Source organism: Centropristis striata, chromosome 13, assembly GCF_030273125.1.
Source record: "Centropristis striata isolate RG_2023a ecotype Rhode Island chromosome 13, C.striata_1.0, whole genome shotgun sequence".
Lineage (NCBI taxonomy): Eukaryota > Metazoa > Chordata > Actinopteri > Perciformes > Serranidae > Centropristis > Centropristis striata.
The window spans coordinates 7,290,874-7,362,200 of NC_081529.1; the positions used below are offsets into that span (position 1 = coordinate 7,290,874).

General features: G+C 39.3%; 6 protein-coding genes across 7 annotated transcripts in view; 4 read left to right on the forward strand and 2 right to left on the reverse strand.

The window, feature by feature from the left end:
• The window catches only part of tefb (TEF transcription factor, PAR bZIP family member b), an 11,459-nt gene extending 3,896 nt beyond the window's left edge, over positions 1–7,563 (forward strand). Inside the window, exons 1-4 of one of the 2 annotated variants that reach the window (XM_059348179.1) lie at positions 120–835; positions 1,499–2,062; positions 3,003–3,220; positions 3,548–7,563. In XM_059348179.1, coding sequence (XP_059204162.1) covers positions 694–835; positions 1,499–2,062; positions 3,003–3,220; positions 3,548–3,763 — 1,140 coding nt within the window. In that variant the 5' untranslated portion in view covers positions 120–693 and the 3' untranslated portion in view covers positions 3,764–7,563. Of the gene's footprint in view, positions 1–119; positions 836–1,498; positions 2,063–3,002; positions 3,221–3,547 lie in introns of those variants that run through there. The other variant, XM_059348180.1, reaches the window with a different exon arrangement.
• Positions 7,564–9,790: 2,227 nt separating this feature from the next.
• Positions 9,791–18,943, reverse strand: LOC131983341 (protein Tob2). Its single transcript, XM_059348059.1, has 3 exons — positions 18,598–18,943; positions 14,924–15,000; positions 9,791–14,829 (listed from the first exon to the last, which is right to left on the reverse strand). Exon 3 carries the CDS (start codon positions 14,778–14,780, stop codon positions 13,578–13,580), a length of 1,203 nt encoding a protein of 400 aa, XP_059204042.1. The 5' UTR covers positions 14,781–14,829; positions 14,924–15,000; positions 18,598–18,943; the 3' UTR covers positions 9,791–13,577.
• A 1,922-nt stretch (positions 18,944–20,865) lies between these two features.
• On the forward strand, positions 20,866–39,420 carry LOC131983245 (aconitate hydratase, mitochondrial-like). Its single transcript, XM_059347937.1, has 18 exons — positions 20,866–20,919; positions 23,518–23,660; positions 24,130–24,388; positions 26,083–26,175; positions 26,349–26,507; positions 26,623–26,773; positions 26,871–26,975; positions 27,059–27,150; positions 28,362–28,467; positions 28,857–29,014; positions 29,157–29,230; positions 29,999–30,110; positions 31,071–31,253; positions 31,546–31,641; positions 32,084–32,275; positions 32,417–32,549; positions 33,184–33,305; positions 35,344–39,420. The coding sequence occupies exons 1-18, from the start codon at positions 20,884–20,886 to the stop codon at positions 35,473–35,475; spliced, it is 2,346 nt and encodes a 781-aa protein (XP_059203920.1). The 5' UTR covers positions 20,866–20,883; the 3' UTR covers positions 35,476–39,420.
• Positions 39,421–40,644: 1,224 nt separating this feature from the next.
• polr3h (polymerase (RNA) III (DNA directed) polypeptide H) lies at positions 40,645–46,915 on the forward strand. Its single transcript, XM_059348194.1, has 6 exons — positions 40,645–41,053; positions 41,893–41,989; positions 42,346–42,432; positions 43,922–43,985; positions 44,117–44,351; positions 45,587–46,915. The coding sequence occupies exons 1-6, from the start codon at positions 40,943–40,945 to the stop codon at positions 45,635–45,637; spliced, it is 645 nt and encodes a 214-aa protein (XP_059204177.1). The 5' UTR covers positions 40,645–40,942; the 3' UTR covers positions 45,638–46,915.
• A 1,506-nt stretch (positions 46,916–48,421) lies between these two features.
• On the forward strand, positions 48,422–57,111 carry csdc2b (cold shock domain containing C2, RNA binding b). Its single transcript, XM_059348969.1, has 4 exons — positions 48,422–48,616; positions 50,979–51,387; positions 52,801–52,923; positions 54,632–57,111. Exons 2-4 carry the CDS (start codon positions 51,206–51,208, stop codon positions 54,792–54,794), a joined length of 468 nt encoding a protein of 155 aa, XP_059204952.1. The 5' UTR covers positions 48,422–48,616; positions 50,979–51,205; the 3' UTR covers positions 54,795–57,111.
• Positions 57,112–63,148: 6,037 nt separating this feature from the next.
• The window catches only part of LOC131982585 (phosphomannomutase 1), a 10,956-nt gene continuing 2,777 nt past the window's right edge, over positions 63,149–71,327 (reverse strand). The window contains exons 3-8 of the mRNA XM_059347086.1: positions 70,498–70,574; positions 70,056–70,147; positions 69,665–69,764; positions 68,882–68,957; positions 64,724–64,839; positions 63,149–63,372 (exon numbers count right to left, since the gene is read on the reverse strand). Of these exons, the coding sequence (XP_059203069.1) occupies positions 63,250–63,372; positions 64,724–64,839; positions 68,882–68,957; positions 69,665–69,764; positions 70,056–70,147; positions 70,498–70,574 (584 nt within the window). The 3' untranslated portion in view covers positions 63,149–63,249. The remainder of the gene's footprint in view (positions 63,373–64,723; positions 64,840–68,881; positions 68,958–69,664; positions 69,765–70,055; positions 70,148–70,497; positions 70,575–71,327) is intronic.

Consider the following 71,327-nt stretch of genomic DNA (forward strand, 5'->3'; position numbering starts at 1 on the left):
TCCTTCAGGAGGATGCGGGCGACAAAATGACTTTGCACGAGCGCAATGCTTTGAATTATCTTAGTGTGTCTGGAGTGTGTGTGTTTGTGCAGACGTTGTTTGATATGTGTTATTGTGAAAGTGTGCAGAAGTGTGATTTAGGTACACTCCCGCTAGTTGCTCCCTCCGTCCTGTCCCTGCAGGTTGCATGCGCGAGCTATGACACTTTCCACTTTAAATAATATTAATGTGCAAGTTGCACGAGACTGTATGTTCCCGTTGCGGTTCATGTCCCGCACCTATGGACTGTACGGACTCTCTATATAAAGAATTGGTCTCCATTTGGAGAATGTGCAGCCAATGAGCAGTCACAGACAAAGAGCCCGTGTACTCTGTGCACTCGCAGCAGCTCCAATGTACATTAATGTGGACAGCGCTGACAGCCAATCAGCTTCTACTATTCTGTTAGTGGGCGGGGCACACGGCTCATGAATATCCAACAACCGCTCTCGGTGGCCACAGAGAACAAGGGGCTTGTGTAGTGTTGTTTTTGCTTCCTAAAGCGTTCATATTGACATAGGGGTCTGAAAGCAGCGTTGCTGGTGAAACAACCGAAGCTTCGCGTCTGGTTCTGTTGCTTCCCGGCGAAGAGACATACCTCGGTACCGTTAGGAACATCTCTCCGGTTTGCTTGGAGCTTATAGCGGGGAAACAATGTCGAGCAAAGCCGCCGTGACAGTTGCAGTGAAAGCCAGCGGTAATGTTGTTACAGCGAGCCCGCAGAAGTCCTTTCCTTTTGTTTTAAAGAAGATTATGGACATCCCCCCTCCTAACATCCTGGAGGAAGGCGACGACGGTAAGATAAAAACGTTCCTACCGTGTGAATTAGCAACCAGTTTGTTGACGCTGTAAACTTAACCAAACGTGCATAATCCATGGCACCAAGGACGTTTAATTGTATGTGGATAAAAGTATGACCGTTAATAAAACCGGATTAGGACGGACATGCCATATGTTGCACGGGGTCAGTTTCAACCGTGGCTGCGAGGAATCAAAAAAGAACAAAAAGTTCCAACTCCTCTCTGCTGCTCTCCCAGCAGCGCACACACACTGTGAATACAGTTAAAGACAAAGACACTGCTTGTCTTTTCAGCACACACAGAGGTCTAGCGGTATTTGGTCCCTAGTTTGTGTTTTGGGATGCGTATATGAAACCAGCTCTTTTTTCTTATGTTTATTTTCTGGTCCTTTTCTGTCCTTTTTATAGGCTAATTTTGCCTTTCAAACTCATGAACAGGCGCCCTGGTTAAACACTCTTTTTTTGTCAGATGTCCCACTACCACCACACCCCCCTCTTTCTACCCATGCCTCTTTCCATCTACTAATTAGTTTTTCCTGTGTATGCACCTGTCTGAGCCTCTCTGAAAGGACCCCTGTTGTCATGTGTGCACAGGAAAACATTTGAGTCACAGTAAGCAGCCATCTATTTAACCACAGTTCCCTGTTGTGTTTAATGCAGATATAGAGAAAGAGAAGCTGTGCTCGTCTGAGGATGTGGAGGGAGGCGGGGCTGGAGCAGCCAGTGTTGGTGGAGGTTCCAGAGGAGGAGGCGGCAGTGGAGGGGTATCAGCCTCTTTGACCCCAGCCATTTGGGAGAAGACCATTCCTTATGATGGGGAGACCTTCCACTTGGAGTACATGGACCTGGATGAGTTCCTCCTGGAGAACGGGATCCCGGTGAGCCTGGAGGAGGAGGAGCTGCAGAAGACTCTGGCGTCAGTGGGAGTCAAAGGCAAAGCCATCTCCAAGGTTATTCTTGCAGCTTCTACTACTACCACTACTCCTGGTGCTGCCGCTGCAGCCCCTGTCCCCGCCAGAGCATCATCCCCCTTCACCTCCGCCACCTCTATGGTCACCTCCGATCCAGAGGAAGCAGTGACAGTAACTACGTTACAACCAGCTAAACTAGAAGAGGAAGAGGAGGAGGAGGAAGAAGAAGAAGAGGAGGAGGAGGAGGAAGAAGAAGAGGAATCTTTATCTGAGGAGGCAACAGCAGAAGTGAAAGAGAAAGAGAAGAAAATAGGTGAGATTTATCTCATATTTTTTGTATGATGTTTTTTGCAAACCGTTACTATTTATTTATATTTCATTTAACTAGCACAGTTTTTAATCTATTGTCCTGTAGTTTTTACAGTCCCCACTACTATTAGACTAAATGCTCTCACAAATACAATTTATACTGGCCGAGACTTAAGTTTTGTATCTAGAAGCTGAATAAAGCCCCCTGAAGTATGCCTGTTTCAGCTCTCTGTAGCTGTATATAATATCTTTGTATAGGTGAAGCTGTGGTGTTACTTTGTTCTAGCTTTGTAGATGCTGGGTAACATTAACTAATATGTAGACACACAGACTAAACCCTAAACTGAGCCAATGCTATAGCTTTTTGTTTGTCTTCTAATCCCTGACAATGTTTGTATATGATCACAGAGGGAGCACAGAAGCCCAAATATTAAGCCATTAAATTACCTGAGATTATTAGTAAATTCATAACATTGTGTTGTCTGAGGAGGAAAAAGTTGATATAGTTTAGTACCTAGTTTGATTAACAAAGGGCATCTGTAATAATGTTAAATGTAATGTTAAGGTACCTTGCTATATCATCTATTTCAATCTAAATTAAACCATAATTTGCCAAATGAACATCATGCTGTATTGAAGAAGATTTGGAACTAGTGATTGAGACCATAAACTCATTAGTAATATATTTCCTATGGTAATAAATCAAGTTAGAAGTATTTTTTTGTTGTTGTTGTCATAGACTTCTTTTTGCAACGAATGCCCCCTGCTGGCCATTAGAAAGAATGCAGGTTTAAGACACTGCATTGGCTTCACTTTTCAGACTCTGAGGTCTCCCTCAGGTTTTTCCACAAGTTTCAGCTGTTATACCCAAGAATAGATGTAGTTTGTTTTATTAGAGTGGCCCCTCTTGTAACCAAGCTTACTCTGTCTGTCTGTGCCCATAGATCGTAACCCTGCAGAACGTAACACGCCCTCCCCCATTGACCCAGAAGCCATCGAGGTGGACATTAATTTCCAGCCGGATCCCACAGACCTGGTCCTGTCCAGTGTGCCGGGGGGAGAGCTGTTCAACCCACGCAAACACAAATTCTCTGATGAGGAGCTGAAACCGCAGCCTATGATTAAGAAGGCCAAGAAAGTGTTTGTTCCTGATGAACAGAAGGTGGGCTAAAACACATTTATTGTTAAACTGTCAGTCTAATTACTTTAGAGTTTATTATTTTTTTGGTTAGCATCATTAGTAGACATATAAATGGCATAGTTTCTGTACAATTTTTTATGATAGTAAAAAACCTACACTACTTTCAGTCAGACGCAATGTTCTAGTCAGTCCTGGTAAAGATTAAAGCATTTGCAAATGGTGGATTAGAGATCAAAGATGGGGGGATGTCACAACACAGATGTTGGTTGGTTTCAAATCCCTTTTGGTTTTGTTCAACTCTACCTCTGGCATTCTCTTTTTCACTCACTGTCACTCTCATTCCATCAGGATGACAAATACTGGTCCAGGAGGAAGAAGAACAACGTGGCAGCAAAGCGTTCCCGTGACGCTCGGCGGCTGAAGGAGAACCAGATCACGGTGCGCGCCTCCTTCCTTGAGCGGGAAAATGCAGCGCTGCGTCAGCAAGTGGCCGAGATGCGGAAGGACTGCGGCCGCTGCAAGAACATCCTGGCCCGGTACGAAGCGAAATACGGCCCGCTGTAAAGAACGCAAACTAAACCCCACGAAATCTCAATGAGACAAAAAGCAGAACTCCCTTCCCCAGCAGAATTCAACACAGACACAAACCACCAAGGGAATCTAAATTTGCACTGTTGTCTTCGCTGACCTCCAGTCAGTCACTGTGTCGAGCTCCAGCTGCTTGCTGGAGTTTTCGGACACACACTGGCAGGGCAGTGAGGCATGATGGGAGCGGTGGTCACAGGAAGGCCTGTGGAGAGCGCCTGGCTCCTACACTCAAGAGAGGAAGGGGACGATTGTGGACATTCCCATGGTCAAACACACGTGGAACATCTGGTCTGTCTCAAAAGAGGGTTTCAAGAATGTCAGGAAATCTGAAAAGAGCAGACTGGTACAAAAGAATCACTACACAAATCAGTTTTTTATCACTGCACAGCACTTCTTCTTAGTGGACCAAAGCATGTCAGTTAGAAGTCCTGTATTTAGAACGGTGCACACTCGCCACCCCTCACATTTCCTTGTGTTGCACTTATGTTTGTGTCTGTTGTGTCTCTTTTAAAAAAACTCCAGCTGAGGATGAAGGTTGTTGATTAACTCATGGCAGGGTAGGATCAGGTGAATAAAGGAGACAGTGGTACTTCCAGCCTGAAGAGACAGGAAGCCTCAGGGTTGGCAGAGGAGAAAAAGGATGAGAGCAGTGTGATTCAGTCACAGTTCTTCCTTCTTGTAACCCACATGCACGCCTCTGCGCCAACAGAAAACTGTTTGTGTATATATAATCATCTCCCTGCACCACATAGATACGTGCGAGTATCAGTGTGTAATCCATTTTTTTTGCACTTTCTCTAAAAAAGATTACAGCGGCGGCAGGTTATGTACCACCATCACGGGAGACACGGTAGCTTCAGAACATGCATGAGCTACAATTTAAAGCTACTGTGATCTTTTCTAACTAACCTCAGATCAGCTTCCAGAGCCGCCTCACACAAGATTTTGTTAAAGAAATACTGATATTTTACAAATGATGATTTCTGTAGGTTACTTTCAGAAAGCATACGTCTGATGATCTCCAGGGCCCTCAGGTGGAGGGGTATGTTCATGTGTAGGGATGTTTATTTGACTGCACACTGCAGGTAGAGGGCGCTACTGCCACTGCCTGCCTGGTTATGGTGTAGTGATGGCTGGATTTTCTTTTTTTAAAGATTTAAACCAGGCCCAAAGTGGACTGCTTCTAAAACCTTGTAAATAAATGATTGTCTCATGGTCTTTATTTCCTAAGACGGGGATTCTGACTGTGTCTTTATTAACCCAATACTATTCCTTATATTTGCCAAATAGTCAATGAGTGCTGTATTTATTCTGATGGTAATAATGCATCTGTTGATTGTGATGTACAACAATATGTCAGATAATTATTTCCTTTGAGGAACAATACTTCTAATGAAACCAATGCAGGGAAATCAATGGGTAAACTGTGCTTTTGGATGTTTTAAAAACAGATTTATATAGTTTTATGGGATTTTCTTTCTCTATATATACACACAGCAGCATGTGTCTGACACAGTACAGGACACACTCTTATTTACCTCATCCAACACTTCCTATTTTTGAAAGGTTAAAGGTTTAGCAGGGCTACAGAGCGGTGTTGGTTAAAGCACATAAAAAGCAGCTTAAAGACTCTCAGTTGATAAGTTCTTTTTTTGCGAAAATGGCTGTGTTTAAATTAGTAACTACATTACAGACTGTTATGGGACTCTATATCTCAAGTGTCTTTGGCTGATGCACACTTTGCGATCGGCCGGCTTGTGCTCATAATCGCCGTTTTCTTGGAAAGAAAAATAAATGTGGCAATAATACTCTTATGTAATGCTCGTTTAATTTCAGTGATGATGTTGTATGTAAAAATTGTTATGATGTACTAAATAGAAATGCCCCAAAGTCATTTGTGCTTCCAGTTTAGATCCTCTGTAGTCTGTAGGATCCTAATGCATGAAACCCAGTAAACTTGTCTTCTTTTTTTTCTCGACTATTTTACACCAAGTGTACTTATGTCTGTAAACCATCACTGAAAACTCTATATGTTTTTGGATGGGTTAAGGTTGATGGTCTATTGTACAGTTCTGTCAAAAGAAAAAGCAGAACATCTTTGCTACGATGTCCTGTGTTTATCACCTTTCCTTGTGCAGCCAGTGCGTGACCTTGGGGCGACCATGAGCTGAAAACGGCATCTTTTGATCACTGTGTAGATTGTTTTCTATTTACTAAAGATTGATCTATATCTAGATACACTGGATCAGTTGGTGATTTTGTGTTTTCTCGATAGATTCTGTTTGTTTCAGTTTCCTGATGGTGTATTTAGTGCAAAACATTTCTTAGCAATGTGTATTATCTTGCATTGACATTCAGAACTTGGAATTGACTGCATTATGTTGTTTTATACATCAGTGTAGTTGATGAATGCAAACTTTGAGTTATTTTTTTAACTAAATTAAAAATGTTCTGCATCAGGCTGACTAAAGGTACAAGTGAGTCTTTAAGAAGACATTAAGACAGTTTATAGTACTAAGTTCAAAATGTAGCAATCTCTTTTCTTTTTTTGATGAGAAGCACCTCATGGAGCAGGCTTGTAATTCTGCCCATTGTTGTTTAGCAGGCCAACTTTAGCCACCAATAGGAAAAGAAGATAATAGCAGAATTGGTTTAGATTTGCAGCTGTCTGTCGCCACTTACTGACAAAAATAAGAACATCCGCTGCATTTTTAAATCCATCTATAGGAAACAAATGCTGCAAAGGCATGTTTTTCTTTTATAGCAGTTGTTTGAGGGATTTATATTTAACACTTATTTTGCTTGTTTTACAGTAACTGTCATTGATTGGTTGTCATGATTTTGATTGAGAAATCATCAGAAATTCTAAATTAGCTTTTTATTTCAATATTTACTATGACGTTTTAAATTGATTAATATATATTTAGCTATGTGGCCTTTACGGAGCCCCTTAAGGGTCACAGTGAATGTTTTTTGCCCAGAAAGAAAGAAAAAGAAGAAATTGGCGGGGAAGCCCAAACATATTGCAATATGATGCAAAAGTAGGCTTCTAAAAAAATTCTTGCCGTGACCTTTAAGGTGCTCTGGAGTCAACTCTTATACAGAGTTTGTTTGTTGGGTTTCAATTGAAAATTAAATTGTGACCTTAAAATTGAATTTTTTTTTTTGTAGATTTAGAGAATTGGACACCATTAGTTGGTAACTATAACCTTAAAGCTAAGCTTTGTCCGACACTTCATTAGGGAATTGAACATGAAAGTGTTGACTTATTTTATTTAAAAAAAAAAAAAAAAAAAAAAAAGCTGTGCAGGTTTGCATGTTAAAAAATAACAAACATTTCACATAAAAAGTGTGAAAAACTGCAGTTGTATCACTCTGCCTGCAGGTGGCGCACATGTGAAAGTGCTATTGTTTTCTTTACCTATAGGTGGTTTTAAATTAGCATCTACACCTGAAGGGTTAAACTGCTGTTTTCAGCTTCTGGCCTGAAACTGCAGCACTGGCTTTGGGTGCTGCTCATCAATGACACAATGTCCTTGTTTGCTATTCAAAGTAGCTCCAATACTCCTGGAAAAACTAAAAAAAATACTTAAGAGGTTGATTTTTAAAAAAAATGTTTTGTGGTGTTTTTGCTTTATTTTCTCTTTTTCTATAAACATATGTTTTTGTTCGGTGTTTTTGTATCGTCCTAACCATGTATGGGATACATGCAACTGCAGTACCATGTCCTAACTGTATCTTGTATCATGCAATTGAAATAAATTGGGACATAATGACATGTTGGCTCTTTGCTTGACCTTGTCTGAGTCATCAACCAGCTGCAGCAGCTCTAATGGGAGGCACACTGCATGGTGCCGAGGGACAAAGACAGAGTAGATAACAAAAGAGGCACAGTTTGATGGAGACGTCTTCCTCATCCTAAACCCCGTCCTTGGTGCGCACGTTCACATGCACAATCACCCACGTGATTCCCTTTGTTGTTTTCACTGTCCCTTCATTGCCTCGGTCCTGCTGCTCATCAGTATTCCAGAGGAGTAGGAGATGTTGCGTAATGATCACATCGACACACTGGGGAGCAGCGTTGCGTAACAGCAGCAGCAGCCTCAAAGACCAGCGGGATGGGTGTGTGTGGAGAAAGGAAAGCGAGGAAGCAAGGGAGGGGCTCTGGGAATTGGTGGGGGGAGGAATCAGGTGGTTGGAAGGATGGAGAGGAGGAAAAGGATGCTGAAGAGGGAAGGAGGGAGGGAGGGAGGGAGGGAAGAGCAGGGGGTGAAGGAGAATGGAGGGTGCAAACAAGATGGCAAGGGGATGGACAGAGAAAGATGGAGAACAGGGATGCAGTTAAAAACATGTGAGCGGAGGGAGGGATGCAGTGAGTGGGCGATGAAGACGTGGAGGAGAGCCAAGGAGGAGCCCAGCCATGCATGTTAATGTCACATGGCTACATGTTACTATAGAGAGCACAGCCCAGCGTGTTCACATGAGCAAAGCAACCTCATCGCTCCGACAGACACACCAGCACACCACAGACAGACAGACAGAGACAGACAGAGCACTGGGTGATGAAATATAAAGTAATATCTGCTGGGATGGGTCCAGCTGAGGTGGGCGGTGAGCAATCTGGCTCCTCTCCATTTGAGAATTTCATCTTTGCTTTGAATTATTGATCAAACATCACTTGAATTTGTTTACTGCAATAAGAGCTCCGGCATTTCAATCTGAGGGCTTCTCACAGGAACGCGGGGATCTACTTTTCATAATGTTTGATCTGCAATATGTGCAACATTAAAGGAGAATGACACACTAAAAGGTGAGAGGGAGCTAGGTGGATCCATCAGTAAGTCAGTGGAGGTTCTAGACTATTTTAAATGGGGGGGCCGGGCTGGGGCCACATGCGATTTTAGGGTTACCAAATTTACTCCCATTCCACAAGCTGTCATTACTCTATTTTCACAAATTGACAACTCTGTTACAGGACACAGGATAATAACATTACATATCTGTAAAAGCACTTTTTTGGCAACTATTGAAATGTTTAAAATTTAGAGGGTTGAGAAGGGTTGATTTCATTTGTTACACAGATAAGTGCTAAATTTAATAATTTCCCCTCAAGAATTGATAAAGAATGATCAAAAATTCCCTCCATAATGCCAAATTAAGACACCACGACCTTGAGGAACACCATAAGAAAATCCATGGCGTATTTGATATAAAAAAAAATAAAAAATTGCATTTATCTACGATTGGATGGACACCTCTGTTCTGTACGCTGCTGAGAAACCCCCTTGTTAGCCGTGTTTCCTTAAGGGGGAAGAGTAGCCACCGGGAAAGCCTTAGACCACACCCTCTCAAATGTCAAACATCCCCTCCGGCTCTGTGACTGCAGCTGGGAGAGACTGCTGCAGGAGGACTGTGCTGCTTCGACTTGTTCTTACGGCTCGTTAAGAAGAGTAAGAACAAAAAGACTACAAAAGTCTCCAATAACACCAGAAAAAGTCATTTTTTTCCCCCCAAACTGCATGTTATCAGCATAAGGTGGGCATGTCTGTAAAGAGAATCATTAGTACCCACAGGACCCATTTTCATTCAGATATCAGAGGTCCAGGGGCCCTTTTGAAAATGGCCATGACATTTATTCCCTTGCCAAATGTCACTTTGGAGCGTCTTTAGTCCCCTTCCCAACAAGCTAGCATGTCGTAGGTTGGTACAAATGGATGCTTTAGGTCATTTAGTGTCTTATGATGCTATGTTCACTTCATCTTCAAAACAGAGCTTCTTAATGATAGTCATGTCGGCCAATATCTAGTTCTAGTTAGGGGGGGCAGAAGGGAGTCCAGGCTTAATATTAGAGGGGCACTGGCCCCTTCGCCCCCCCACTGAAACCACCAGTGGACCAAGCTGAGAATTCATGTCATGTTACATGTCTGCATTATTTCTCCATTTTTTCACATAGCTTTGAACCCACAAACAAGGAGGATGACACAATTATCTTATTTTCCATGCTTATTTTTGCCAATCTGTTTTTTTTATTACAAACTTAAAAAAGAATCTGATACAATAAGAAACTGCAGTAGTAACTCCCCATTCCCGAGGGGCAGCACAGAAAACAGGTCATTGCATTTCAGTAGTGAAAGATTCATTACACATCTACAGGGTGTACAGATCAGATACAAAATAGGAAAAATAATAAAATACAGGCAGGAAAGAAAGCACTATATTTATACATCATCTGAACTTTTAATTATTATATCTATTTTACTCTTAAATGTTAAACTTTACATAGAAAATAAACTTCTTTTATGACAATGAATATTCCAAAGTGCAAAATAAAACGCACACATCGATATAAGCAAAGGACATCGGAATACAAAATTCTTGTTTTTCCTTTTCATTAATGTTCAACCCTGATTGTGGAATAGCCTGCGTTTAGAGATGATTTGCGGTGTGCGTTTGTGTGTGTGTGTGTTAAACACAAACCAGCTTCACTCTTAAAGATGTGAGGGCGAAGCGGCTTTTACAGTAATCACTCACATCCTCAGATCTCTCACCTCGAGAGGAAATTTAACGCACCTCGTTTGCTCTGAATAATCAGACAAATATGGAAAAGAAAAAAAAGGAGTCACTTGGACATTTTGGACATGCATGCAACTTAAAATCTCTCAAAAGACTTCTAAACACAAAAAAATGAGCGGTTTCCTCCTTTATTTCCCGCAGGCCATCTCAACCAGGGTTGACTAACAACAGATCACATTCACAGCACATTCATTTCCTTCATCTTTCTGAACCTGCCGTAACGAACACCGTCTTCCTATCTAGAAGATATACTGGAGTTTTTTTTAATTCCCGGGTGCAGAGAGGTAGAAACCCCTTGAATCCTTCAGGGTAATTTAAATTATGGCATTACATTGCACTGGAGAAGGGTGAGCATCTGTGTAAGCAAAGACAGTCTGGGATATATGGCTATAGTATCAGGACCAAAGGACCAGGCTGATGGGGAGAAGTGACAAAAAAATGAAGGTGGGAAAATGTAAATTCGATGGGATATACATTATAAGGGAGGTTAAAGGGGCAGTTCACCCTAAAAACAAACAAACAAACATGTCCTTACTTGTAGTGCTATTTATCAATCTAGATTTTTTTTTGGTGCAAATTGCACAATTCCTTCAATCATATTTGAGGGGAAAAGCCAGACATATCTAATACAACTACAGGTAAAAGGGAAAATTGTGTATTTTTCATTTTGGGGTGAACCATTCCTTTAAGAGACATTTTTGTTCAGATAAATAGGTCTATATCTGGGTAGTAGCAACCAATTGAAATAAGGAGCGTTAGTGCCGATATGATTTTTTTTTTTTTTTTTAAATAAAGAAGTAGGAGGAAAAAAAGATAAGTGATGGACAATTTTTCTCGGGGAAAGAAATAGTTGGGGTGACCACAATATGCAGTGAATCCATATAAAAAAGGGAAATGGAGATTACGCTCAAAACTGAATCTGAAATGTGGAGATTTTTGGTTTAAATGTACTGCCTGTGGGGGTAGTGCTATCAGACTGCCCTGGGAGCACAGAAAAAAAGTGAAATCAGCCATCTTTTCCTACACAAACCCACTGTAAACATTCACATCTTAAACTTCAAATCCAACTTGAAGAATGAATACATTTACCCGTCTTATTAGACAAATGCTGTACAAGGTACAATACACATTCAATACTTTATTCTGTACATCTTTATTTTTGTCTCAGTTTGCATATATTCATGTAATTTTCTGAAAATATAACCTCAGCATGTAAGAAACTAAACAAAGAATCTGAACATAAGAACTTTGTATATACATATTCCTGGACTTGTCTTACTCATACAAATGTAAGTGATAAATTTGCAAAAACAAAAATATAGAAATATTGGAAATAAATTACAAAAACAAAAAAAAAATTATAAATGCATCTTTCCCTCACAATCATAACATTTACAGAGATATGTACCTCCCCACCCCAATCCCTTGAAAAGAAAAATAAATAAAAACTTGCATGCGTATGACAAGCTGTCACATTGCAAAAAAACAGCGTGAGCGTCCTTGGGTCATCTTATACAAAAACATTTATGGGTACTGGAAAACATTCAAATAAACGGACAAGACCAATAGCATCTCCTCACCAGCATGATGCATTTGAATACAACTTAAGCTCCTGTTTGAATCTCTAAAGCTGAATAAAATATGCCATTACCAAACAGAGGGCAAAGGAATGGTGACACACAGCATCAGGAGCCCAGTAATAAAGTGCTGGACAGCTCAAAACGGACATCTGAGAGTTCCCCCTTCCCTGTAGTGACTAACCAACAATCACATGGACCCGGCTGGTAAACAAACCATTGTTAGAAACAGCAGACTTCCAAGAGATCTGACAAGCTATCCAATAAAGCCACAAAAGCCACGCACATTCATCTTTGCATCTTTGTCTGAGCTGTATATTTCTGCTTTTCCTTTGTTAACCGCCACAAGAGAAGCGATCACTGAAGAATTTCAAGAGGAGGAGAGAATAGTGCGAGCCTTTGGCTTCAATACCATTTAAGCTCACTAGAAACGTGTTCTGGGTTTTAAAGTGTAAGCCAATACAGCCTGGACGCCACCGAGGCAAAAGAACCCTCTAGCTGCTTCTCTCCCTCTCTTTCCTTTCCACTCGGTCTTCCCTTCTCTCCTTTCCATGCAGAGGAAAACCTCTCCTTCATAGTCAAAGTCATGCTAAGCCATTTATCACAATCCCTACTGCTTAACTGCTGCATCCCCTACGCCTCTTCACCTTCACACACCGCTGCCTGGAAATGTGTTTATGTGGACATATTTCTGCGTATGTGTGCAATTGAATACATGTTTGAAACTATAACTTACATCCCAGTGTGTATAATTGAGGTATCAGCGCTTTGTTATTGTCTAAAAATGCAAAGATTTACTTGCTTTTTCACATTCACCAAGGTTTCCCTGACCTTCCCAGCTGCAGTGTCCCCTGACAGATACAATACATTCTACTACATCACTCCCTTAACACCCCGATGCTCCCTATCTGCTCCCTCCGCTGCTCTTGCTTCATTTAAACCCACGTCATGTACGCATTCCAGCTGACGATAAACTGCTTCCAATATACGCCCGGTGACAACAACAGAGTCAAATTGTGCCTGCGCACGAGAGCGTTTCAAGGGTAACGGGCGCGCCGTACAAACAATGAGACTCTCCATCACGCTGAGGCACAACAAAACAGAACAGCGCTACACACACACGGAGACAGCAGAGCCCCCCTCTTTGTATTTGTGGCAAGTAGGGCAGAGCAGATTGCAGAGCAAAGTGCTGAGCTTTCCACAGCCGTCGTTCCCTGCAGGACTTGGCGAGGTCCTTTTTCACAGCATGACAGTGCAGTGCAAAAACTGAGCTATACTAGAGCCGGGTCCAAAAAAACAACAACAAAAAAAAGCCCCTAACGTTAACATTCAGTCCTAAATAATAAACAAGAGATTGGCAATGACTTAAGGTAGAAAGGAACTCACCCCCCACCCACTCCTGTCAAACACAGAACACGATGAGTAACAGCGACAGACAAAACGGCAGGGTGGGGGGGTAATGGAGGAACAAAACAAATTTAATTATTCAGTTGATGTGGTATTTTAAATCTTTGTAGTAAAACTAATTCTTAGCTTGTGTTAGTATTAGAACAATTTGTTAGAAAAACTGAAAATATCTGGAGCATCATTGTCCAAACCCACCTCCTCCGACAACAATTCTCATCGTTACAAATGAAGGCTTAGTTGGCCAGCACCACAGGCTGGAAGGACTGGCTAGGATATTGCAGGTTGTAGCTTCCTAAACCCTCGACAAACGGCGGCTTCTCCATGTACGGGATTCCTCCGTTGCTGCCGATGATGCCCACGCTCTGGGCAGGGGGAGGGCTGGAGAAGGGGTCAAAGGACGGATGGGTGTGAGGGGGCTGGAATGGGCTGGCGTGAGGCTGCATGGGCTGGGTGTCAGCATCAAAGTAAAGGGGGCCTGGGGATCCTGGGTAGACAAACTCTTTGGCGTTGGGGGAGAGCTGGCTGGCGATGGGACCTCCGAGGGAGTGCAAGGAGAGAGAGAGGGGCTTGTGCTTGAGCAGCTCTGGCGCCGAGATGGTGGTGGGAGAGCGGGTGAGCATCCTCTGTGCGGGCGGTATGACGGCGCCGGAGCTAGCTGCCGACCCGGACCCGCTGCACTTCTTCATCTTGGTCGAGCCGAATTTAGTGGCGGCGAAGCTGGCGGTGGTGAAGGTGATAGGTTGAGGGCGGGCGGTTGGGAGAGCGGAGGGCGGCTGCTGAGCGGAGAGGTAGGGCAGACCGCCGCTGGGAGGAGAAGGGGTGGAGGTGTTTGAGGAGTGGGCGGCGGGGTCAGTGGGCGTGCTGGAGCTGGGGTAGCTGAAGAGGCCGGTGCAAGACTGGGCAGACAGAGGCGTCGGGGAGCTCGAGAGCGACGGCATGAGGGCAGGAGACGCCTGGTTTCCAATTGGCACAAACACCTGAGCGTCCGGGTTAAACCCCAGACTCTTCGCCTCCTCTGCCTCTGCATCTCCTTTACCCTCTCTGATCACCCCCTCAGCCCTCTCGCTGTCACAACCGAGGCCTGGAGGGTCCTCCAGGTAGAGTACCTTCACTGCCCCCTTCTCTCCAATCTGGTAGGACACCTCGTACGGGTCAATCCACACACTGAGCTCCGCAGGAACATTTGCACGCACTTCCTCTGTGTCCAGCCCGCTTCTTTTGGCGGCCAACTCCACCACGGGGTCCCTTGGTGCTCCCAGGTGAATGCAGCGGAAGGCTGAGCCCCTGAGAGGGGCTTCAGGGTACCAGTGACCCTCAAAACGAGACATCAGTATCCTCTCCAGCTCCTCGCCGAACAGGTCAGCTCGACGACGAGGCAGCTTGTTGTACAGGTAGGACACGATGAAGTTGAGGGCGACCTTTACTTCTAGATGCATGGCTGCACCCGGTTAGCGCCGTCGTGGGAGCAAAGTGATCAAGATGATGCTGAAAGTGAGGCAATGCAACTGTGACAAGGAGTTTTTTCCTCTGGCTTACTGTAAAGTATATGATGTTTTTAGTGTCACCATGGTAAAGGCACCTTGAAGGCGGGGGCAGCAGGTTGCAGGCTGTCGTCTTTTGTCGTCACAAAAATGTTACAATGTTTTCAGGTCCCAACTGTGAAGAAGAAAACAGAAGAAAGTGAGTGGGCCACCAGGGCAGACAGACTTATTTTGCCAGTAATTATATCAAATAAATAAAAATGCAAAAATGAGATAAATGTTAGTTATTTATCTTAACACCAACAGCCCTAAAACATACTAAAACTTACTACTAAAAATATATTATTGTTATGTTTTGTTGAACAATTGCATTTAATGCACAATATGGATTTTAATGACAACCAATTACTACCTACTTCTTATGGCTGATACCAATAAGAGAACAGATTTTTTTCTTTTTAATTTTAAAAAGCAGTTTATAACCTGTGGTTAATGCAGCCCAGTCACTAGAAGAAAAAAGTGCTGACATTTTAGGTTTCGGCAAACCAGTGATAACATTTTATTTATCCTCAGTCCAGCGAGGGTGGTAGGAAAAACCTGAACTTTAAACCGGTCTGGATTATTATTTTTTAAGCCTAACAATGTCCTTTTTATATAACCTAACCAAGTGGGTTTAGCGCCTGACCATAACTAATGTGATTTGGGGTATTTAAAGTGTTCAAAACAATAATTGTCACATTTTACAATGTGGTGCAGTCACATGTTTGCAATGTATTCAAAGAGGTGGTTGTTATGATTAGAACAGCTTACACAGGATACACTTACTGTATCAGATCGTTAAGTCAATGAAAGCAATCTGGCTTTGTATTATAAGCTTATAATTTAACAACTGTAGTTGTTGTCAGTATTCAAATAATACATAATTATGTACATTACCAATTATCTGCCTGATATATGTTGTGCATTTTCAAAAAGTAAATCAAAAAACCTCCACAAATAAATTGCATCACATTCAAGAAACTTGAGTACAACCAACTAACAAAAATCCTGGCGGTTTATTAAAGGTATCAGTTAAGGGAAAGCTTCATTGATTTACATAATTATTTGAGTGGCACGCTCAAGCCTCCATATAGGTCACTGCTCTAATGAAAGTAAGAAATATAAACATCTGCATGCATGAGACTAGTGGAAGTGTCACTGCTTAATACAATATGGATTGAGACATTTATATACCAACTGAGATTCACTGAAACATTTATTTAAAAAACCAAAACAGTAAAACGTAAAATGCCTTTGAATGCATTAAAAGTAGATTCAAAGAGCTTGGGGAAACTGAAAAGATCACTAGAATACCTTTAGGAATCAAATTATATATTTTATACAGTTAGAGCAGCAACGATTAGTTGACTAATTGATAAGCTGATGCATAAAAATAATAGTAAGCCATTTTAATAATGAAAAAAAAAAAAGGCAGAAAATGCTGTTTTCTTATGTCCTCTGTTTTGTGTTATATAAAACTAAATATCTTTTGAATTACAAAAGAAGACATTTAAATGACAGTTACTTTTGTTATTTTTGACATTTTATAAACTAGGAGATTAATCAAATAATCAACAGATTAATCAGTAATGACAATAATTGTTAGTTGCAGCCCTAAATACAGTATCTTAGTTAGATATGTGATGAGGGGAAAAACATCCCAGTTTCATTTAATCTACATACTCTATATGGCTGTCTATTTGCAAGCAATTCAATTTACCCTACCACCAGTCTTATTCAATAACACGCAGCACTTCTACACGTTTTATATTTTGGTTTCATCAACTGCAGAATCTGCTGATGGATGTAACAGATGCTGTGTTGTGGGCTTCATAAATCCTTTATAATCTGAATCCGATCCCATGGGGTGCCTCCTGCTTAATGCTTTAACGCAGTCATACAGAGTCCATTCATTACCAGGCAGAGTCAAACTCAATGAAAGATTACATGCAAAAAAAAAAAAAAAAAAGACAATAACACCACAAGACTAACAAAAGGAAGAGGTGTAAAATGGCAGGACAGTTGGTTGACTTCGCAGAACACCATTTCCCACCATGCAGTGCGTGCGATCTCCCCCTCCCCTCCCCCCATGCACACACACAAACAATTCACTCACATTCACTTCCCTGCCAGATGGGGATTCGGCAGCTAAGATTAGAAAGACGCCTCCGATTAAAGACAATTCTAATGTTATTACAGATAAAGCTGCACAGGCTGCATGCACGGCTGCTGGAGTGACAGCTCAAGACAAGATTTACATTTCCTCTATCGCATGAAAAAGGTGACATTGAAGGATAAGATGGGGGTTGGTTAGAATGGGCTATAAATAGGGGCCCATTTTGCATCATCTATGGTGCAAATTCTTCTCCACCACCTGGGTTAAAAATGAGCTAAAGTGAGTGCAGAAAAGGATGTTTGAGCCCAGGAGAATCCACCGGTCCATCACCTGCAACAGCCATCAGCACCAAAAAACCTTGAGTGCACACACAGCTAAGCTACCTACAGCATCTACTGCATTTCGTACCTCTCATTATAAAAAGGAAATAGCAAGATACACAATGTCATCCAATGACATTAGAATAATAGCTCAGTAGATGTGTGCAGGTTTGTTGCTTCAGCAGTGCAAGAAATAGTCTTGCAATTTCAATAAAAACATCAAAATCTTTCATGGTTATGCATCCCCTCACGGTGTTCATATTTGTATTCTTCACCTGCAGGTTTTTTACACAGCTTGAAGGAGCTGGATTCATTTTTACTGGTCTGTTGTTGCGGGTCAGAGCAACAGCAGGATATATATTGCTATTTTTGTTTACATGGACTCATCATCAGTGTGTGGCACTGCAAAGCATCCACAACATGTCAGGTTTTTATCTTTTTTTAAGCACCAGTAGCAAGTAGCACAGGCTAATGTACACTGTAAACAAGAGATATGAATGCAGAAGCCCCTTTAGAAATTGTATAATTAAGGGTTGAGTGCATCACATAGAGGCCTGCCTGAATTAAGTAGTCACCACATGCATAAAACCTCAATGCAATAAACGTGATTATTTTCCTTTTGTTGAATGCCCCTCATTTCAGTTGTACCCAATAGAAATGTATACAGATTTATATTAATAGAGCTATATACATTAGGAATATGTTGCCCATCTACCAGATGCCAAATATTTGGAGGTAAATATGCAAGAAGAGGGTAAGATTGGAGAAATATCATCCAGGTTTGCATGTGTGATGACAAGCTCAGATAATAAAGGAGCAGGGTCTACCTGGGGATTACGGCCATATGTCAGTCAAAAGGCACTGGAGCAGAAAGGACACTGGTTTAGCTGACATGCAAGTGAAGAATCCCCTCCATGCTAAATTGTCGCTGTAAATTAAATTATAGGCTAAGGCTAATTAAGTGGCGAACATCCTATCGACCGCTCACTGAGCAATGAAAAAGAGAGTCCCTCCTCGGCATAAACAACCCCGTCAAACACCGTATAAAACGAAAATAAACATGGCAGCTGAGCAGGCTTCAAGGGTCACGTTAGCTAATATATTTAACGGGCAAAAACAAAAGCTGAGTCGTTATTTAACTGCTGAACCGGTACAGTCATTCATTATAGTCAGCGCATTTTGCCAAGCCAAGACAAACACCAACACACAGCAACATGCTGTTGACAGTGAACACGCCTTGACGGGCATTTAAATACATTCATCCCGTTTCATGCAGCGCTAACATTTAATTACTCACCTTTCGTCACTGATGCCCTAGCTTGTTGTTCTCCTGCGTTTCTCCTGTTATTCCCTTGTGTTGAATTTCAAGGCGTATCTATCGAGTTCAGACGCTGAACACTAAATATTTTTCACAATAGTGTTTTTAATTTTCTTTATTTAAATAACTGCTGCCCCAATTCTCCAATAGCCAAAGGGTTTCCCAGTGTGTCTTCAGCTGACAGTTTGCATGGAGGGTCCAGAGAAACTTTACTGTTTGACAACCCGGCGTATTTATACAGTGTGACTCGCCCACACGCCCGTGACGACAGGGACTACTTTCTTCATAATATAGTAGCTACTGCTTTTTTAATTATTCTTTATAACGGCATTAATGCATATACTATCCTGGGAGCATATCATTAATTGCACCTGTATGGAGAATATCTTTATAAATATTTACCTGCAGATTGATTTTGAAGAAAAATCAAATCTTCACTGACTTTCCACTACATAGACAAAATGTCAATTTATGCTCTTCCCCGACGCCAGAAAAACTGAAAATGAGGACATTTTTATTCAATGTTTACCTAGCGAGCACTAGTTTAATTGGCGGAATGATATTTGTAGTTTCCAAAGGTGCTGAACAATTTGCTAAAAATATAAGCGGTGATAGCAACAGAGTCTCTATTGGCTGATATGGGGGAGGACCCACAGATTATTGGGCTGCAGCGTCCATACAGCAGCTAAAGCAACCAGGGGCTTGTGGGAAATGATGTTCTTATCACTAAATGGCGTGTGGTAATGAGCGTGTTAAAAAATAAGACGTGCTTTAGCTTTTTGTTGGCTCCGGGTGTAATATGCATTCACACAATTCTTCATTTTTTCTTAACTGTAGGGTCGGACACTTATAGTAGCTCATGAGCTGGACTGTGATTATGGACTTGGCATTCAAAAAATGAATGAGTTTGAATGATATGAATAAAAACACACATTCTCAGGTCTTAGCACAAACACATTTGGGTGCCATATTTTAGTCGTATGAGTACATTTAGACATTTTTATTTAATTACTTGACTCTGTGACATTAAAGCTCAGAGGTGCAGGACACTAACAAAAACTCATTTTTATTAGAACAATTTTAGGGTACAAATTATCTTAAGGCATTTGAAATATATTGGCTTTATTCTCAGGACATGTATTTTTAAGTATTGTGTGATGTATTTCAGGTTGAGATATTTTCAAAATACAATAAGGCTGAAAATGACACATTAAGAAACAGAAAGTATAAACTGAACCAATAAAAAATAGGCTTAAAATCTATTTTTATATTTGTTTATGTAAATAATGTCCTTCAGAAAACATACACATTCATTATATTTATATGACATTATATGTGATAGATGTTCCACCGGTGGAAGAAGCATTCAGAACTTGCAGTTAAGAAAAGCAGCAATACTACACAATAAAAGTACTCCATTACAGCCTTGCATTCATTTACTTAAGCCAAAGTAAAAAAGAAGAAGAAGAAAAAAAGCAGTAAAATGCATCCAGAAGTATCCCAATAAAAAGGCTACTGATGGATCTGTGTATGCAAGCTGCAAATGATTTGTTTATAATTAACAATTTTATAAAGTGCTGGATAGTTTAATCTCACAATTCATAATTTTGGGTCAGCTTATCATATGTTTTGTTGAAAAGTAACTGACATAAATAATGTTGAGAAATAAAGGTATACAATTAAAAAAACTACTTGAGTGAAGTACAACTACTTCAAAACTGTACTTAAGTAGTCTACCTAAATAAAAGTTAGTTACTATCCACCACTAAAGGCACATGAAGTAATGTAGAAACTTCATTTTCAAAAATGTTAACAGACTGTTCAGAGAAGGAGAAAAGGAAGCAATATAACTTGATAACCTGATCCATAATAACCATTATGTTTAATTATAAAAATATTTAAAGTAACATTTAATCTTAATATAAACATTTAAAACTCTCTCTCTCTCTCTCTCTCTCTCTCTCTCACACACACACACACACACACACACACACACAATTAATCAAGGAATAAATAACTAAATAAATCATAAATAAATACAATTTTAAAAAAAAGATAAAACACAACAGACAGAGACAGAGTAACCTGAATGAGAACTTTATAATATTGTTATTGTCTTTGTATATAGCTCCATTTATTTTTAAAAACACGTAAAAGTTTGCCAAAAACTAAAACGAGATTAATTTTAACCCAATAACAACACAACGTGCTCCCTAAACCAGTTACGTCATATGAGGGCGACACTCATCTTTGTCAGTGAACAAAATGGCGTCTTACTGTTTGACTGTCGCTAGACTGCGGGTAAGAAAACGTTATTTTACATTCACAGAGTTGTTGAAATACCTCGCTGTCGACTACAAGTATGGCAACAGATGTGTTATGTGTTGTAGCAGAGCCGCCATTGCTCCAGTGTGACCGGCGGCGGTTAAATGTCCGTTAGAGAGCTCACCGAGCAGCCGTTAGTCAGGTCACAGTGTCCTCGTTTGACTCGTGACAGCGGCACCTTGTAGCCGTTATAAACAACGACCCACCTCACAGCAACACACACTATATCATGTTATTGTTGTTATAGACGCACTACGTTCAGTCAGCTTCAACTGAATAGTGGCTGAAAACGGTCCTAGGTGCTCTGGTGTTTACAAGGTGATCACAAGGTTACGGAGTTTTCTGATCACGCACTAATAACGGCTGAGTGCTGACAGCTGGGACTGAAGCAGGAAGTCTGTTTCTGCTCCTGTGTCGGCTACTGGACCAAATCACACATTATAGATTTATTCTGAGGAGCACGGGATGTAAACACAAATGAATCTTCATGCTTGTTAAGTAATCTGCAGCCTGCACTCTTATGTCATGTCTTTTAAATGATGACTCATGTAGTTTTGTTGTCTGCTGGGTGAGATCTTTCTTTTCTTGGTTCGTTGTCAATGAATTATCTAAATATTTTAATTGCCAACGAATTTCACAATATTAGCCTAAAACTGTTCTCACAGATTATGTCATCACACACATAAACAATCACATATACCTGAATCCACCATCAATATAAATAAATATTACATGCTACAAAGGGGAAAGAACAACAGAGAGATTATATGAATAATAGCAGTTATGTTTCATACAGTAATGGAGATTTATTGGGGAAAGAAGACAATAAATGGTTGCCATAGTAGCGTGCTTAAGTTGTCCATATGAGATGTGCCATAACCTCCTTTAGTTAATGTTTATGAGATGGTGCCATACTCTTTTTCTGTTTGAGGATAATCAGTTGGCAATGTAGAAAAGGCCACAGTCTCACAGTCTTTAGTCTCACTGTTTGGATTGCTTTGAGTTAAAAATATGTAAAAACTGTGTATTTAAACTAGTTCTACATGAACCACTTGCACCTGTTACTTGTTCCTGTCCCAAACACTGAACCTGCTGCAGTACTGTCAGTGTGTTAGGGTGTTGTCACAATGCAGTGTCAAATAGTCATTTTTCAAGACCTGTGTTAAATGTTTTCAACACATCTGAGTTATATATATTTTACTTATATAGTTATATATATGAGTTACATACAGTTTGTATATGGAGATTCTCCTCAAAAAGTCTCAACCTAAGGAAGCTCTATTTAAATGACAAAAAAGTAATATCCCTTAATGTCTGTCTCTGCTTATGGAATTCATGACAAAGACTAAAGTGGTCATATTTCTTCTGTTTTTTTATCACTGTGGTCACCGAAAAGCAACTTTTTCTGGAGCTATGAGAATAGGCCTTTGGGCAAAATTTCTACTGCTGCTGATTTATTTACATAGCTTTGTTTGTGGTTAGTGCTCTGATTTATGTTGCCTAACAGCTTAGCAGATGAGGCTAACCCCTGTAATATGAGCTGGATAATCTTTCACCTAGTTGTATTTGAGCACGGTGACTTTCCACTGAATATCAACTCTGAATATCAGATAGTGAGAAAGTGAACAATAGCACCCCTCTGCTCATGTGATGTCTCATCTAGGATCATTAACTGGTATGACAAGTTTATTCCAATTGTATGATGTAGCTAAAAAGGGCTCAGGGTGGCAGCCAGACATCAGTTAAAAAAGTGGTTGCCCTGCTTAATATATATTACTTTGCTGGTAGTCAAGTCATAAAAATGATTCAAATAACTTGAAACGGTGTCCTGATTAAATTTCTAGTACTCATTCTCATATTGGGTTGCTGCCAGAATTTTGATGCAATAATGTATTTTACTCCATAATGAAGCTTATATTGCACACTTAAAGTACATTAAAGATATTGAAAGAAATGTCTTGAAATGCTTTACAGTGCCTGTTATCACTGACAACTTGTTTCCATTACACGTACAAAATCCTGGCATTCAAAGTCAGTCTTCAGCACCAAAAACTGCTGGTTAAATGGAGGCCAAGCAAGGTTTTTGTACCTATGGTGTCTTTGCTGGCTTTTTTTAGATGATGAATATTTATGTGACAGAACTATATGTTAGAAATGGAATCAGTGTGTTTTTTTGTCAGCTGATGTAGCTGTTGTACAGTGGGACAAGAGTAACAGAATTAACAGTGACTGACTGATTAAAATATAGTTTGTTCTGCTCCAAGACTGATCTTGTAGAGCAGCTCGGGACATTCAAAGTTCTCTTTCTGATCTGATGTCAATGTTTAACCAAACAGACCAAAATGAAGGATTCTTCTTCTTCTTTGTCTTTCTATATGCAACATTTTTATATGTGTTACTCGCAAGATTATGTTTTAACTATCCTGCACCCATTCTTACATAATTAAGTGACCTTCATTCTCTCTACATAGTTATAATATAACTCAAGATTTTACATGTTAGTCCTAAACTGTACAATAAAACTTTGTTTATGGTGTTAGTTCTCAAAGGTGTTGTCTGTTTCTTGTGGTCTAGCTGGCCCTTGGAACCGGGGCAAGGCGTTTTCATGTCTCCGCCGCATTCAGCGCCAAGGCCAAGGTGGCCATGAGCCGCTTCGAGCCCGGCACCAGCATCAACTATGAGAAGATGCACGAGAACATCAACATTGTGCGCAGGAGGTCAGCAGCTGCCCCTCTCACAAATACACACACAGACACACTGTCGTTGTTGATTACAGTTTGGCTCATGAGGACCGGCTGGTGTTTATTACAGCTGCACAGTTAATCTTGTGACAACAACAGTGTTGACAGCAGGGCCCACTGAGCTAACTTTGGATGTCCTGGTGTTCCCCTCCTACAGAGTTCACCACACAGTGTAATCCAGAAATAGTGGCTGTCATGTGACTGTTGCATCCACAGTTAGCACCCCAATGTGTGCTGTCTTGATAAGTTACTTTTTCTGTTGAGGGCATTTTCATGATTCTTGGCCACAGGCAACATTTAGTTCTTTCCTAAAGTGAGACACAACAACACACAAAATAATAGATAGATTGATATTAAAAGTAAGCCAAATCAGTAAAACCTGTAGTATCTGACACTACAAATGCACAATGTTTACCGCATCACTCCATGAATCCACTCCCAACAGGCTCGGCAGGCCTCTCACTCTGTCAGAGAAGATTGTGTACGGTCACCTGGATGATCCTGCTGGGCAGGACATCGACCGCGGCCGCACCTATCTGCGCCTGCGTCCGGACCGCGTGGCTATGCAGGACGCCACAGCTCAGATGGCGATGCTTCAGTTCATCAGCAGTGGTCTGCCCAGGGTGGCTGTTCCCTCCACCATCCACTGTGATCATCTGATTGAGGCTCAGATCGGAGGGGCTCAGGACCTGCAGAGGGCTAAGGTGAGGACAGTGTAATATATATATATATATATATATAAATAATGTGTTATGGTACAGTTATTGGTTACAACTTGCCATTTGCAGAAGAAGGGTTGCAAATTGTGGGAATTCATTTTTTTTTGTTGAGAATAATGGGAAATAAGAGGAATAAAATGTAAATACCGTGGGTAATCTTCTCAGGCTGTATTTACCATGTCATCTTCAGATAGAAACTAACCTGTCACCATATCATAAGCAGATATATTGATCCATTCATTTGTCAAATACATACAATGAAAATATTTCTATTTTGATACCCCACCCCCCATGATACTAGCCTCCATTCTGCCATGAGTTTTCAGTGTAATCTGATCAGACAGAGTCTGGACAAATAGACATGTTCTGGCATGTGTACACTGTTCCTATCAAACAAAAATAAAAGGAAGTGATGGCTCCTTTTGTTTGAAAATGACTGACAAAACATTAAAACCCCTTGTCATGCTGATTTCAGACGACTAGTGCTGCCTGAGGTTTCTACAGTCAGTCACACACACAGTTGATAACGACAGCAGACAACAACACTGACACTGTGTGTTTGCAGGGTTTGTAGCTGATCCTGACCTCAAGGTTCCATTAATGTGTTGGCAGGACGCAGTTATAGAGAGACTCTGCAGCTTTATAACATTCTCCTCTGACTTTTGGCTGAGTTTGTCAATTGACCCAGTTTTTGTCAGTTAACACAATAAGTGTATCAAGAGCCAATGTCTGGCACAATAAAGACCGTAGATCATTGAAATTCTGATGATTTGACTAAATGGGTTAAGTGGTTTAAGTGCTGCAGCCAAGTTTATTTTATGATTCCATCCAGGATACTTGTGCATTTACTGTATGGGTCATTAAAACACACATAGACCTCCCAGCTCATGTCATGGATTCACTTGGAAACAAACCTTGTGACAACTTCTGTAAAATAAAGGACTTTGCAGAATGCTTAACTCAACTCCAAATATTTACTACTTATTCAATTTTTAAGTTTGACCCTTTGTGGCTAATTTTGATCCTTTTTGCAATTCTTTGATGTGTATTTAGAGTCTCACCAATTGCTAATTTTTCGCTGGATTTGGTGGAAATGTGTGCTGAACATCCAAGAAATTTGCAACATGTATTAATGTAAATAGTTGTTGCTGATTTTTTGACTCATTCATATTTCTAATAATTTAAAAAAGGAATGACCTCAATGATTTTAATTTAAAAAAATAATAAAGCTAATAGTTTTAACTTTCTTGTTACATTTGATCCAGAGAATTGGCTCTGGAGCTAAAACCCTTTTTAAGATATTTTGTCTGTATATTTTCCCAAGAAAGATTATTTTGATTTCCTTGAAACCTCTTTTATGGGCAAGTTATTGCAAATATATAACTAAATAAAAACAGTTGATTTGTTAAATTTTAAAGTCTTATTAATTTGGATAACAATTGGTGAGACGAATAAATAAAAAGAAAAAATGAAACTTTGCTCTAAAGGCCAAACTTGCATAATTAAAGTATTTGGATTAGAGCTATAGGATTTTTATTTATAAAAGATTACATAGAAGTTTTTGCAGGGTTTTTTTTGTTGCTTTTCAAGAAAATTCATGACTTGAACTGTGGGGTTTGGGTTAGTATGAAATGAACCATAATATGAAAATAACTCCTCCACAATTACTTTTTACACAGGACATAAATGAGGAAGTGTACAACTTTCTTGCAACTGCTGCTGCCAAATATGGAGTTGGCTTCTGGAAACCTGGATCAGGGATCATCCATCAGGTAATGTACACTGATAATAACAGTGCTATTAATGGCTTTTCTAATAGTTCAAAAAGACGTTTGAGACAGATCTGAGGCATTCCCAAAAATAATAAAATAATAGTCTATAGAAATTAGAAGTCCCAAGGGGAAAAATCTTGTGACTGATTGCGAACGCCCTTTTCTTTGAACAGATCATCCTGGAGAATTACGCCTATCCTGGAGTGTTGCTGATTGGTACAGACTCCCACACTCCCAATGGCGGTGGCCTGGGGGCCGTCTGTATTGGAGTGGGCGGAGCTGATGCCGTGGATGTCATGGCTGGAATCCCTTGGGAGCTCAAGTGTCCTAACGTGAGTTCTTGACACCTGGAATCAGTTTTAATCCTGTTTTGTCTGTCTCCATGAATGTTTCTGTCTGTTTGTTTTTACTCATTTATTAAAGCATGTGTTTAATTTTTTCGTTCAGGTGATTGGAGTGAAGCTGACGGGATCTTTGTCTGGCTGGACCTCTCCGAAGGATGTCATCCTGAAGGTTGCTGGCATCCTGACTGTGAAGGGCGGCACTGGAGCCATTGTGGAGTATCATGGGCCTGGAGTCGACTCCATCTCCTGCACTGGTACCGATTAAATACATTACAAGACTGGAGACACTCTCTGTGTTAAATGACATGTGGAAATCAGAGAATGGAAGAAATTGACACTTTGATTTTTCAGGAATGGCCACTATCTGTAACATGGGTGCTGAGATTGGAGCCACCACTTCCATTTTCCCCTACAACCACCGCATGAAGACCTACATGGAGAAAACTGGCCGTGGAGGTGAGTCTCTTACTGTCGGTCTATTCTTTATTCACCGTCTTTCTGTCACCTACAATGTTGTGTTCTTCTTCTTTCCCTCTCAGAGATCGCCTCTGTGACCGATCATTTCAAAGATGACTTGGTTCCAGATAAAGGCTGCGAATACGACCAGCTTGTAGAGATTAACCTGAGCGAGGTGAGTCTAATAATTTTCACATTATCATCATTGGCATGTACCAAATCCATAAAACATACTTATTAGGGTTTCAGCCCTAAGGAGATTTAGTTTCTTCTTCAGAAATTTTCACCCACAATATGAATCCAATCAGGCTGATGGTGATGCTGTAATCAAAGGTCATAACCCCTAAGACGTACGTCTGATTTACACAAAACTTGGGAAGAGTCTTCCTTCTCTACTCGCTTTACAAATTTGCCTTAAACCCATTTAAGTCTGCCGTACTAGTTTTTTTCGCCATTTTGAACTTTCTGAAAAACTATTTAATCTCCTCTAAAACCATTGGTCAGGTTGCTACCAAATTTTCTGTTGATTGTTATTGAACCCAATCATATTAAAGGTTTTATTAAGTTTGTTGATATCTCATTTCTTTTAAGATAATGACCAATTTACATTAAAAGGGTGTGACTCAGCATATAAATACTGCTTTAGCAGTTGGTATACAAAGAAATCAACTTATTTAAAAAATATATACAAGCAGGAAATATTACAATACGTGCAATGGTCAAACTGTGACTTTTGGATGTCAAAATGCCCTTTTTCAAATAAAGATCCATATTGCTCTTGAGCTTTTTCACCACCTCTTACTGATTATTTAATTATTTATTTTTTCCCAGATTCTCAAATTCTTATGTGCTTTGAATTGTGGGTGATTAACATCCATCAACAGCACACTGAAAAAAATAACTGTTGTTAGTGTGCATGCTGTCTGGTTTGAGTATAACTTACTTAGTCCCTTTTCTAGTGTAAAAACATGTCATACCTACCTATGATCATGGTGAAGTCTGATCTGAGTGATCATGATCAGATCTCAGATGTGTCCTCAATATGTTTTGGTTGCGTTCACACCTGAACAGAGCGGTCCACTGGTGATTGGATCACAGAGGATGTATATTTATATTGTGTTATATTAATAATCAATATGTTAAAGCTTCCCTGATGAGGTTCAATGCTGTCCAATAAAAAATTACAGCAACCACTTCTGGTTTAGTCACATTTTGTCACTTTTGCCATGTCTTATTTTGTGTCACGTGCTTATGATGGTGCATGAGGCAGCTTATGTCCTGATTAATGTTGCTCTTTTAAAAGTTCCCATATTTAGAAAACAATATTAATAGCCAACACAAACATGTCCCCCATTACCTAAAGTCTGACTGTACCTCCTCTAACAGTTGAAGCCCCACATCAACGGGCCGTTCACCCCTGATCTGGCCCACCCTGTGTCTGAGATCGGGGCGACGGCCAAGAAGAGCGGCTGGCCCCTGGAGGTTAAAGTTGGTCAGTACTTATTATCTTACAGCTGTATTATCTTACAAATGTCAATGTTTTTGCTTTGTCTAGTGAAATAAGAGATCTCTGTCTTTGTTCCTACGAGCTGTGTTATTGACCAGATATGATCAGATCACATTACAGCCCTGTCACATGATCTTCCAAATTAGCTCACTAGGAGGAGTACTGATCGCAATACAAGTGACATTTTTGACAGAATGACTAGAATGTAATTAAGATGATAAAGATGTGTCATTTCAGACTTTGTGTTTCCCCTGCTTCAACAATTTTCCTCTCATTTCATTTTCAAAAATAGATAACTTCCAACCTGCCTCTGTAAATGTTTACTCCTTCATTTTAGATTCCTTGCTCTCCTCTTACAAACTCGTCTGTTGCAGGTCTGATCGGCAGCTGCACCAACTCAAGCTACGAGGACATGGGCAGAGCAGCCTCTCTGGCCAAGCAGGCTCTGGATAAAGGTCTGAAGTGCAAGGCCCAGTTCACGGTCACCCCTGGTTCTGAGCAGATCCGCGCCACTATCGAGAGAGATGGATATGTGAGTCAGAATCTGACACATAGCATTTAGGCAGTTTGTCCTTGTCTATATATTTTTTTTACATAAGAGATTGATACGATTGTGTGTGTGTTTAAATGCTGCAGGAAATGATTTCTACAAATTCATGTTGTCCCTCTTTCAGGCCAAGATCCTGAGTGATGTTGGGGGAGTCGTCCTTGCTAATGCTTGTGGACCCTGTATTGGACAGTGGGACAGGTAAACACCTCATTTGTAAAGGCTAATTGTGTCCCAATGATTGATTTAAATCAACACGGGTTCATGAAAACTAATGACTGGATTTCCACTAAATGTACTGTGAATATTTAGTCCTTGGAGGATGAATACTACTGTTTCTGGTGATCTTTCTTCTCACACGATCACCGTGCCAATTCTTTTAACTTGACAAGATATAAGGTGGTAGAGCTGCATGAAAACACATCTATTTTGGACGCTGAATAAACCTTCTTCTATCATCAATTAGAGGCCAAAACTACACATTTACATACAATAAATCTTATAGGAGGGTTGGTGTATAATTTTCTGAACACATTTATGCTTCTAAGAGAATTAATCCTTTTGATTTTAAAGGTGCTTTAAATGCAGTAAACACATATTTTCTATATAAAGGTGTGTGATCTGAGCAGAGAATGAAGTCCCACTCCTTTTGTGTGTGTTGTAATCTAAGTTGCTCTGTTTTTTGGTTGCCAGCTCGGTGCAGCCAATCAGGGCCCAGACTCTAAGTTTTGTCCTGAAAGTCATGTGCAGCACCTTTAAGACACCATGGCTCTCCTTCTAGTAAAGCTATAAGAACGGGGGAATTATTGGTTGAATGTGACGAAAACTGCGGCCACTAACTGTCAGGGTTTTAGACTTTAGTTTTATGAACAGTAAAGTCTGAAGCTCAAATAGAAATTTCCTCTGAGTGATGTTGGTTAAAGAAAATGCATTAGACTAACTAATGCTCTGTGTTTTGACTCTCTTCAGGAAGGATGTGAAAAAAGGAGAGAAGAACACAATTGTCACGTCCTACAACAGGAACTTCACTGGCAGGAACGATGCTAACCCGGCTACGCATGCTTTTGTCACGTCTCCTGAGGTAAGAAGTACTGCAGATTGACCATCAAGCTAAATGAGATAATGAGATAGACTGTACATAAGTAATGGACGTAGTCACCGTGACGTCACCCATTGGTTTGTGACCTGTTGGAAGCATCGAGTTCATCGTTACACTCGTCGCCATCTTGTTTCTGGTACGGGGAGCAGACCATATTTGGACTTTGGAGAAGCGAGAGGGATCTGATCACTGACTACAGCCTCTCTACACCTCAACTGACTGAGAGAAGCTGCTGCTAATCCATGTTAGCATTAACTGGGATGTTAATTTTGGCTAGCAAAAAACAAAAACAAAGTGTACATTACTTAACTCAGAAAAATGAACAGCGACTCCTTGGAGTGTCTGTTAGTCCAACCAAACGCTGAATATGACATTTTAATGAACAAAATGAGAAAAAAAACTTTTATATAACTTTATTGACATGTTGCCGTGGATATGCATGGCTCTGCTTCTCTCCTGGTGATGGCTTGCCTTGTTGGTGACCCGTCAATCAAAGGTAGCCACGGCCCAAATCATACGATTCTTTATCTTCTATTTTCTTCTAAATGGGGCCATTATTTACACTATTAACATCATCTTGTCTTGAAGAGTATTTTTTACAAGCAATTGAGACTTTAGTGTTGTCCTAAAAAAAATAAATTCTGAGGCAATAAATCAAGTGAGAAGTTTTCTCATTTTGTATTGAAATGAATGGACCAAAATGCTTTTGCAGTCGCCATCAGCACCCCCTGCTGGAATTTCCAGTGGAATGCAGCTTAAGGCACTTGCTGGTTTGCCTCCCTGCTCAGACCCGGAGGTTGCCGCCTGATAAATACTCAATAGACAGACTGGCAGTAGCTCATGCATACAGCATAGTGTGGGCTTAATAAAATGTGTCTTTCTATATTCCTTGGTGTCTTTAACATGTTTGACCCTAAATGCCTTTTATGTAATTCACTGTAGATTGTCACTGCCATGGCCATAGCAGGGACCCTCAACTTCAACCCAGAGACCGACTACCTGACAGCTGCTAATGGAGAGAAGTTCAAGCTGCAGCCCCCCAGCGGGGACGAGCTCCCCTCCAGGGACTTTGACCCAGGCCAGGATACCTACCAGTACCCCCCCGCTGAGAGTGGCTCAGTACAGGTGGTTCTTTCTTTTTAAGATACGGTAATGTCGAGAAAGTAGCACAGCACTTATAAAACAGACTTTTAGTGAGAGGAGCAGCTGTGTTGAATAAGAGTCTGAACCAGTACATGAAAGAGTAAATTAGTGTACACTGAGAGCATGATCAGGCTTGTTTAGACAGAAATGGGTATCAAGACAGTTGTTAAGACCGAAAAGGATTTATTTTGTGATCAATTAAATTCAGTTTGATCTGGAAGTTTGAAAATGTTCTTTGAAGAACCTTCATGTCTTACACGAATTTGATGTTCAGGTGGATGTGAGCCCCACCAGCAACCGTCTGCAGCTGCTGGAGCCCTTCGACAAGTGGCATGGAAAAGACCTGGAGGGGATGAGGGTTCTCATCAAGGTGAGCAGGACACGGAGGTCAAGACTGCATAGAATCCACATTCTTAGTGGACGGCTCCACTCAATAAAGCACTCTAGACTCCTTCTCATTTTAAACTCCCAGATGCTACCACAGTTTTCTAATCCATGTTTTTGGATGATTATACTAGTTTGGCTGATTTTTCTAAATTTTATGCACCAGGTTAATAATACTTTTACAAATGAGTTTTTATTTTATTTTACTTTTAACCTCACCATGTTTTTTTAAAAATCTGATATATATTTTTTTTCACTGCCTATTTCAATTTTAGTCTTATTAGTTAGAAAATAACCCAGCTTTGCACGAAGGTGACTGAAACCGAGTCACATAAATGGTGTAGTGTGAAATAGCAGTAGTTTAATCTGTCACTTCTTTCTTTCCTCTCCTTATACCCCCCTCCCTCTCTCTTCCTCTGCTGCTGTAGGTGAAGGGAAAGTGCACCACTGACCACATCAGCGCTGCCGGGCCCTGGCTGAAATTCCGCGGCCACTTGGACAACATTTCCAACAACATGCTGATCGGTGCAGTCAACATTGAAAACGACGCCGTCAACAAGTTGAAGAACCAGCTGACGGGCGAGTACGGAGGTGTGCCTGATGTGGCCCGCCACTACAAGGTCAGTTTGATTAAAAATTCTTCTTGTATTGCACAGTTTATCAGCAATTTTCTATTTTCTATTTCCTATTTTATCTACTCTGCCCTCGCCCTGACACCAGTTTAAATGTCTCCTTTGCCTTTGTTTACCTGTATGATCCAGGCCAACGGCGTGAACTGGGTGGTGGTTGGAGACGAGAACTATGGAGAAGGGTCCAGCAGAGAGCACGCTGCTCTGGAGCCACGACATCTTGGAGGACGCGCCATCATCGTCAAGAGCTTCGCCAGAATCCACGGTGAGTTTCAGGGCATGCAATCGACCCGTCCATCACATTTGAGATATATTCTGACATCATTGCAATTTTGTTATGCTTGCACTCAAACTGTTGATTTATTTTTTGTAATGAGAGCTAGAGGCGACAGGGAAACAGTATCTTAAAAGGTGTGATTGGGTTCCAGAGCAAGCTGATGATTATTTAGTCTGACATGTTTACAGTCTGCCAGAATAAGGAGTTATAAGTTATAATTACAGTCCATTAGTGCAGCCAGTTTGTAATTGGAGGCTGGATGTAGGTAAGTGGGGAGATGAAAGCCTGTCTGATCCGAGAAATGCTGCTTTCACTTGTGTGAAAAGATTCCCTCAGAAGCAGAAGCGCACAAAATAACTGCTGCTGTTGTGTATACAAAGCTTTCAACGTCACTCAGTCTTGAGGGAAAAAAAACCTCTTACAGCCTGAAATGGAACAGCTAACTCATCAAGAGAACTGCTGCTAATCAATAACATCCAAACACACAAACTCCCATGCGTTATTCTCCATGACCTTGTGCTGCTGTGTAACAGATACGCTCCTGACACACAAAGAGTCCTTCTCTGGTTACCTGGTGGAATGAGTCAGTCTCATATTTCCATCTTTTTTTCTTCGCTCACAGAGACTAACCTGAAGAAGCAGGGCCTGCTGCCTCTGACTTTCGCCGACCCCAAAGACTACGACAAAATTCGCCCTGATGACAAGATTTCAATCACCGGGCTGAAATCCTTTGTTCCCGGCAAGGTGAGGAAACATCTACACTAATGAAACATTGATTCAAAGGAAGACTGAGCTTCTCTTTACCTTAGTTCCTCAATGGGGCTTTTTCATTTTTTAATGTAATCATAATTTTTGGCAAGAGATTTCTTTTTTCAAATTTTCTGGATGTTGAACCTCAGCTCCTATAAGTCTCAAATTAACTGTGTATCCAAAACACAGACACCCAGCCACCCTTAAAGGAACACTCCACCGTTTTTCCATATTAAAACATGTTATTCGGTCAAGTAAGACGAGTTGATACAGACCTCTTGCATCTCAATGCGTGCACTCAATCACCCTGGCGCGCGGCGCCACTTGGCTAGCACTTAGCTTAGCCCAGTTCATTCATTAGGATCCAAACAGATGGACAGTTAGAAGCGACCAAACTCCTCCACGTTTTCCCTATTTAAATACAGCTACACGAGTAGTTAAACGACCAAGTATGGCGACACAAAATAAAACGTGGCGATTTTCTAAGCGGATAAAAAGGATAACTATAATGTATGGCGGAATAGCACTTGGGAGCACTTCGACTCGGCGCAGTAATATCATCACTCCTGAAAAAATCTTCTCCCCCTCCCTCTCTGTGAAACATGACGGCACTATATACCTTCTGCTTGTTATCGCAACCCTTTACGATGCACGTTATAACCATGATTGTTCACAAATATCTTCCTACAACCTGATACTTCGTCAGCTCTGCTCGAACTACTACTCCTGGTGCAGCTCACGTTGGTTCTGTTGACGGAAGTGAGAGGGAGCGGAAGTGAGAGGGAGAGGGAGGGGGAGAAGATTTTTCAGGAGTGATGATATTACTGCGCCGAGTCGAAGTGCTCCCAAGTGCTATTCCGCCATACATTATAGTTATCCTTTTTATCCGCTTAGAAAAGCGCCACGTTTTATTTTGTGTTGCCATACTTGGTCGTTTAACTACTCGTGTAGCTGTATTTAAATAGGGAAAACGTGGAGGAGTTTGGTCGCTTCTAACTGTCCATCTGTTTGGATCCTAATGAATGAACTGGGCTAAGCTAAGTGCTAGCCAAGTGGCGCCGCGCGCCAGGGCAATTGAGTGCACGCATTGAGACGCAAGAGGTCTGTATCAACTCGTCTTACTTGACCGAATAACATGTTTTAATATGAAAAAACGGTGGAGTGTTCCTTTAAGGACAAAAATGTCCCATTTGAAACCCACAAATTTTGATCCCACAACCAAACCATCATAAAATTGTGCATTATATCTATTATATCAGGCTTTGAATCTAGAGTCCCAGCCTCATAATTGTAGTTTGAATATTTTCCACCACATTGACCCAGTTTGTCCCATGGTGGTAAATACATGTTATTTTCCTGGTTTCCACTAGAGTTATTGCTACTTTATTATGGAGCACTGCAGTGTTTGGTACAGAGAATCAAACCAATGTTGCTAATCATTGACATATGCCAGGCTAAGACATCCTCAAAATAATTAGTATCAAGGAAATAATTTATTTTCCATTTTGGATTTTTTTCATTAAAAAAAACATTGTGTCATTATGTGTTGTGAGTGTTAGTTGTTATAATCAGGACTGATGCTAGCTCAGTGAAAGTGGAAAATCATATAAAAATTTAGTATTTTAGAGCAGTTTAGGAAGGGAACATTACCTAAATTACCTAAAACAGCAACTTTTTAATGTAAGGTTCCACAAAAAATATATTATAATTATTATAATAATTAAAGTATTGGGGATTTTCTTTTTTTCATAAACATAACAGTTGCATTATGTAAACAAACTGGCATTTAAAGAGTTAAAATTGAAAATAAATTGATTAAATTAATTACGATCAGAACTTGGTTGAAGTGGTTGAGAATGGTACTCAGTAAAAGTGAAAAACAATAATGTATAATTCCATGGCATTTTTGATGCAGACATTCTGTACAAGGAGAACTGCTTTTCAAAGTGAGGCCCAAGGGTTGAGATGGTATGTAAGAAGAACATTATAAATGATTGACACATGTTGTTCTCCTCCTGTGTCCTCCCTCCAGCCCCTGACAGCAGTGATCACACACAGCGACGGCAACCAGGAGTCCATCACTCTAAACCACACCTTCAACGAGACGCAGATCGAGTGGTTCAAGGCTGGCTCTGCTCTCAACAGGATGAAGGAGCTCCAGTAAATGGTGAAGAAGAAGGAGGGAGCGGGGCCAGTAGGGGCCACTGAGGGGCCTTGGTTAAGAAGGGGTGACTGGGGAGAGAGAGGGGCTTCGCAAAGAGGAAGAGACAGTGTGAAAGGTAGATGGTATCTAGACTTGTTTAGGGACAGATGTAGTCCTGCCCAGACAGAGAAAACACACATACACACAAACACACACACACACAAGGTCGCTGTACAGATGAAAAGCGCACACACACATACACACGAGCACATGCATGCACAGACAGGATTACTGTGAAAGCACTCCCGATGACAGGCAGAAATACACAAATGCACTCAAAACAAGCGCACACACCCAGAGCTTAGCAGTGTGTGTCTCTGTAATAGGCAGCATCGTTCGTCCTGGCAGCACTCCTCCGTTAAAAATCTGATTTGTCAAGCTTAGTTGTTCATTGAGTGTTAACCTGCAGTGTTCAACACAGACGCTCATCTTTCTCCATTGAAAGTTTATTTTCCTGGTTTTTGGGAATGTATCTAGCAGTACACGAACCCGACTGAGGCCCAGATTTAATAAAGTTATTTACAGAATTTGTATTAAAATAAAAGTGGTGGAGCAGTGATGACTTAACCCTAATTTTAAATGAGTTATGCCAAAAGCATCCTGCTTTAATATCTGCAAAATCAATCCTAATACCAGAAAATTCTTGTTGTCCATTTACTTCCTTTTATAATGTTTGTGTTAATGGTTTCCATCCAAACAGCTCAATAAGCTCACTGAGTTCAACTCGCATGAATGTACACTCCCTTCATCATCTTCAAACCACATGTTCTCTATAATTATAAAACATCAAATGATGATGAATTCTACCAACCGTCCTTAATTTTCAACTTGCAGTGGACTGATATATTTGCGGTTTTCTATTTGGAACAAGTGTTTCCTCACTAATTGTATTCCAAGCCACACTGTAAACAGACTACCAGGCACACTTATTTACTGCAATCAGTTTCAATGAAATCCCATCAGCCCCTGTACTGCCACAGTATGACTGCAGCCTGATCTGCACTCACTCAGTGGGAGGTCTTGGGCTACAGAGCAGAGTCTCATCCAGCAGACTTTTACTGGTGTGGGAGGAGACCGGGGGCCTGCATGCACATTTTTTCAACTTAACCCTGTTGAAACAGAGCAGCTAATATTGGTAGCGAGAGCAACAATTGCGGAGTCGTCACTGCATCTATTTCTCTACACGCGTGTGCAAAGCCCCGCACACGGTGAAACACAAAAACAGAAAATGATTTTGTTTGCACACTGCTGCTCTTCCACGCTCGCTTGCTCATCCTCTTTTCTTTTTTTTTGCCTCATATAACACTCCATTGTGTGAAAACTTCGGGCAACAAACCACAACACACACTGCCATTGTGTCAGCGCAAGCCTCGCTATTTTCCTCTTTCCATCTATGTTATATCCTGTGTGCGTGTGAGTGTGTGTGTGTGTTAAGCATTATTGTTTTTTATCGGGTTAACATCGGTCTGTGTTCGCTTCTGTGTGTCCCTCTTTGCTCATCCTGTCTCTCTTGCTGCTTTCACCAGGCTGGGTCATGCAGTCCAAACCACAACCTGATATGTTTAAGGGGATGTAGGCTGAAATCTGATATGTCACATCAAAGCTGCACTGGAGAAGATTTTTAATGTGAAGTCTGGTGTATAGACAGGAAATCTTTTTTTCAGTCAGTCCTCATTATCATCCAGAGCTGCCAGTGTGTGAAATTGCCTCGTGTAGCTGTAATGGGAGATCACAGGCTTCGTCTGTCTTTAAATTTTTTTTTTTCAGGTTGAGGTTTGGTCTTCCATAGCATGAGAAGGCCTTCTGTCTTCTTACACAAACTAACGCACAATCTAGTGTCCAGATGCCTGTCCACTAGCACTTTGTAGATCTAATGAAGTAGTTTTAGGTGTGCTTTGCCACGCTTTGTTTACTCTCTACGCACATTTTACTCTTAAGCATACATCTCTGTTGTGTGTGACAGACAGTAGAACATGTTGATTCAAGATCATTCTTGTATTAAGTTTGGTATAAACCAGTGTTTTGCCCTGATGTAGATCTAGTGTTCACCTCTCATACACTGTTTAGATATTTGTGTGGGCTTAGGGATGTTTGAGGTTGTTACTGCTATGTTTAAATGTAAGGGCACTGCTGGCCCTCCGTGTTTAGCTCATCCAAAAGGTGTATAAATCTGTCACTTCTTCATTCTGCTGTAATAATTACATTTCCTGAGCTAAATCCCTATGTACTAAAAAGTCAATGAGTTTGGGCCTGTGTGTAAATGATGTGATATATAGCTGCACTTTGTATAGGGGTGTGTACATAACTGATAAAGCATTATATAGATATAAATATATATATATAAACAAAGAGAGAGTGTAGGTGACAAGTTGTATGCTGCCTGTCTAAATGAGAGCTGTTAACTCTTTTTGTGACGACTTGTAATATATTGTCATGATAAAGAGTCCCCTTTGTGGTCTTCATTCAAGTGAATCTACATTCATCTAAAGGTTTCACAAACCACTTTTGGATTGTGGGTTCAAGTAAAGCACAGATGTTGGATTTTAACTGTTGGGTACTGCTGGGCTTTGACAGTGAAAAGGTGGCTCTTGACGGCCCTTTATATTTTTTCTAACGTTTTAGTTTTGTTTATATTATTTTCAGAGGCAGAGATGATTTTTTAAAGGCAGCAGCGCAACTTAAGAGACATTTTGAACATTAAAGGAATAGTTCACACCCAAAATAGTCATTTTTATGTCAATTAGTCAGCAACTGTTATCTTAAATTCTCGAAGAAAATATTTCTTCTTGCATTTCTTCACGGTAAATAGAAAATCTGAAAACAGACAAAATTAATGATGTATAGAAGTAAATGGGGGACCTTTCAGTTTAGCATTTTTGCCAGCTATTTAAAACACTTATGCCAAAATAGGAAGTACTGAGCATACGACTCAATAAATAAGACGTTGATTACACTGGACGGGTTGTGTTAAGTTTGTAAACAGATGTTTTGACACAGTTTTGCCGTTGTTAAATACTGACCCCATTTATTTTAGTTCATCAGTAATTTTCTCCATTTTTGGATTCTTCGTTCACCATTGAGGTAAACGAGGAAAACAAAAATTTCTTCAAATATTTAACATAAGACATAGTGAGTTACTGATATACAAATGGCCATTTTGTGGGTGAAGTGTGCCTTTAATGACTCCATGTAGGGGTTATCTGTTCATATACTCGCCTGCTCGACACTTTGAGAATCCTCATTTCTTTATTAAACCCGTCACTTTAATGGTTAAACACCCAGATTTACTGCCAAAGATGCCTAATGAAAATAATGAGATTTTAAGAAGTAATGGTTATGCATAAGTTGTGTTTGAAAAATATCACTCATTTTTATGTCATCTTTCAAATGTATCACCACGTCCATAATAATTATTATGTACAGGGTGTTGTTTCCTACAGAAATCAGGATCATATGTATTCATAAAAATACTGATTTGATTATTCTCTGTCAGCACATTTCAAACAGCCACTTGTGAAGCAGTCTGCTTATACTGTGATGTAACATAATGCTTTGTTGTTCACTGGTTCAAGCCTTTGAGTTTTAACAGCGCTACTGTGAAGTGACAAATCAAATGATGTTGATGAAGGCATGCCTGTTGTGTCATTTTGTACTCAGGTGTGCTCTGTTTGGTCCTCTGATGTGTTTAAAATTAATTTTACAACATGCTTCATTTGTTCAGATGCAGCAAATATATATATGGAATATGACCAGATGTTTTCTCATAGTGATGATTCTCCTCAGCACCAAACTCGACTTTGTAAAAGTAGATGATTCAGAAACGCCTGCGGTTTTATTGCTTGAGAGATTTAAATGATCTTGACATTTACACAATCAGTGGTAAATTAATAAAGATGTAATTCTAAAGTGAACGTTTGTGTGTTTTTCTTTGTTACAATGTACAAACTGCAAAGAGGCTTACAACAGTGGAGGAACAATCGTTGTGTTTGCTGCCCTCAAGTGCTGCTTGTAAACTCCAACAAGCTGTGATCAAGTCTGTACGACTCAGTCCTGACACAGTATTCACTGACATTCATTACATCGCCACTTTACTGTTTTATTCAGTATTGATAATGTGTTTATACAACTAATGTGTGGTTCTAATCAACAAATTTGAACTATAAACTAAAATAATCACTTGCATGTCCATACTTCTGTGTGTATAACAATTATGTGTTATATAGTATTTTTTAACATTCATCTATGAAATTTCAATAAAGCACATTGTCATACTGATGCTAAATAATATTTACTGTACTCCTAACTTATTTAATTTATTGTTGAACTCTAAAAGTGGCTTATTTAAAGATGTGAATAGCAATACAGCTAAGAATATTTTTGTCATTTAAACTTTAAGAGCAACTTCAGTGAATTGACCTCATGACTATCATACTTGAATTTATTTTAATTTATATTTATTAATTTATTGTGAACACAAAGTATACTTTTAAGTAACATAATTGAATTAAAAAAATGCAAAAAACAAACAAAAACATTGATAAAGGTAAACAGTCTGTGAAAATCATTCAAACTCAATTATTTATTTTCCTTATCTTTTCACAGTTTTTGTGTATTTAAATTTTCAGGGCATTCATGGTAATTTACAGATAAATGTACATTGGTAAATAGCTCTATACATGGATAGATGGGGATGATAAATATTAAGTAAAGGGAGATTTGAATAAATAATTACTATCGATAAAGAAATAATGAATACAAATAAAAAGTTAAGAATAAAAAAAATGAATATATTAAAACATAATTATTATCAATAATTATGTAAAATAGGAAAAAGAAGAAATAAACAGGCGGTTTGGTACCAGAAAATAAATAATCAGTGATAAATATTTTCAGATGATATTCTGCTAAAAATAAATAAATATGGTAAATAACGATTTTAATATTTTGTTTCTTATTTATTTATTTATTTTTTTGTTTTAACTTCTAAAATATGTGAAAATCTATGGAAACCAAATAGCAGGTTATGGTCATAAACATTTTTTTTTACACATATTAACCGTGGATGTATTATAAGAACTAACTGTAAATTATAGAACACATTAATGATAAGAGCTTTAAAAGTGTGCACTGTAGCTTTAAGTTTTGCGACATGTCGTAAAATCCCACTGTCGGAAATAATCACGTGGAGACACCATGGATGTTTCAGAGTTTGCTGTAGATTATTCTACTTTAGTGAAGTGTGTTTCTTAATTGTGAACAGTTGTTGATACATTTCTGTTTGATCTGCGCTGTGGAGAAACAGGAAACTCTGTTCGGAGAGTAGGCGACACCTCGGAGCTCAGCGGACAGCTCATACCACAGCAGCTCTGAGTCTGTGTGTGTTTATGAGTGTGTGTTTCTAAGTGAGTACCTGCTCACAGCCGGCATCATGTTTGTGCTGGTGGAGATGGTCGACACTGTCAGGATCCCTCCGTGGAACTTCCAGAGACAACTGAACGAGGCTATAGCCGAGGAGCTCAACAAGAAACTGGCCAACAAGGTGCGTGCGTGCGCGTGGTCGTATGCGCGCGCGTGCATGTGTCAGAGAAATTTGTTTTTAACTTACATAGCATGCAAAAAAAACCCCAAACATTAATATTATTATTGTTATTATTATTATTATTGTTATTATTATTATTATTATCAGTGGCAGACGGGCGAAAAAATAAAAAGGGCACATTCTGCACAACACGCCCCCCCCCAGGAGAAAAAATTTACATTTCTAAGTAAAATGCATCAATCTTGTGCACTTTGAGAGCTAAATGAAAGCAAACACCTCACATTACATTTTTCACAGTTGGGTGATACCCTATTATAGAATCTTTGTTTTCCTACTGTGACATTTTTAATTGCTGTTAACAGGGCTTTCCACTAGGACATGGAGTAGACAGCCAGTGTGGAAAAATAGTTGGCTCTCCAGGGGCATCCCCCCCGGAGGATATTTTTCCCATAAAAGCCCTCTCACACATTCTAATGCTACTATTTCATCACATACACTGATCTTGATCATAAGAGATATAGAAGTTTTTAACAATTCAAACATGAGGACCATTTTTTTAAGGAAGAATGTATATACAATATAGACAGACTAAACAGTTAAATTGCACCATTACACAGAAAAATGTTAATATTACACAGTTGAATGATAATACACCTGATAGTATTGATCATATTGAAATTGCACGGCTTGGGAATGATCAAACTGTGTGTGACAGATATAGAAATATCATTATGAAAACTTTGACTGTACTATCTGTTCTCTTATTTATCTTATCTTTAGTTGTTGTTGTTGTTGTTGTGACTTGTGTTATATTGTATTTTCTACTCTCACCACTCCAGGTGGTGTATAATGTCGGCCTGTGCATCTGCCTGTATGACATCACTAAACTGGAGGATTCCTATATATTCCCAGGAGACGGAGCCTCACACACCAAAGGTATGATGCTGCTGTCTCATTTCCTCATACACTTTATACTCTATAGAGTTTGTATGCATCCAAATACTGCACCTCGATTAACACTGAGCCTGTCCACTAAGTTTTCTAGTTATGTGTTCATGGTAAATGTGATATTGCAGTTTCCAGTTCCTGTTCATTTCCTATCCAATGATAAAACACTTTCTCAGACTTGCAGAGTGGCAGAGGTTGGTCTGAGGTGACACAGAAACCAGATTATTGCCACTGTTAGTACTCAGATCCTGTTTAAAGTGAGGATTTATGGACTGTTCATTAGCTGTAAATGACTTCACCTGACTCACTGATTGGTTCCCATCTTCCTTTGGTCTTTCTGTCAGTTCATTTCAGGTACGTTGTTTTTCACCCTTTTCTTGATGAGATTCTGCTCGGCAAGATCAAGTACTGCAGTCAAGAGGGCGTTCATGGTAACCTTTGTCTTTCCATCTCAGCATGTATGATCCCTTGAAATGTAATCTCTGATTTATTCTCAGACCTCAATGTGACGTCTTCAAAGTCTTTTGTGAACCAACAGTTCAATTCCTAAAAACATTTAATTTACAATTCAATAAAACAGAAGGAGCAAATCTTCACATAGGAGAAGCTGGATATTCCAAATGTCAGAATAGTATCTGTTTCTATCTACTCATTGAATAAGAACAAAAGTACAAATTAAAGTGAATTTGAAAAAATGTTTGTGACTTAATTGTGATGTAAATTACCAGCTGATGAGATTGTTCTCATCAGTCAGCTGTAGCATATATATATATATATGTATATATGTTCTGTTTATATATATGTTGTGTTGTCTACACAACCAGTCCCATTAGGATCTGAGAGATTTCCAGTTGTTTGGTGCCTTTTTAATCTTCCACTTTTTCATCAATCAATCTTTGTTAGCATAGCACTGTTCATACAGGTTAGTGCAGAGCTCAAATGACTGACAAGCCAATAATAAGACAGAGCAAGTGCCATTGTGATTACTTTATATGTATTTTATATCTTGGATATTATGTGTATGTGATAATATTTAATACTAAGTTTATAATAATTATTATTATTATCATTATAAGACCGTAAAAAACAACAGAAAATACAAATACAATTTAACAGTTTGCGACTAATACATGCAAAAAAAATGTAAATGTAATTAAGTAGTTTTAATTATTTTAATAACAGTAATGGTAGTACTGGTAATGGTAGTACAGATTTAAAAGATATAATAGTAATAATAATAATAGTCACATTAAAGCTAGAATAAAAACTGTTTCAAATAAATTAAAGAGAGGAAACAAAATGGACAAATGAAATGAATCCGTTGAAAAAATATATACAATGTTGTTATTATTATTATTATTATTATTATTATTATTATTATTATTATTATTAATAATAATAATAATAATGTATATATTTTTTCCACGGATCCATTTTATTTGTCTGTTTTGTTTTCTCGTTAATTTATACCGTTTTATTTTTATTATAATAATAATAATACTAATAAAATAACAGATGTTGATAAACCGTTCTGAATCAAAAGCTTTTCAGCTGCTGTCACTCTTCTGGAACCAAAGTCCCATGAAGCTGTCGTCCTCTTGTTGTCTGAACTGGGTTCATTTGCTGCTAATATTTAGCCAACTTACATCTGTCTGTATCCATGTTATTTTTCAGTGTTATTAAAAGCACACGACTGTCTCATGACCTTATGACAGGTCTTAATCCTTTGTTGTCTGCACCCCATGTGACTTTTAATATATAATATAATATCACTTAATATATTGGACACAAAAAATCTTGTTAAGCTTCATTAACAAAGCCTGAATTGTGCTTAAGACATTGTAAACAGTCGTCCTGAATGCTGTGCCACATGACACTGGAGCGCTGTAAACACTGACACTGTGACCTTCTGCTTCACAGTGACCATGGGTTTCTTTGATGACATCCTCATCCCACCAGAGTCTCTTCAGCAGCCTGCAAAATTGTATCCTGACTCAAAATATTACTTTTAAATTAAGTAACCTGAATAATTACATTTTTTCTCCTCATCTGCATCACATACTGTTTAGATTCTCCTGGTTTATAGTGTCTGCGGCTCCTTAGCTCCAGTCTCAGCGATGAAGCAGAGCAGGTTTGGCTCTGGGAGTACGAGACAGACGAGGGGGCTCATGACCTCTACATGGACCAAGGAGAGGAGATCCGCTTTCGGGTGACAGACGAAGTCTTTGTGGACACGTCGCCAACGGGTCCGGCCGCTGCAACCACAGACACGCCAGCACAACCGGGACAGTCTGCAGCGCCACCGGCAGAGGAGAGCGTGGAGAAGAAAGAGGCGCCGTACACGCTGATTGTAAGAACACACCTCATGACTGACACACATTAACATCAGCTGTTTAAGTAAAACCAGCAAAAAACACCAAGTGTGAAAAAATCAATGCTCATTCTGTCTGATTCAGACTTTTTATAGGTTGAAGTTTGGTGGAGCTACAGTCTAGAGTTTTCTGTGTACCAGTTTAGGGTCGGCCTCCTTCCAGTTTTTCCAAAAAATTGACTGAATGTGTCATTAGGGATCATGAAAGCAGTCCCAGTCCCCGACAGCTGGTGTGTACTGTTGACCTGATGCATTTATTGCCAGCTGTCAATCATGTCTTGTAGAGAAATGGCACAACTTTTGCTGTAAACATGATTAAAACAGAAATTGCTCTAGTTTACCTCTGGTAAGTAGGGAGTGGTTACCATGCCACATCCTTCTGAGGCCAGCATCATCAGGGCTCCACTCAACAAAATGCAGTTGTCATTTTTAGTCACTTGCAGTTATAAGTCAGCTCAATGATAAAAATGTGACATTAAAAAAAAAAAGAAAAAGTTGATAACAGTAACCGAAACAAAATTCTTTGCAGTTTGTGTTGCATCTGACAGAATTTTAATCTTAAATGTTATTAATTAGCGTGTCCACCCTCCAGTTCCTGGATTACAAAGATTTCAGTAGTGCAGCTGTTGTTTTTTTATTTGCTTTGCAGTTATCTCTAAAACAGGTGCCCCATGAGCAAACACACCAACACAACACAGCAGTGTCTCATCCAGGTTCTGACTGTAACAGCAATATTTTAAACGTCACTAATTGGGAGGCAACCAAAGGGTAAGAATTGGCTACAACCTCGCAGCCATTCCTGAAAACAAAAATCTAAAACTTCAAGAATCTTCATCCACTTTTAGTCTTAGTCAGGTTTGACTGTGCAATTTAAGCTGGTAGTTCATGTCGTACCATCCTCTAACTCCTCCAGGGCTGCAAAGGTTTTAAAGGGAGAGAGCTCCTGTTGGTGCCTGGTAAGGCCAGAAAAGGCCACAGGAAAAATAATCCATGGTGCTGGAAGCTTGGTGACGTAGCTACCACTTGCACTCTTTGCCATTTAGTGCCCACTGGTAAATAAACTTGAATAAACTTTCACTGTATAAATGCTGTTGTGCTTGGGCTCTTAATCATGACTGAAAACGGTGTGTGGGTGTGCTATGGGCTTTATCTTTGGCCAAAATGAAACAAAAGTAGCTTCACATCCATCCTGACCCACTGTGCTGTTGTTTCAGGGGACCATCTGTGACCCGGGGCTGGGGCTGCTGTCATGGTGGAACAGTTAGCGCCGAGGAGGAGGAGGAAGAGGAAGAGTTTAACACTTGGTGGTTATCAACCACTGGCCCTGATCATGCCTGATCGGAGAGACGAGGGACGGTCGGCCAGAGACACAGAACCCATGAGTTTGGGTGCTGAAATAAAGACTCGAGTCAAGCTGCTGTCTGAACCAAGATACTGTCAGTGCAAAGTGACTGATGTCACGTGACACTGATTGTGTTGTAAATACTGCCCATAACATACCAGCTTCATGTAAAATTGACCAAATGTTTAAAAACAGAATCTTTTGATGGACACTTATATTCATTTGGCTAATTTACATGAGACATCGAATTTTGAGGTTTGAAGTGAGAGAACTTGAGGACAATTTATAACACTTTTGTATCATCAAGATCCATATAAAGGCAAGGCACCAATCAAAAAGTGATTTCAGTTGGATTACATTTCTCATTAATTAATAAAAGTAAATATTTAAGTAAAAAATAATCGTATCTATATTTACCATTTTCTTTGTAATTTGATTGTCCCATGGGTTTCCTATCCTCGGTTTATTTAACAGCCTTTTAATATTTTGTATTCCTATTTTGTCTCAGTAAAAGGGCGTATCATCAGCGTGAGTGGTTGTGATTTTGTGTGATTATAGGAAGTATATCAGAACGGATTAGCAGCCAGGCTTAAAATCCTACAGTTTGAAGGGCAGTGAAGGCCACAGTCCTGTTGGTTTATAACAGATCTGCTCTCTGCTAAGGTTGTCACCAGACCACAATTTTACACTTCGATACAATACGAAAATAAAAACACTTGATACCTCTTTTGATAGTACAGCAAAAAAAGGGGGAAAAAAGTCATGGGGACAGGAAATAGGATAAAAAAGTGTAAATTTGTCGTATTTTCTATATTTTCCATAGTATCAAAAATGTATAGAAGTATCAGTACTTCTGGCAACCTTACTCTCTGCACTGTGAATAACTACAGTGTTGGTCAGTTGAGTCAGTTTGGAAGCTCACACACATGCTTGTGTTTTGTACAATCACAAATGCAGTGAGCTGTGTTTCATGTGACAACTGCTTGGCCAGTTAATGTTTGTCTCAGTTGTCTGTTGTGAAACTAGGTCAGACTGTATAGAGCTTTTGTCATTAAAAAAAATGGTTTGCATGTGACTGTCCTTGCAGAAATATTGCCTGCAGAACGCTGAGCGTAACATAATGTACCATGGACTATATAGAATGTGAACAATGGTGCTGCTCTCTTAGCTCATCTTGGATATTAAAACTGTTTGGTGTTTTTTTTACTGGTGTTTCTATAAATATAAGCATGGAAAAGGTTAAATCCAGGGGTGGACCCAGAGGTTAATCAATTTATGGAGGCTATATGCATTATTTGTTCAAGCAATTTGAGATAATATGCCTCTGTTATATTACACTTTTCTGTCTTATTGTTCTCCTATTGTCTTCATCATTCCTAAACCAGAACACAACAAATGGTAAGTATGACTCATTTTCACTCCTGCCACCTAAAAAGAGGCCAAACTTGTCTTATGTCACTATTTTTAAGTTGCATAAGTAGGGTAGGAATTTGGGGTAGATATCATGACTAATCTTGAACGTTGTTTATGTTATACTATGCTGGAGTACAGTTCAAGGAATGAATGTTGATCTGACAAATATACTAAATCTTAATCCATCCCAAAATAATCATGGTTGCTCTAATTGCAAATCCAAGATCCCCAACAATGCCAAATAACTGTGGTCTTTTATATTCTAATCTGAATATTAGGCCAACTGAAGAACATTTACTCAGTGATAGTATATTTCTTCAAAGGAAGGATAGCATTGTTTTAAACATGTTAAGTTATGAAATGGTTGTGGCTTGTTGGGTTAAGGCAACTTTTGTTTAAGGTAAGGGGCGAAAGCATGTGGTTAGGTGTTAAAAAATGAACTAAATGGTCAAAACTACAGGACATTAGTTTCTTTTGTGATGTAAAATGTGTCAGACTGTGACATAGGTACTCATAGGCCTGATACACCTGAAAGTTAAATTACTTGTTTTCTCAACGGACACGTAAAACTGATCTCCTGGGTGAAAGTGACCCTTTCCCTCCTGCTCACCTTATGTGGACTTTGTTGCTCTTAATACTCTGTATCCTTGCTTCTGCCTTTGCTACCACTAGAGGGCACCACTTTTGGGGAAGGAAAGTCTCAAACTTTTGCTCCACTAATCTGCCGGTGCGGTCAGAGAGACTGAGGGGAAATTACACAAAGTTGAAGGCATTTTTAAAAGCCTAAAAGATTCAAGTTGTTCTTTTAAGGAAATATTAGGGCGGGACTTTTTGGGCTGTTGATTTGGGATCAGTTGTACAGAACATTTCTACGAACATGTTGCATTCGATTAGTTTGATGGTAGAAGATAGATTGTAATAGTTTTTTTCTGTCAATTCTTACTCATCACTATACTGGCATTGGAAAGACATGTTGCCAGGGGCTCAGTGTTCTCTGAACTCACTCTTGATTTGGTCTCAACGGCATTTAGACTCCTCTTGGACTTGACTTGGACTCAATTAAGTTGGTCTTGAGCCACCCCCTGCTCCGTTCCTGGTAGAACCACTCCAGTGTCCCATATAACACACCCTTTATAATAAAGCAGCACAAGAACAGCTGCAAAAAGAGTGAAATATGATAATGATAAATCATGGCAAATACAAAGAATACCTCACCATGGATCACACTGTTCCCCAAGCAGATTACACACATGCCAAGGAAGTCATTTTCTGCACACACACACACACACACACGGTCGCATCACGCCATCGGAATCTCCGCCAGCTGCGCAGACTCAGCAGCCCTCGCATCGTCACGTCAGGGTTTTCCGTCGAACTGCGCGGATTTAGTCGACTTATTTATTTAATAAGTCGTTATATAATACGCATAGACTGAAGACACACACAGGCACACGGTGATCGTCCTCAACCTACCAGCGCACCCAATGCAGTAAGTAACATTTCTGTGTATATATGCATGTTCGAGTCCCCGCAGGGGGAGTGTGTCACTGTGGCTTTGTTTTGGGATCGGGACAATGTATTCTCTGCATGCTTGACAGAATAGCTGCTAATTAACAGAGATTTGTATTTAATATTATATATTAATCTCTGATTGCTTGATCGGTGTACGTTATCCACCACAAATGACCGCCTGCTGGTCTCAATGGACGGAAATCTCACCCTGCTGCTTTTGTACAACTTATATTGTCAAATAGCATGTTTTCCCCTCCTTTCGCACATTTTCTGATTCATTCCAGATATTATTAAGACTGTCAATTGGGTATTAGTGTTTTTACGTTTTACTATTAGCTAAAATAAACCGAGAGAAGAGCAATTAGATACAATATGTGTTTTTATGGTGGGGCTCTGTGAGAATAGTGAATCAATCGTCTCTCGGGACAAACTCTGAACACACATTCATAGACACACTGCCTTTTCATAATCATGGGACAGGGAACAGATTTGTGTGTGACCCGGGCCACAGGAGCCACAACCTCTTAATTCTGTTGCTTCGTCTCTGTACATCCAGATGTTCTGCAGCTGCTGGTGTCTGTAAATGAATGTAAACAGTGAGTTGCCGTCCATGCACAGTGTAGTAGTTTCTAATTAGGAAAAAATATTCTAACAATCATGTTGAAACTCGTAGTTCGGCTTCTCTGTGACGCCTCCACGCTGTGTTATTATACCTGTCGTGCCCCTGTAGGTTTATAATGTAGTGTGCATTTGGGGATGGGGCACTGACGTCACGAACGCACCACTGGAGGAAGCGTTCTGCAGCTGTTGTGACATCACGCCGCGTGCGGGGCTCCAGCTCTGCCTGCATCATCACAGGGAGAGGAGTGGGCGTTAAAACACGCATAGAAAACGACACGGTGTTGTCACCGTTAATGGTGTTTGTGAGGTGAACTAACCCTCTGAATACTGACAGCAGATCAGCCAGTTGTAGCCTTATCCTAACCTTGAAAATATCACTGTGGGGACAAACCAGATTACGAGGTATTGAGGGACAAGGTCACCTGATTTAACAGGACATGATGCGGATTTTAGATAGAAAGATAGATAGAGAGATAGATAGAGAGATATTGAAAACACAGCAATGATATATTGACAGTAAATAAATATGTAGATAAATATAAATCAAAATAGACTTAAGGCAAGACATGTCCAAATTCCATCAATCAATGCACCATTGTTTTTCCTCATCATTCCAATCAGTGAATCACACAGTCGGCCCATTTGGCAGTAGATCCACTCATATGACTAATGACTAATACAAAACAAAACCTTTTTTTTTTTGCATAGCACCAGAAGTTGTGATACTGTGGCAGATGTGTGTATTAGCTGGTCTGCATCAGCTAGTATTAGTATAGATATATAGATATATAAATAGAACATACTGTACACACACGCACTTAAAGAGAAAGTGTGGCTCAGCTGATCCGTACGTCGTGGTATGATCCCTGATCCTTGATCATGGCAGCCTACATGTTTTAGGGCAAGATACTGAACCCAGAATTTCTGATTTGAATTTATTCCTGATGGTGGCAGGTGGCACCATGTAGGGAAGCCTCGACCACCGGTGTATGCATGTGTGTGTGAGCGATGTTTGCTGTTGGTGTTAAATTGCTTTGAGTGGTCGCTAAGACTATAAAAGTGCAGCCCTTTACCATTCTTAGTACATACATAGGCTAAATAAAACATATTTTTTAAATAATATACAATAACATGATGATGAAAGCATGCAGTTGACTTGCCTCTGCTGCATTGGTTTTGATGATTCTTTTTTTAAATCTGTTCCATGTAAGTCCCCAAGCTTTAGGATACACAGTACTACATCACTGTCCCCATTTAACATTAGACTTAGACTAATATAGACTAGATCAACAATGCACATTTGAACTGAATTTTGTTCCATTGGCTCAGAACGGGTGGTCAAGACTGTACCCGTTATTTATAAATTAACTACAACAAAATAAGTACTTAAAAGCTAATATGCCTAAAATCACAACTAAGATAAATATAAGTATTAACACAATGAGAATTGACAGAAGAGGTGTCACCTTAACATCCCCTATAGATGTTATTTTAGATACATAAATTAAAGACATAAATTTAACATGTAATGGTAAAACAGTGTATTCCTAAATACAAGAAAAGAGCACTGGAAAGGCTTTCTTCTCCTCACAGGTCTTACATTTGTATGTTGTTTCTGACTTGAATAGGCTTATTCTTGGCTTCCATCAGCTCTAAAGCCACATGAAAACTCTCTGATCTTCCTCTATTCTCTCCCTGTTGTCTTTATCTTCTCACAGCCTGTCCTGCTGACAGACTTGAAGCGACAGCGCTGACCTGGATAACCGCTGAGCCTGTGTCCCAACACTGAGGCAGGCCTCTCCGAGCAGACGGACTCACAGATACACCAGTGGACAGACAACTGTGTGAGCATCTCTTCAGCAGCCTGCGGCTCGAGGAGTTACAGCAGCAGCAACATCCAACACTGCATCCTCCCTCACCCTGCTCATCTTTTGTCACTTCTAACATGGCCGACCCCAGCCTCACGTCGCCCTCTAGGACCCAGCTCCGCTCCCCCAACACTTCTCTCACCCTCTCCTTCCCTTTCCTGAGGGAGGGGAGCCGGGTATGGGAGGAAGGGAGAGAGCAGCCGCTGCCTCGGGATCTGCCCAGCCCGCTGCCCACCAAACGCACCCGCACCTACTCAGCGTGAGTATGATTAGTGTATTTACTAGTTAGTCTGTGGTGGATAAAACACACACAGTTTTTCGGTTTCATGCTACTTTAAAACATCACTACATTTCACAGAAAAATCTTTGTTTTTACTCCCCTACATGTGTCAGTACTACTTTTTGCAATCTCCAAGTGCCTTTCTAGTCTATCAATGTTTGTTTTTTTAATGGTTTTATAGATGAATCCCTCTAGCTGTTGAACCAAAACTAATAATGGATCTATAAAGCATTGGTTAATGCTAATGATGTGCGGTATGTAAACTCTATGTTTTTAGTTACAAAACTTAAAGTGTAGAGCTTAATGATGCCATGTTGTCTCATATTGTTAGTGAGATTTCCATGTGTTGTTTTTATTATGAAGCACATCCAGGTGCTCTATAAGTATCAAAACGAAACGCATGAACACAGCCTTTATTCAAAAACTGTGGCTTTAAACAAGCTGTCAGGACCTTCGTAAGGCTGAGATTTACCAACTATACTATATATGAGTAGAAAGTGCAGCTACAGTGCTGTTACAGTCATTCCCTGGCTGCAATGAAGGTGCAGTGATGCTCAGAGTGCGGAAAACCCATAAACACTGACCAATCAGAGCAGAGTAGGCTTTTTCTGGGAGGGTCTTAAGGAGACAGGTACTAAAGAATAAATGTTTCAGCCAGAGGGTGAATACAGGTATATTCAGACAGACAGTATGAGAAAAATCATGTGTCTTTCTTTAACAATAATGCATGCAAACATGCTCTAGTTGGAACTCAAAATACAAATATAAACATTGAAATGAGCATAATATGTCCCCTTTAAAAAACAGATGCATTGCTATAGGTTAAACTACCCAAAATAATGTAAAGTACTAATGCCTATCCAAAAATGCAAAGCACAACATGTATCCAATAATATACTATGCAACAAGATGCTGGTATGGTTTTACTCAAGAAAATTGTTGATTAAAGTACTTGTAAGGTAATATATTTAAATTGTGCTGTTGCTACTTTTACTGACATAAAGAGAAAATAGTGACTTCAGCTTCACTGATGCAAATGGCTGGCTAACAGACTGTGTTACTGAAGAAAGGTTGAATACTGCACTGTTTACACAGATTAGTATTACGCAGATTAGTGTTCTCATCTCTGCTGCCGTTTTATTGCGACATTATGAGGCACTGTGTAGGAGTTGAAGCGATCAGCCCTTCATTTTCCTTCTAACCTCCTTTTTAATTCCCCTCTGTCCTCACACTTCTCCATTTCCTTGAGTCATGAATTGTCTCACATAAAAGAAAAAATATACTCTACTTCTAAACGGCTCCTTCTTGTCCTACTGAAACAATAACAGCAGTAAGTCATAGTGAGGTGAGTCATTTAATGCCCAATGTAAGAACCTTTTTCTCTCTTTGCAGTACGGTACGGGCTCACTCAGGTCCGGTGTATAAGGGTGTGTGTAAGAACTTCTCCAGGTCACAAGGTCATGGCTTCCTCCGACCCTCCCATGGTGGCGAAGACATCTTTGTTCACATCTCAGAGTGAGTGGAAATAACACTAACACACTCTCAAAGCAGACAAACACATTGTGCATTAGCTGGATTACAAATAGCAACACAAACTTACTGCATATCTGCAGAGTCAAGTCGTAGGACTGTAACAACTCAGCAAACAACACTGTTCACATTATGTGTGAACCTTTTTTCAAAGGGAAAGCTATTTTCTCCAACTCTCCTAGGACTCTGTGACACCTGCGATAAGTGGACATGCACAGAGAGTACAGAAATTTGTGCTGGTTTTATTCTATCTTTTTTATTTAGGACAAGCAGTGTGCCAAATGTAAGTACAGCCTCAGCAGGAGCACATTTATCAAATATCTCCCAACAGATTATGCAGGATGATTCAGCTATCTTACAGCCAAACAGCTGCATTGTTTCTGAATGTCCAGCCTTTGTCTTCCTCATTCAGAGCCCCAGCAGATGTCTGCATTTGCTTCTTTAACATGCGTGACCATGCTCTATGGAGGGAACTATTTCTTTAAATCTTTAATTTGGGAAATAAACTTTTTAAAATAAGACGAGAAAATCAATACCACTCTTACACATGAGAGAGATATTGATCTTCTCATCTCACTCTCAGCAAGAAAGTGCATGAGCTCATTTCCCTTAGTGGCAAACTATTACTCTAAGTCAGTAGTTCTCTGATTTAGATGTTGAGGCATCCTTAAATAGTTGCAAAATAAATCCTTGCATGAGTAAAGCTGGAGCGAACCATAGAGATATCGTTTCGCTCGTATGGAATGTACAAAAATAGGCTTAATAATGTGCTTATTTCATACGAACTGAATATTATTTGAATAACCAAAAAATATGCTTGATAGTAATATATATCCAGTAGTGATTCTGTGGGTCTGTTGGGGCCAGAGGCAAAAATTCCCAAGGTGCCCCTATAACTAGAGTTTATCCCCGTATAATCTAACACAAATGAAAAATGTACAATATATATAGTGGAAAGAAAAAGTATGTGAACCCTTTGAAGTGACCTCGTTCTCTGCATAAATTGGTCATAAAATGTGATTTAATATATGTCTAAGTCCCAAGTATAGACTGTGCTTAACCTAATACCGCACAAACAATTATAATATTCCATGTCTTTATTGAAAACAGCCATTAAACTTTCGTAGTGCTGGTGGAAAAAGTAAGTGAGCCCTAAGGCTAATGACTCCAACAGGAGCTAATTGGAGTCAGGAGTTAGAAAACCTAGAGCCCAATCAATGAAAAGAGATTTGAGTGAAATATATAGAGCTACTTTGACCTATAAAAACACACTTTTTGAGTTTGCTATTCACAAAAAGCATCTGTTGCTGTGAATCATGCCTTGAAGAAAACATACAATCAAGACTTGTTGCTTTGCATAAGACTGCACACATTAATGCAGAAAACTAGGTAATTTCAAAGGGTTCATCTACTTTTTCTTGCCACTGTATATATGATACTTTACTATGTGATACCATATGATATTTAATATTTTATTCTATGCTCTATTATATTATATCTTACGCTAAGTTACACTAAATACTATGTTGCATTGCTGTACTTAACATTATTTTATGCTGCACTAGACTATATTATATCATACTATACAGAATAGGAACTTAGCTATATCGGGATAGATGATTTTGGCCTTATTTCCTAACATTTTTGCAGCATGAAAAATCAAATTTATCGCCTTACTTTTTCTCTGTTTCAGCATTGAGGGGGAGTATGTCCCAGTAGAGGGTGACGAGGTCACGTACAAAGTGTGCAGAGTCCCGCCCAAGAACCTGAAGGTGCAGGCTGTGGAGGTAAAGATCATACATCTCAACCCAGGGACCAAACACGAGACCTGGTCCGGCCAGATCATCAGCTCGTAGACCTGAACTCCTGGGGGCCTGGTGGGTGGTGCAGGGTGGGGCCGGGTGGGGGACGATGGACCTGTCGTGGGACTGATAACTTACGTTCTGTGCTCAAATCTTTTCTTTGAAAACATGTTTTACCTACACAGCAAGGTGTCCAGAGCTAATGATAATTCAGATGTAGTTCAAACCTGTTTAATACACTGCTGAATTTGCTGTGTATGTAAAACTGAGCATTTATTCACTGTTTGGAAAACGGCACATTTTATTTGTTTAAGTTTTGTCATGACAGCAGTAATAAAATTAAGATTTGAGATGTGAGGGTAAAGTGGCCAGAGGAGGGTCAGACTTCTGAACTGAAAATAGCTTATTGGCCTCAATTTTCCATGTAAAGTATGAAACACTGGGAAAACTGTTAAAATAACTGTAGCGCAGATCTGCAAACTGAGGCATGACAGCTGTGTGAAAGGAAGAGAGCAATATGAGACAAAAGGCTGAATTCAGTTTTACTTCCCTTCTTCGCAGCTGTTATGCACTTGTTTACTTCACCAAAGTTTCCAAGATCACATGTTGGGTTCAACTGTAGGTCAGATGACTTGTTATCACAACCTTAAACTGTTTTACATCAAGTGCAGACTTTGGAAAGATGAGAAGAACTTTGAATTCAAGAATAGAGATAATGGACGTAAAAGCAAGTAGTTTAGGATATTGAAGTTGGTCAGATTTTAATGATTGTTTTGATAAGAAAGAAAGTGAAAATGGCAGGTTCTTGAACACACAATATGTAATTTTTCAATTAGTTTCAATATGGTCCAACTGTGGCCTGTAACTCCTGCAGCCAGATTCTCCTGGTTAGGATTGCTTCAGTACTCAGTGTTCAAAAAGTTTTAACAGGGAGCTATTTAAAACTGGGAAAACACTGAATAAAGCAGTTTAATGTTAAAGATATGCATTTCTGTTATGCTGTTTGGCAGGCATAGGATGTCCCTGAGGGGATCTGAGCCACCGCTTATGTTTGCTAAGCTTGTTTTCCTGATAACTTAAAATCCAGATGTTCTGGAGGTTTTTACTAGAAGCTGAATTGGTCTCCTCCTTCCCAAAAACAAACAGACCTGGTGAGTAAAACCAGAAAAAAACACGGAAGAAAGCAATTTCATGTGACAAATTTGTGTTTCTCCAACGAATACTGATGATAATTTCAGATCCAGACATCCAATGACTAAAACATTGGAAACAACAAATATCTAAAAGTGTTTTGTAAAAATGTGGCTTAAAACTGGATAAAAAAAACAAAAAATTTATGACAGCTTCTGGCAGACATCCACAACACCAATGCATGAGCAATGACGTTATTGACAGGCGACCAAATGAAATGGACTATTACCTTGATTAAAATTAAAACATTTTCTGGTTTGAGGATTGTTAAAAATATTTAAGATAATAGAAGCACATGACTTAGCAAAATATATAACATAAGTCTAGCCATTTTTAGAGAATTTGATTCAGAAAAGTTACATATTATACCTTTAAACATGACCTGAGAGGACAAAAAAGGGGAAGTTTTATTTTTAAATGGAAAGGGGAATGTGCTGAAGTCAGAGAAATGTTAAAGTTAGGAATACAGTTTGTCAGCATGAAGGGAGACCTGGACTAAAGCAGACAGATCACAAAAAAAAGCATGGAAATTTTAAATAATATGAAAAAAAGAAAAAAAATACTGTGAATGGAAAGTGATTGCAAGTATTTTCCTGGAAAAAGCATATCCTTCTTTGTATTGTCTTGTTTGTGGTTATTTATTTTAATTATTTATTTTACGATTTGTTCAGATTTGTACGGAAGAATAATGCAGTCATGTGAGAAAATCTTTTTTCCCTGTTTTTCTAAATTAATGAGATAATTATCTTATCAATAAAAAAAAACAAAAAAACAGGGTAAATATTTATTTCTCAAATGGTGCTTCCGTAGATTTGTGTATCCTCAGATAACGAGCTCTATATTTTGGGTAATACAGTCAAAAGTTGCACTTAAAAAAATTTGAACTTCCACTATGAAAACTGCCAGAAAAAAACTGCTCCAGACGTCACTGTCAGGTTTTTCTCAATTTGTTGTTTTGTTTAAAAAGTCTGGAGCCAGATAAACAAAACTATTTGTAAATCTCTTTTTCTATTATCAGAAAAACAACATGTATCTGTGTGTGATTTATTAAGCGTACTCAGTGTGATGGTGAACTACATGACCTCATAGTTGGTGCCAAAAGAGATCATTGTCACATAAACGTTGTTTGTAGTTATTGAGGTTCAGTTCTGTACTGACCTGTATGTCATTTTCTATTATATCTGTTCATAGAGTCTCTATGCATCTTGTCTCCGTGTCAGTGTCACTGCCTGAGTCTGTTCAGCATTACATTTGATTTATTTCTGTCACATTAAAGGGCACTTTGTTTTGTGGACGAGCCACTGTGGTGGTGATCACCATCTTTACTTCTACTGAGCCTTCAAGAACAATAAAGCATTTTATGATTTACATGTCTGGTGGTGTTTCGTCAGCTGCATGTGGAAGTAAGAGTCAGACTGAAAGAGGAAGAGGAAGAGGAAGAGTCACCTCTGGAATTTGGTTTGGGCAGACAACAGTTAAAAACCGTATGAACTTCAGGGCTGGATTGTCAGGTGGTTATTAACAGAAAAACAAAAATGAAAGATGTGATAAATACATTATCTCTCATAATGTGTTTATCCTGCCTTTTCTTTATTTCTAGAGACACATCGGCATAAACTTATTGATGGTGCCTAAAGAAGCACTTAACCTGTTATGGAGCCAATTATGTTCCAAACAAGCAGAAGAAATATCGTAATGATGGATTTCTACACTAAACACACTCATAAAGCAATACATTTTAAAAATACTTCATTCTGTTTTTTCTGTCTAGTCTATGTATCTAATCCATATATAATAGTATTAGTATAATAGTAAAAAAAAATTTTTAAATTAATGAATAAAATTATGCTTTAAACACACACACACACACACACACACACACACACACACACACACACACACACACACACACACACACACACACACACACACACACACACACACACACTAATACAGTTATTTACAGAAAAAGGGTATGTTCAAAGTCTTCTGTGTACATAATCTATATGATGCATTATAAGGTGATTGTATCATTAACAAATATAACAGGACAGTCAGAGTAAATCTGAACAGTATTTCTCTATTAATTTGCCTATTACCCTTCCAGTGACTTTCAGATTAAAAAACAAAACAAAAGTACAAGATAGCAATTGTTCATATGATATTTTAATGTGTATAAGTATTACATTTTTTCTCAGTTGCTTTGGTGCATTTCTCACATCAATATTAACATTTGCACAACAGTTAGTTCAACCTCCACAACATTTAGTAATTTGTGCTCATCATAGTAGCAGTTTCTCATTCCTTACAACAAATTACAAATGCTTTTGGACATGCATCAATTGCTTTCATACAACTCTCTGCTGTTTTATAACATTATCATTTGCTTATGTCATGTCAGTCAAAGTTAACTATACTTGTGAATGCTGAATAGTCAATCCATATAAAACTAATAATCCTCATTTCATTGCTTAAGTCATTACATACAAAAATGTTGAACTAGTTGTCAAAATCTGTCAAGGAAATTTTATACATTTTTCCTTAAAATCTCTCCTAAATTGAACAATCATCTTTCACTGATGAGAAGGGCTGTGTGAAGCATTAGTTGCAACCAATGATAAGCCACTCCTCTACAATCACTCAGAGCTGAATGGGGGGGGGGTGTTGACATGTGATGACATCACAGCAGAGTCCTGCAGAGGGTGGATTCTCCACTCGAGGAGATACTTTCCTTGCTGCATTGCAAGAGATGATACTCATAAGATGATACACATAGATGAAACTATGTGGCCAGACAGAGAGGAACGTCTGGATGTGCATGAATGATTTACAGCACAGGTGTCAAACTGATCCAGGAAAGGGCCAAGTGGCTGCAGGTTTTTGTTCCAACCTAGCAAGAGCACACCATATCAGGTGTAATCAACCGAGTGAAGACAGCTCAGTTGATTAGATGAGTGGAGTCATGTGTGCTCCTGCTTAGTTGGAATGAAAACCTGCAGCCACATGGCCCTTTCCTGGATCAGTTTGACACCCCTGACAGTGTAAGTTATGTTGTATGTTCCAACAGTTGTGCACAGCTCTACCCAAAGGGAATTTATGTTTGTTGGAAATAAGGGTGCATTTTTTCACACACTAAATACAGTAATGTGTAACATTACTGTAGTTTTCAAATGGCTGTGCAAATGGTATATATTAGTGTCTTGACTATTTTCAGGTAGCTTCACCAAGATCTGACATTTTTTGCATTGAAAACATTTCCAGAGTCAACTGTCATAATGAAAACATGACCAATTTGACCATCTCGTTCATAAACATGATGTCAGAACTTTTCATCTTGATGACACTGACACTTTCATTGACATGAATACTTGCTTTTGAGGAATGAGCTATCCATTATGAGCAAGTCACACACTTTTACAGGTTATCAACTAGGTTTTGCAGTTTGTACTAATTGTTTTAAGAAATGCATTAACTGTTGTGCAAATGTAAATAGTGATGTGAGAAATGCACCAAAGCGACTGAAAAAACTATAAACCATCTCAGGTAAATGTTAAACACAGTTTAACTACTGGTTAGAGACCTTTTTCTCAGCAGATGCATTGATTTGAAATTGATAATGTTAATGATGGCTCAGTTCCATTAACTGTGCTAGCATGCACTTACCAGGAGCACCCCTCAGTGAAATGCAGCCATTATTATGTTAATAAATACAATGTGATTGTGCATGTGTAGAAAGGGTCTATTGTACCCACTTTACAATTGTATTGCAGTTAAAATATTTGGCCACCAGAGGACGCTGTTGAACACAGAATTGCTCATTCTGGCCAGTAATTGAGTTACAGTGTGTTGGCCGTGATTGTAAACAAGACAGCACTAATTTCCTTCATAAACCATATTATAAACCATATTATATAATATAGTATAAATGAGAATACTTAGAACTGTATGTTTTATTTAAATATTCAAGGCAAGGCAAGGCAAGGCAAGTTTATTTGTATAGCACAATTCAACACAAGGTAATTCAAAGTGCTTTACATACACATTAAAAACAGCAAGACACAATTGAAAACAATAAAAACAGTCAATTAAAACAGGGAAGATACAGCAGGATAAAAAAAAAGAGATAAAATTATAAAAAGCACAAGTCAAACATTGTGTAGTTAAAAAGTAAGGGCAGTAGAGTAGAGCAGATAAGTGTTAAAGTTAAGAGTACGCTTCAGTAAACAATAGTGTTTTTAGTCCTGATTTAAAGGAGCTGACCGTTTGGGCAGACCTCAGATCTACAGGTAGTTTGTTCCACAGGTGAGGAGCATAATAACTGAAAGCTGCCTCACCCCGCTTAGTTCTTGTTTTTGGGACACGCAACAACCCAGTTCCAGAGGACCTAAGGGGTCTGGATGCTTCATAGAGAGGGAGCAGATCAAGCATGTAATTTGGTCCGAGACCATTCATAGCTTTGTAGACCAGCAGTAAGATTTTAAAATCTATCCTCTGACTCACAGGAAGCCAGTGTAGTGATTTAAGGACCGGTGTAATATGGTCCAGTTTCCTGGTGTTTGTGAGGACTCTGGCGGCAGCGTTCTGGATCAGCTGCAGCTGCCTGATTGATTTTTTGTTAAGACCTGTGAAGATGCCATTGCAGTAATCCAACCTACTAAAAATAAATGCATGGATAAGTTTTTCCATGTCTTGTTTGGACAGAAGACCCTTAATTCTAGCTATGTTTTTCAGGTGGTAATAGGCAGATTTAGTGATAAGCTTTAGATGGCTGTTGAAGTTCAGGTCTGAGTCAATAATTACACCAAGATTTCTGGCTTGATTTGTAGCTGTCAATGACATAGAGCCAAGGTGAGCGCTGATCTTAGATCTTTCATTTTTAGGGCCGAAAATGATCACCTCTGTCTTCTCTGCATTTAGCTGGAGAAAGTTCTGGCACATCCACTCATTGATTTGATGAATACAGTTACTCAATGAGAGTAAGGGACTGTAGTCGTGTGAGGACACTGAAATGTAGAGTTGTGTGTCATCGGCATAAGTATGGTAGGAGATGTTGTGATGTTCCATAATCTGAGCTAGCGGTAGCATATAGATGTTGAATAGAAGCGGTCCGAGAATGGACCCTTGAGGAACCCCACATGTGATCTTAGTTCGCTCAGACTCATGGTTTCCAATTGACACAAAAAAGTCCCTATCTTGTAAGTAAGATTTGAACCATTGTAGCACAGTGCCAGTGAGCCCCACCCACATTCAAGACTAATAGTAGTAGGCTATTTGTCTATAGATTAATCTAAATGTTATTCAAGTATTTTACTGTATTTGTTTTTATTACTTACAGTTGCTTGTTAAGTTTATTTTGGAATGAACTACTCTTTAATCAGAATCCATCAGAGGAGCTACCAAGCTAGCGTGCTAGAGATACTACCTCGATCACACTTTTGTAGGGGGTCCAAAAAAGAATACCAAAATAATATATAACCAAGATAATAAGATTTGCAATTTTGCTTGACTAAGTTCAAGTTCTGAATTTTTCTACAGACAATATAACAGAGTCTGATGGTGGAGTGAAACTTAATGAGATAGTTCAGATTTTTCTGACACAGAGACTAGTGGACAGGTCTAAAATGTATTTATTATTATTATCATTATTTTAATAGTTCAAGTGTACACTGTAATTAAAGGTTTTTTACAGCTTTACCTTTGCCATCATACTGCCCTGTTTGAGTTTATGAGGGGAACTGAAGCTGTTCTATGCTGGAGACAAAGCCACCAGACTCCATTAACAAAAACTGTAATTGTATCTGCAGAGCACTGGAGTTGCTGGTCTAAATATAGTGGCCTTCTTAATGAGAAAGTGTTGACTTGTGACGAGATGTAAAAAGAGCATTTCTGAGTTTGAAGCCCAGTTTGGTTCGACAGGATAAAGAACAGTGGAGAGGTCAGTGACATTATATCAAAAAAGTTTTATTACAACAAATTGACATAAAATACATTTTTATCCATAAATGACTTAAAAACCAACAAGACCAATCTTTTAATCAGTTAGCATCAGTGACACATTTGAAGCCCATTTTCTGTGGTGCATAAACATCTCGTCTACATGATCCTGTTAGTCTGTGAGGCTGAAGGAGTGTTTACAGTCAAACACTGAACTGTACCTGATGCATCGGATTTACCAAAACCCTCATATTTACAATAATGATTGATGGAGGAGGGATTCTTTTTTCTCTGTACCATGACCAAGTACAGAACATGAGCATGTAGTGGGAAAATCAAAGTGTCAATGTTCACATTTTTAAAAGTTATTTAAAAACAACAACAACTTTAAGCAGCTGTTGAAAACGGCAATAATCTGAAAAGTTAGCAACAAGGAGCCAAGCAATAAGCATCAACACATACAGTCACCCAGCGTGCAGGCAGCTTGTAAAAATATTTTACATAAAATGCTGTCATAATGACTGACAGAAGTTTACAGAGTGACTTGGTCACAGTAGCTTAATTCACTGGTTAAGATGAATTTATTAGGTCAGTAATGTTCAGTTTTAATGCATTTAAAGAACCGCTAAAGAGCGAAGCAGGAAAGTTTCTTCCATTTCCAAACAGACATTTGATTTTTACAGGATCACACAGTAAATTAACAATAAATCCATTGCATCTGAGAGCGCCACAGAGCCATTAAAATCCTTGGAATGGTTCATATATCCTCAAATACAGAGGAAGAAACACCCACATCTCCTCAAAATGGACTCATGAAACGACAAGTAAAAAGTTTCCTCACTGATTTTAAAAATCGTTTTCTCTCCCTTGTACCATCTCCTTCAGCAGTGTTCAACACGACTATACCAACGATTGGTATGAAATTATGCCAACATTAGTGCAAAACATCATTCTTTACTCTAATAATGTGGAGTAATAACTTTCAACACTGCAGAATATTTTAGAATCTCTCTAATATGCTTTTTGGTTAATTTTATGTTCAATGCTACAAATCGCAGTGCTGCCGCAGCGCCGGCACAGTACTTAAAATGTTCACATACTTCAACATGTAACACTTCTTCAGTTTGTCCCTTTAAAAAAAAAAAGCAGCAGGATATATTGTACAAATGTAGTCGAGTCTTCCCGCTGCTGTTTTTTTGTATTTAGAGTAATCATATTGATAATGTAGAGGAAATCAGTAGTGGTACCTTTCAACACTTAATAAATAGCAGCTGAAACCTGGTTCCAGCTGCTTGTTGTCGTACCAGCGGACACCCACAGGCGGGAATTCAGAGGGGTTTGTGGGTAAAGTGATCGGGGGCAGGTGTAGGGGCATCCGAGGACATCAGGGCTCGTGTGGCGGAGCATCAAAAAAAATCTCCCGGCAGAACCTGGCCGTGTCCTCCGGAGAGTAGACTGTGAAACCGATGGTCCGTGGGTCGTTGAAGATTTCATAGTCGTTTCCTCCCTAAAAAGAGAATCATCAAATATTAGAAATATGGATCAACATTTCTTTTAGCTGATGCTTTTATAATCAACAATCCTGACATTTGAACTTTGATCTCTATCTGGGGATAGTGCACCCCAAAATAAAAAATACATATTTTTTCTTTTACTTGTGGTGCCATTTATCATTGTTGAAATATCAGCAGGAGAGATGACTGTCTATTCTCTCATATAAGGAACTAATAACAATGTAGGAACAATTTTCTTTCTCCTATAGTTCCCAAATGAAACGTTTCAAGGTCTATGGATTGTCTAGAGAGATCGAGTCATTCTTTCTGGAAAGAGAATGATGATGATGATGTTGAGTTTTCAAATGTATTTTTTGGCACTTTGAGCACCACAAGTCAAGTTAATTGTGGTTTCATTTTCACTGTGATATGTTTTGAAGAGATGGATTAATAAAGGTATAGAATATATACACTTTATGTGTCTAGAGTAAATCACGTTGTCACAATAATTTCATGGAAAGAGGTAAAAAATATTTTATTACAACTTTATGGGCAACCTTGTATTAGAATGACATTTCTATGGCTGATATCTCCAACACACAATCTAAATTGTTAAATAGCACACCGATACGAGGAAAAAAATGTATTTTTTTGGTTTTGGGGCAAACTGTCCCTTTAATGCTGCTGATATTGTAGACAGCAGGATGCTTCTAACAGGGTGGTGACAGTTTGGAGAAGGATTTTTCCTATGCCAACATGTTGATAAACCTGTCTTCTGAGTTCAGTGTGGAAAAGCTTTACTGTCTAGCACAGAGGACTGACTTCGGCTCCATCTAAAACCGTGAGGACCCTAGTTCCCAAACTGGGGCATGTGCACCTCTAGGAGTACAGGAATTGTTAAACTGTCACATAACATCTTCAAACTGACCTGTAAGCAGACATGCAATGTTAAATAGTCTGAATAGCCCAGTTATATTGCACTTATGTATACACTAGTGTTCAGCCAAATAATTACGCCGCTAAAAATGGCGACATGTAGGTTAATCAAAACATATGTTTTGACTAACCTACTAACTGTTAGCAGCTGGAGGTTTAGTGTCTGCAGAGGTAGAGGGCTCTAACATCCAGCTTTAGGATGAACTGAACCCCCAACAGGAGAAGCTGAGCTCACTTATGCCCTTGTTAATAATGCAAATCTCTGCAGCCAGATTCTTAAATCTTCGTGGAAAGTATTCCCAGAAGAGTGGAGGCTGTTATAGCAGCAGATGAGTGCACATGGTTTTGTTAAGAGACAGTCAACAGTCACATCTGTATCCTCTTCAGTGCATCCAGCTGTTATGTAAACATTTCCCAAGATGAACTTACATCTGAGGTCTCGTTGCCAAAGAAGTAGATGGCGTCCAGGCCTTCACTCTCCAGCAGCTCTAAACACAGTCTCTTGTCCCAGCCTTCCGGGAAAATGTCAAAGCTGATGAGGCCACCTAAAATTAGATGACAAAAGGAATCTGTAATCATTATCATAATATGATACTATACACTATGTATTCTTTAAATGAATACCTTTAATAATATCATGCATTTTAAAGAGGGGGATGAAACATTTGGATATTAGTTGACAATTCTTTCTGGAAAAAGCAGATAAAGCAGTTCATGTCACGTTTACAACACAATTTATATTAACAAGCACCCTCATTATGTTGGCGAATACTTTCTAGAGCCTGATCGATATATGTTGGCGTATATGTTGTCTATATATGCATTGATATGAAAACCGTTTTTACAGAACATATATTGCAGACAACAGTGGGGTCATTTAGAAATGGTGTCATATATATAACTTTATTCTTTATTTAAATGGTCATCAATTGACTGTCCTGAACAAACAGAACAATTAATTTTATTTTTATTTATTTAAATAGCAATTAAATTATACCGTACTATTAAGCTATTAACCATACTATTTTCATTTTTGTTCTTATTTGTATTTATTTAAATGGTCATCAATTGACTGAACATATAGTAATGATGTTTATTTAGCCATTTAATTTATTTTTTTCAAGTTTTATTTAAAGAATAAGTTGTCAGTATAATACCCTGCATTAGTAATGTATCATTTATAATAATTTTAAATATTCTGAAAGAGAAGTAGCCCTCTGAGTCTCTTGGCAGAATCATATGGGTTCATAATTAGTGCACAGTCCACATGGACGAGTCTATTATCATTCCAGCTTAAAAACTCAATATATAGGCCATCATATGGCTGAATGGTGAATTTTTACCCTCAAAAATCTTCATTGCATCCGACTCCAAAAGCCCCTATTGGGCGGGCTCTAACACTTTCCCCTTATTTACACTCAACACCTTGTTTATGCTCAAAGCCGAGGCTGTGCCTGATGGAGGCTCTTTATCCAGCAGGAACGGACCGGTTTGTTTCACAATTCAGAGATCTTGTTGGCAGAGACAAACTGGGTGTGTGCTTATTGGTGAAACATCCTATATATAGAGCAGTGTGTTCTACTTTTTTACCAAACAATGCCAAGCATTTTCTGTATTCAAGAGAGACACCAGTAACTTTTGATTATAGCCTAGAGGAAAGATTATGATTGCAATGTGTGTTTTCCAAAATGTTTTTGACACAGTCCCGATCTGGTTCTCATTACAGCTCATGTTGACTAGTTTAATTTGAACAGTCACAGAAAAAGCTCTATTCTTGCTCAGCTGTGAGTCAAATAACTGTAGCGACCTTTGACCTGTGAAATGAAGCAGTAAAGTCTCCTTCAGAGTTTCCTGCAGCACATCACTTTCAGTCACCCTTCCCCCTTTTGTTCTTTTCTGTCTCAGCTAAAGAGTTTCAAGAGGAGTCAACAAAGACAGCAGCTGAGGAGCGTCCAGCCAATCAGAGGGCTGTTTCACTGACACACCCTCCACATGCCCCCATCCAGAACACCTTCAACCCCACAGGATAGCCACCTCAGAGCTTTAATGACATCTGTAACAACCCCCCCCCACCCGTGTGTTTTTTTCACTCCTGACTCAGCAAAGACAAGTAGGACTGCTAAGTTGTTGACAGTGCAAAAATGTGGATATAATCATTTCCAACTCTTATGCGAAACCTGGAATTCTATAAATAAATCCAAAACAATAACACAAGCTGTCTTAATAAATACAATCTACTAAGCATGTTGGTAATCTGGACAAAAATGCACAAAAGTTTTGAGACTATAAATAGAGAAGAATCTAACAAAACCACTATGTGGAAATAAGCAATTAAAGAACTTAATGTTTAACATTCCTGACAAAGATAAAGGGCAGAACAAGTCTCTAAGGGCCTGCTCCTCTTTAAATACATCTCCTCTGTGATTGTTAACATTTAATAAGGAAAAATCAATACAGGATAATAGCTTTCACCTCACATCAACACTTTGCTCTTTGCACTGAGAGTACAGAACGCAAGGGACACTTTTCAGGACAGATTGGATACATTGTCAGGTTTATATAACACCTATTGCAGAGATCATTGGTATCAGCTAACAAGGGTGACTGTGCAGAAGCAGATAAACACTGAGGAAGGCAAACAAATTCATCTTAAACACTGCACATCCTCCGGAGCTGTCATCCTGTTTCCTCACTGTCAGAGTCAACAGAGTGAACAGTAAAACATTGGCAAATGGCACTGATGTCTCCTGATGTCCACCTCTGCAAACCTGAGTGTGTGTACGACATGTTCCATCTAGGAAAGGTCGAACCTACTTTGAGAAAATGATCAGGTGCTGAAAATATATTTGGTGGTTGACAGAATGGCAATTAAAATCCTGTGCTTCAACTAATGATAATAATCAGACAATCAGATGTAATCAAATGAAACTGTACATATAGAACTATATATAACCCCACTGAGAGTCGGGTTCTCAAAGCCGACTATTTATTTATTATAGTATGTGGAAGTGAGCCTCATATCCACTTTAGATTACTTTTTTAATAATGATTTTCTATTTGCTCCTAAGTCCGTCTTTCACTCTTTGGGCATTAAGAATAAGGATAAAAGCAACACATTAATTTAATGGAATACACATATCTAGGCTAATTAGCCTGAGCTTGGACTCCTCTGGGGTTTTATTAAAAGATTGAAAAAGTAGAGTCTATGCAGTAGAAAATGCTCCCATGAACATGCAATTTATCACAACTTTGTCTGGATGTGCATGCCTTTGTTAACTTGTTTCTATATTTATGCATTCATACAGTCTGCAAAGTCTGCAGCTGTCCTTCCTGCATTAAACTTGGTTTAAGTGTTTGATTTTAAACCTTTTTTTACTCTAGAATTAGAATTAAAACTATAGAGTTTTCTCTTCATTTGTGAAAGATAGAAAGTAGACTTGTTTGTGCTTGTGATTGATCATGTGCTGCAAAAACAGTCCTGACACTATCTATTGTATGTATTTGGGATTTTGTACCTTATTGTTATCTTAGACTTTTACATTTGCAGTATTTCCACTTGAACTCTATAAACTCAGACATAGACATGGCTTCATATTTCTCTTCAGTGCTACGTGACACGGATCACGCAAAGGAAGAGTAAAAGAAAAAAAGAAAAAAAACCAAGCCTGTATGTCTCTTTTGTCTGAACTGTGAACAGCTTTCAGGCGTCATCAGAGGAAGCTCACACCTCGTACAGCACGTAAGCAAACATTAATTACCCAGTTCAGCTAACTGCTGCTGGGTTGCCACACAGACAGAAGTAACAGTGTGTATTTAATAGTTAACTGAGGGCTCCAACGTCCAGCACAAGGTGCTTCATACATCAGAGACATGAGGGTTGTTTTTTCAAAAAGGGAGAATATTCAGACAGATATGTTGTAAAACTGGATTTCATCAAACACCACTCAAATGTTTGAATGACTTACAAAGAAGCCATAAACATAAACTGGAGCTATGTCAGCGGGGAACCTCTCCTGGCACCTTTTTTTTTTTCAGATTTGACCAACAAGCCATAAATTGAGTATCTCTGTTCAACTGTATTATCCTGCAGATTAGGACTCATAAGACTCATTTGTTTGAGTCTTACAATTACATTTCCTGAATGTTATTTACACCTTGAGACCAGTCAGATTTAATGCCAGTGGGTAAATTATTACAAAATTAATGTTTGTTGTGAGTGCACATGCTTGAACTAGTTATTCAAGAGCAGGATTTTCAGTTTGAGAGCAGGATTACTTGATTTTACGTTCAGATTGTTTGACTGCTCTCTCTCAAACTTCTTCTCTTGCCCTCAAAATATCACACTCGGAGTTTCTCTCCTTGAGCTCAAACTTGTGTGTTTGCACTCCAAACTTGCTGCTTACACACATCTTCGCTCTCACTTGAACTCTTCTACTTGGATTCAAACTCTTTGTGTGAGCTCTCAAAATTTGTGCTCTAAGACCTCATACCAAGCACCCTATTGGCTGTGAATTGTGCCAGCGCAAATAAAGAGAGCAAATAAACTCCATAGTTTTTCTGCAAGTAGGCTTTCAGTGACTCTCTCACCTTTAGTGAACCGTAGTCCCTTTCCAGCAAACTCTTCCTTCAGGGCAGCAACAAATTTCTCCCTGATCTTCTCTCTCTGTGGAGAAAGTGACAAAGCAGTCAGACTTCATCAAACACGTTACTGCACACAAGACGTGTATATTAATTTAACACTAACCAACCTCAGTCATCGTAGCTATTATTTGCCATGCACAAATCATGTTAGTTCATATGTGAGTATACATTATTCCATGTATGATCGTAGCAGAGGATTCAGCTGCAGAAATGTAAGCAGGTAGCTGAAGGGTTAAACCCATCCTCCTCTGCGGTTATCTGCTTCCTCCATATCGCCGGGCTCTGTGAACCATCAATGGACAGCCTGTTAAGCTGTTCTGAAAGCTCAACATTGTTTGACCTCTGTCTGCTTAATTGAGCACATTTCATGAAACAGAGAGAGGCGGTCTGTGACTCTCAGTGCCTGTTGTGCATTGTGTTGAATTAAGCAGCTATATTTGTGCTACTGTGGATTTTAATAGGGTTTTAGTGGGTTTCTCCTTTACAACAGCAGAATAAGCTGTTGCTATATTTTACCTGTACACATGATTTGATGTTATCGCCCTGTTCCATAAACTAAGCCCATCATTCACATGCAAGGGCAGTGCAGATAGCAAGAGAAAGATGTAATAACACAAACAGTGACCACAGATGACATCAAACAATGGATTGCATCATTCTCCAGCCGCCTGACCACTGAGGTTGAATGTTTAACTGTTAATGCAGTTAATGTTAACTGAAGCATTTTACCTTGTCGATCTCAGAGAATTCAATTCGCTCCTCCAGCGTGCAGCTCCGACCGATGGGGGAAATGTTGAGCATTCCATTCCTGAACTCAATGAAAGTTCCCCTGCAGGCAGAAAAGGTTAAAGGACTAAAGACAAAACTGAGGTTTAAAATTGAATTGGATTTGACATAATAGCAAGTCTACAAAGAGAGCTTTGCCTACAATATGAAGAAGAGGACATGTTGACTATTGTGTTTTAGCTTTATTCCTATAGAGATCAAAATGGGGCCAGGGTTTTCCTGCTTCAACTGGCCAGAGCTGATGGATAAAGAGATACCAGGATTACCAGAAATGCAGGCCAATGGTACGTGTGTCCACACGCAGGCCTGATTGTCAGGTTTGTCAAATTCTCACCTCTTCTTTGGCAGCTTAATGAGCCCCATGTAGCTGAGGCAGAAGTTGATCAGGTCCTGCAGCAGCTCCTCCCCGATCTGGTTCTGAATGGCCTAAGAGAATGAATGTCCACTTTAGTCAGAAACACATGACAGACTGGGCTCTGTATCATCATTGTGACACGTGATTGACACAGATTAAATGATTCAAAAGGACTTCAAATGCTACCCTACTTTAAATAATGCAGTAAATGTACAACCCTGGGTCTAAACATAACCAGTTCTTGGCTAATGAATTCCTCATGCGTAGTATTTCTTTGTACGTAAACATACTTGTAATCACATCAAATGTGACAGTGTCAAGCATGTTTATACTACAATCATGGAGTCATTTGCATTTTCCTAAAACAGATAATGTGCAGCATACCAGCTGACAGGGTGGCATAACATGAGCGTTCACTTACATGCTTTGAGAGGAATTTCCCATCTTTGTATTGCACTGTCCCGTTCTCAGCGAACACATAGTCAAACTTGTGTACCACTGCAAGAGAAGAGGCAGGAGAAATGTGGCTCATCTGGTTCTTAAAAACCTACACACTCAAACTAAATCAAGAGTCGCTAAGTGGAAGACACTTTGGTCTGAATACGTAGTAATGCTATATATACTTGGTAGCAGATTACAGTGTATGTAACACTGCCTGGACAAGGCGAGTTTAATCTGTTTGACCTTCCCACTCACTTTGGCCTGTGGGTGCACTGTGAACACCACTCTGAAGGAAGAGTTTGTAACTTTACCTGATTGAAAAGCTGCTTTGATCACTGTATCATTTATAACACAGCAGTCGCTTGCAAAAACAGTATAATGCTGCAAACTAAGGCCATGCAGAGGCTGATAATATAACTGCTGCACTGTGTTTTACAACTAACAATAAAATGTTCCTCCTGTATGTGGGTTAAAAATGTTATAAACACGTTATTGGAGTTAACTGTTAAGTGATTATGTAGTTCATACAGGGTGTAAAACACGTCATAATATAGTCCATTTAAATAACTTTTTCCCCATCAATAAAAGAAACACCATAAATATATAATGTTTAAACAACATGAACAGCTTTTTATTAAATTGCTACCCATTTGGAGCGTCATTTTATATCACAGACAGTCACATAATCCAGCAGCTTCAACAACATCCTGTGTGCATCATGACGTGTGAAAAGATTCACCTTTAGCACACTTGGCAAGGTTATAAAACCACATGGCTCTCTCTTGGCACAGTACATCTGCATTCCAGTTG

Coding starts and splice junctions, on each gene's coding strand:
- LOC131983341 (XM_059348059.1), bottom strand. CDS start 14,780: ATGCATCTAGAAGTAAAGGTCGCCCTCAACTTCATCGTGTCCTACCTG.
- LOC131983245 (XM_059347937.1), top strand. CDS start 20,884: ATGGCGTCTTACTGTTTGACTGTCGCTAGACTGCGG. Junction 31,642..32,083: donor GGATGAGGGTTCTCATCAAG/GTGAGCAGGACA, acceptor CTGCTGCTGTAG/GTGAAGGGAAAGTGCACCAC. Junction 33,306..35,343: donor AATCCTTTGTTCCCGGCAAG/GTGAGGAAACAT, acceptor TCCTCCCTCCAG/CCCCTGACAGCAGTGATCAC.
- polr3h (XM_059348194.1), top strand. CDS start 40,943: ATGTTTGTGCTGGTGGAGATGGTCGACACTGTCAGGATCCCTCCGTGG. Junction 41,054..41,892: donor ACAAGAAACTGGCCAACAAG/GTGCGTGCGTGC, acceptor TCACCACTCCAG/GTGGTGTATAATGTCGGCCT. Junction 42,433..43,921: donor CAGTCAAGAGGGCGTTCATG/GTAACCTTTGTC, acceptor TCTGCTTCACAG/TGACCATGGGTTTCTTTGAT.
- csdc2b (XM_059348969.1), top strand. CDS start 51,206: ATGGCCGACCCCAGCCTCACGTCGCCCTCTAGGACCCAGCTCCGCTCC. Junction 51,388..52,800: donor CGCACCCGCACCTACTCAGC/GTGAGTATGATT, acceptor CTCTCTTTGCAG/TACGGTACGGGCTCACTCAG. Junction 52,924..54,631: donor ATCTTTGTTCACATCTCAGA/GTGAGTGGAAAT, acceptor TCTCTGTTTCAG/CATTGAGGGGGAGTATGTCC.